At 38.8% G+C, this 72,089-nt stretch overlaps 1 long non-coding RNA gene across 4 annotated transcripts; it reads left to right on the top strand.

The window, feature by feature from the left end:
* The first annotated feature begins 21,473 nt into the window (after nucleotides 1–21,473).
* Nucleotides 21,474–35,133, top strand: LOC107811782 (uncharacterized). Of its 4 annotated transcripts, none has more exons than XR_012706109.1 (3): nucleotides 21,474–21,876; nucleotides 22,950–23,087; nucleotides 25,318–25,991. It is a non-coding gene; the product is annotated as an uncharacterized LOC107811782 (long non-coding RNA). The 4 variants fall into 4 exon arrangements; XR_012706108.1 differs by having other exon boundaries at nucleotides 24,166–25,991; XR_001653993.2 differs by having other exon boundaries at nucleotides 21,477–21,876; nucleotides 25,324–25,991.
* The last annotated feature ends 36,956 nt before the right edge of the window (nucleotides 35,134–72,089 follow it).

Raw genomic sequence — 72,089 nt, 5'->3', positions numbered from 1 at the left:
CTACCTGAATACCCACCGGAAGAACCCTGAATAGATGGTGGGCGGTAAGAACTCTCCGGCATAGCACTGAAATAAGGTCGCACTGGAGCACCTCGATGAGGTGGTGGTGCTGCTATGGGGGCCTGCTGGATTGACCTCTCACGAACTTACCTCTACTCCCAAACGGAGCACCTCTGAACTCTCCAAAATATCTAAACTGATTATCTCTCATAACCTACTCTAGGCTACGCTGACGCACACCCTCAATTCTCCGGGCTATCTCCGTAACCAGCTCATAAGAAGTCCCCATCTCAACCTCTCGGACCATAGTGGCCTGAATACCAATGTGCAAACCCGCAACAAAACTCCGTACTCTCTTTTCATCGATAGGTAGTTTCATAAGTGCATGGCGAGACAACTCAGAGAATCTCGCCTCATAGTCGGTCACTGACATTTGACCCTGCTGGAGCTGCTCAAACTGAAACTGCAACTCTTCCCTCTAAAAGGGTGGAAGATACGTGTGAACTGGTCCCAAGTCAAGGGAATAGAATATGCTAGTCTTCCAAGAAGATAGGACTACCACTATCTACGGGCCCTGCCCTCCAGCTGAAAGGTAGCAGAGTCTACCCCATGGGACTCTAATATCCTCATGTTGTGTAGTCTGTCCATGCACCGATCAACGAAGTCCTGGAGATCCTCATGTCGCTCACCCCCAAAGACAGGAGGATGTAGCATGGTCCATTTGCCCAGTAGCTTTTGTAGCTCGCCAGCCGCAGCTGGTCTGGGCTCAGGTGTAGTTGTTGCCACTGGCTGGGCTCCGCCTACGAGTAGTGCACCATGGGTATGATATACCACAACTGCATGCCTATGAGCCTGCGCGGTAGGGGTCGGTGCTCCCCCTCCCACCTGAGGTGTGGCTGGGTCTATCATAAATAAATCAGCCTAAGTCATGGTATCCATGAACCGCAGCATACTGCCCATGACCTCCTGGAATCCCGGTGCGGACGTGAAATCCACCGGAGCTGGCTCTACTGCCGGCACCTCACCATGCTCCTCAATGATAGGATCCTCTGCTGGATCCACTGGTGGCATAGCCGGAGTAACCCTGGGACGTCCTCGTCCCCTACCACGGGCTGGAGCCCTCCCTCGGCCTCAGCCTCTAACAACAGGGGGAGCATCTCTTCCCTGATCTGGAACCTCTGTATAGTGCGTTCTCACCATCTATTAGAGAATAAAAGAAAGATACTTATTACTACACCAACTGCACGATAGGAGATGAAGAAAAGTAGTTTCCTAACACCCTATAGCCTCTCGAAGATAGGTACAAATGTCTCTGTACCGATCCGCAAGACTCTATTAGGCATGCTCATAACCTGTGAGACTACGTGAACCGAGTGCTATGATACCATGTTATCACAACCCAATTTTACCTATAGGTCGTTATGGCACCCAACATCACCACTAGGCAAGCTAACTAGTGAATTAAACATATATTTCCTCTTTTAATAAATTTTTGAGTAATTAAACTTTCCTTACTTGCAAGATTTAAAAAAATAGAAAGTCTAAATAAATAAAAACCAAAATAATAATTTCAAGACCACAATTCTACTAGTGTATGTACCAAGATCTAGTGTAACAAGTGTATGAGCATCTAGCAGATTATACAAGATTCGAAGTACTGTTTGAACATAATAGACAAGATACAATTAAAAAGAGAGGCATTAGGTGTTGTGGAACGACTCAGGAAAGGCAGCTCACAACTAAGCCTCGGTATAACGGGGATGCGCACTGGTAGGACCACCTGATGCACCTGTCTCAGATCCTGCACAAAAAGTGCAGCAAGTGTAGCATGAGTACGTAAACAATGTGTACCCAGTAAGTATCAAATCTAATCTCGAAGAAGTAGTGACGAGAGGTCGACATTGACACTCACTATGGGTCAATAATATTAAGATATAGATTTTAAAATAAACATGGTTTATGTGGATAACAATAATTTCCTTAACAAGTAGAAATAAATAATTTTTTCATAATTTAATAATTCTCAATAAATCATTTATCTTCACAAGCTGCAATAAAATGTCAAAGCATCGTATAATTGTTATTATTAAGCACGATTTATGCTGAGGTTGTACGGCCCGATCCAGAGTGAAGTGTACACTGTCGAGGGACGTGTGGCACGATCCATAGATGCATTTATCTACTGCGGAGGCGTTCGGCCCGCTCCACAAGAAGAGAAGGATATTTTGTAAGCATTTGACTTAAACAATTATTAATGATTTATATCCAAGTTAATACAAATTTCAGTAACTTCCTTTCAAAATTTCTCTAACAAGTTCTAATATAATTTAGGCATTTTAATTTAACAAGTATAGTGCAAAATTCCAAATAGTTCATGAATTGGGTCCTAAAACTACCCGAACAATAGCATAATAGTAGCTACGCACGGACTCTTGTCACCTCGTACGTACATAGCCCCCACAATTAGAAATAAATATTTATTTACAACACCTATGGGGTAAATTCCCTCTTACAAGGTTAGACAAGAGACTTACCTCATCTCAAAGCTCACTTCCAGATCACAATTTCGTGTTAAAGCCTCAAATTGGTGTCGAAAAGTCCGGAACTAGCCAAATGTTATATAATTTAATCAATACATGCTCAATAATTCGAAATTAAATTATTAGATTAATTAACCAACCCAAATTGGTAAAGATTATAAAATTCACCTCGGGCCCACGAGCCTGGATTCCAGAAATATTCGGAGGAAATCGCCACCCATAACCTTAAGAACTCAAATATAAAATTTGCATACCATTCTATAACCATTTTCGTGGTTAAAATCTAATTTTTATCAAAACCTATATTTTCATTTAAACCCTTGATTTTCACAATTTACATGTCATAATCTATGTATTTTATTCACAATAGGTAGAATTAACTTACCTCAAAGTTTATAGGTGAATACCCCTCTCAAGAAGCTCCAAAATCGCCCAAGAATGGAGAAAATGGGTACACAAATGGTTGAGCCCCGTTTTAAAGACATTCTGCCTAGAGATTTTTTGCTTCTGCAGCTCGTCAACCGCATCTACGGCTACGCATCTGCGTAAAGGACCTCGCATATGCGGTCCTCCCCCTTAGCCGGCTCGTCCTCTACTGCGACCAGTGGCTCGCTTTTGCGAGACCACTCCTGCGGTGCATGCGTCGCACCTCCGACCTCGTCCGCTCTTGCGATGCCCTTCTTCGCACATGCACCTTCGCAGGTTAGGTCAAGTTCTCTGCTTCTGCGGTCACTGGGCAGCCCCCCTCTGGGCCGATTCTGCGGCTTGTGGCTTGCTTCTACGAGCTCACACATACGGCTGGCCAAGTGCATGTGCGATTGCAGCAGAAGCTGGAAGCTTCAACTGCTACTCCCAAGTCCAAACTTGGTCCGAGCCTCGTTCGGTTAACACCCGGGGCCCTATCCGAACATACCAACAAGTTTGAAATCATAAAATGGACTCGCTCGAATCTTCGGAATGCGTAAAACAATGTCAAAACTAAGAATTATACCTCAAACCAAATTGATTTAACTTAGAAACTTCAAATTCTTCAAACTTACTCCGAACGCGCCGAAACATACTTAAACTACTCGGAATGACATCAAATTTTGCGAGCAAGTCTTAAATCATGATACGGAACTACTCCCGGGCTCATAATTCCAAATGGACCTCAATTACTCCAAAACCTACTCCAAACCAAATTTAAAGAACCTTTAAACCTTCAAATAGCTAAAGTTCACTATTAAGCGCTGGAACGCTTCTGGGTTATCCAAAATCCGATTCGAACATATGTCTAAGACCAAAATCATCATCCGAACCTATTGGAACCGTCAAATCATGATTACGGGTCCGTTTCTCAAAATGTTAACCGAAGTGTTCCTATTTCACCCTGAACCCTTCCAAATCCCGAACTAACCACCCCGCAAGTCATAAAACAGTAAAAGAATATACGGGAAGTCTTATTTAGGTGAACGGGGTTTCAGAAGGCAAAACGACCGAAACCCCCCGTCCTTTCTTGTTTTGGGTAGTGGAAGATGGGAATTTACTTACTATGTAATCAACATGCATTTACCAGCGTTAGGTATTTTGACTTGTAGTCCTCCTTATTTTAACTCTAACATAATGAGAAAGAATTTGGTGTAAGGTTATAAATGATAAAAATGGTGAGTGCCCTGATAAGTTTCTTGGTTCTGGAAGGGTCAGAAAATTCCCAAACAACGATGCTCGGTTATTCCTTTCTTTATACCAACTTCTATATTGAGAATATTTGGTAGTGATCTCACAACCTGGGAAACTAAAATAAGATGATTGTTCCCACAGTAATATCATAACATAAAATGTTGCACCAAACAGTCAGTTTGCTACAATTTAATTTGATGTGTTCTTTCATTTTCAGCCACTCGGTGACTTGGGAACACTGGATGTTGATGAGAAATGGGAGGCATTTTATTCCGGTAGAGATGATGTAGCAGTTGCTGGTGGAAGAGTTGACGAAGGTGGAGATGACATAGCAGTTGCTGGTGTTGGTGAAGATGGGGATGAAGCTGATGGTGTTGAAGGGTGAGAAGCAGCTGCGACAAACGCAGTGCTGGTTACCCATCAACCGAAGACAGAAGGGAACCGATACTCAGCCCTAAAATACTGGGCGCAGTGACTGGGACCCAGAAGTGGGAGTTGGCATTTTCCACCATTTCATACTCCCCAGAGCGCCGAGAAATCGTCATCGGTTGGTGTAACTGCTCAACAGATTGAGCGGTCTGTTGAGTTGAGGAAGGTCATCGTCTTCTATGTAGAGAAGCTCCCTCCTCGCTAGCTTCTCCATCATCGTCAATCATCACGGTATCTATGACCGGCTCTAGTGGAGGGCTCGTCACCAAGACTTCTGTAGACGACTCGGGGACATCGTCGTCTTATTCTTTCCCCCGTTCGTCGAGGAACGCCTTTTTTTTGGTTGTCTGTTCTCCGACCGGGGACTCCGATAAGATGCACTTGCACCAGAAGTAGGCCCGGAGATGCCCGTCTGTGAAAAAGCTTTCTGCAATAGCCTCGCCGCATCAGCAGGATCAACCAAAATATCTTCCTCGAGGACAACAACTGAGCCCTGGGGTAGACCTATATTCAACAGGGGAAATGAGTCAGATAACTTTCTCTTAAGAAAAGGTAAGGACATAATGAGTTAAAATTACCATAATATTTGGCCTTCCACCCGTATTTCAAGGACAACTCTTTCCACGAGCGTTTTTCGGGCGTCATAACGTCCAAAATCTTCTGAACCCATTTGTCCAAGCCCTCAACCCTAAGGGGAACCCACCGAGCTGCTTGGGCAGGAAAAGGAAGAAAAGTAAATAATGACAAGGAAAGGATCTTTAACAAGAAAAGAAGCAGATTGTATACTTACGAGTGCGATTCCACAATTCCGAGAAGGAAGGAGCAGAGGCCGGGATGATGTCACTGGTGGCAACTGAAACTAACCGTTCCATCCACCCACGGTCATTATCATCATCAAAGCTGGATAGCAATGCATGGTGGCCCCGTTTGCTGGAGTTGATCATCCCCTACGGAAGATCTTGGGAGAATAAAGGTTCATCACATGAGCTAAAGTTAGCTCCTCCCCCACTTCCTGGAACAGGCGCCGAATTCAAGTAATTGTCCTCCACGCGGAGGGACTCACCTGTGCCAAACACACTTGATAGCAGAGGCAAAACTCCTCAATGACGAAGTCAAGATCTCCACTCAGAGAAAATATACCCAAAGTGAAGGGATATGTATAGAAGTACGTAAAACCCTTCTTAGGTAAGGTTACCAGCTCCGCCATGTCGGGAGCGATAATATTTAAGTCCTGGCAACAACAGTCTTCCTTCACAGCATGAATGCTGGAAGGACGGATGGAATAAGGATACCTACTAACGGCCCATGTAAGAGTACTAACAGAATGAAATTTCTCTTCGAAGTCTTTTATCGTAACAAGACTTATAGGGATGTTGGTGCTCACTGTTGGAGGAGCAGTGTCCTTGACTTTGTTCTTATTCTTTGAGGAACTGGTATTCTTTGAAGAAGAAGCCATTATATGATATGGAAGAAAGAAAAGCTTTTTCGTTTGAAGAGAGTTAACGAAAGGTTGAAGAACAGGATACAAGTTGAATAAAGATAGTTTTAGATAGTTCAGAGAATTATAGAATATGAATAAAGGAGGTTGATATGTATAAGTAAAGGTTAAGGTGGCTAAATTCGTGGCCATGATTACCTTGATAACCGGCAAAAATTATGCTGAATCATGGGATGACGCGTGTTTAGGGCATTAAATGTGGAGAGACGTGTGTCTAATCAACCGTCAGAAGCTTTTATGAGGGAATCATAGTAATTCCCGTCAAAAAGAGTGTCTCTACCAATTTCCCGATGACACAGTTATGTCACCGGAAAGCAGGGAGACTATCTGTATAGGGTAAAATATGCTATACTAAGTGTTCTCTTAAGAGAGTGACACATGGAGCCTAATGCAGGGGGACAGTTAAAATCAAAGGCAACTGTCCCATTTGTCGCACTCATTTGTTCCCTAGGTGCAACTATAACTCATTGTAAAAGACACGACTTTTCTGGCAAACCTATGCTATAATCAATTCAAAGCTTTATACAATTTTATCTTCTTATTCCTTGATTTCATTGATGTTGTGCCCGGAAACCCTGCTCCCGAAATTACTATTTCTGCTATTTTATCTTCACTTCAAGGCTAAGTAATGCGTATTTCTTCAATTATTTTATTATTTCATAATGAATTAATTCACTTGTCTAGAAACTACATATAAATTCAACTGTACCTTTTTTTACGGGTAAACATACACATGTGGCTGGTTCAAAGACCACTGTCTATCAAACACACGCTCGTCCCAATGCATGGACTGGGCGGACAAAATATATTATAAAAGCAGGCTTCGAAAAGCAAGCTAAGCAAAGCTTAAAGTCTCACTTACCTCGAATTCACAATCCAAGCACCCTTTTCAATAAATCAAAACTAAATCTCGGGTCTCTGAATCATCTCAAACTACACAAAAACGGATTCACAGTGGTCAAAAATCCTTTGGTGAATATTTTTATAATTTTTAATACAAGTCAAACTCGCAATTAAAGGTTGACCAATAGGCATGGAAACTGGATATTGTTTGGAAAAAGGATTTTGCGAAACTTTTCCTTTTCTCTTTGTCCTCCAAAGGCTGAAATGAATAGCTACACATGCTTGTTGTGTTATTTTTTCCCTTATATTTGAGTGTCAAAAGGAGGCACATTCATGGATGAGGTTCTAATGCATGATTAGTTTGTGCTGCTTTTAATTACTATTCAAGCTGAGATGTGTCCATACTCTGTCTGCTCCCCCCCCCCCACAACCCCCCCCACCCCCTTTTCTTTTTTTGGGTAGTGGGAGATGGGAATTTACTTACTATGTAAACAACATGCATTTACTAGGGTTAGGTATTTTGACTTGTAGTCCTCCTTGCTTTAACTCTGACATAATGAGAAAGAATTTGGTGTAAGGTTATAAATGATAAAAATGGTGAGTGCCCTGATAAGTTCCTTGGTTTTGAAAGGGTCAGACATTTCCCACGCAGGAATGCATGCTTGATTATTCCTTTATTCATACCGACTTCTATATTGAGAATATTTGGTAGTGATCTCACTACATGAGAAACTAAAATAAGATGATTGTTCCCACAGTAATATCATAATATAAAATGTTGCACCAAACAGTCAGTTTGCTGCAATTTAATTTGATGTGTTCTTTCATTTTCAGCCACTCGGTGACCTGGGAACACTGGATGTTGATGAGAAATGGGAGGCGTTTTATTCTGGTGCTGAAGAGAAGTTGAGAGTTGCTGACCTGATTGGGCGAGCTATAGCGGTATATGCAACTGAAGATAAATCAGATCCAGGCGTTAAAGCAACAGTGATTGCTAGAACTGAACTACAAGATACTTTGCATTTGTGATGGTACAACCATCTAGGAAGCAACCAACAGACTTTGAATTTACGTATGATCTTTGTATACTACATTTGCTCACTCAGTTCTTGGTTCCTAGTCAATAAGTCGCTCATCTTCATTCAAAATGATTGCCAATGATCTAATTTTCCAATTTGACTCATGATTTAGAAGAAATCAATTTCTTCTCTTGTATTTAGCAATGAGAAAATTAGTTGTTAGAGGAGATAGAAGCTTATACCTGAATAACAATGCCATGTTTTTGTACTTACAATTTCTTGTGGTTCGATATAATGCGAAATTGTAGATATTACCCATCCATAACAGGAAGACAATAAACAGATAAAAGGACTTCATTTGTTATTGTGCAAGACTTCTCTTAACTTTTAACTATGCAAGGTACAAAAGATTTCTTAAAGAAAACTAAAGATGAAACATAAATCATGGACCATAAGCCCTCTCAGGAACTTTCTTAAAAGAGGAACCTCATGTATCTCTTTCACTTTTTCCTTTATAGATAGAGTTTCGATTTATGCAAAACAGCTTTTCTCTAGGTCTAATGTACAAAAATTCAATACTAAGCAACAACAGATGTAGCTGCCACGAGCATTTGTATGGGGTAAAATTGGTTAGCGATAGTTGGACAAATGACGAGATGATACATGCAACTAAAAACAGGTAAGATGTGCGTCAGCAAATAGCCGGCACCGGATGCAAGCATGTGATCGGTACTGAGAGAGTCCCCAAGGCATCGAATCCGAGAACAAAGATTATGAAAGTAAAACATTGGTTGGAAAAGACAACATTCAATGAGTAGCCATTATAAGGAATCTCTATATTTATGATCAATCGTTATGCAACCGTCAATGGCGATTTTAATCTCATTCAATAGGAGCTTGATGTAAGGATCTTGTCTCCCTAAATAGAACAATAAATAGGATAATTAGTATCCATTGTAGGGGACTAAACATTACGTACACAAAAGCTAAAATCAGCACTGATTCTATAAAATTGCTATTTTCTTTGTTCTTAATATTGTTCTTGTTTCTGCTACCGGAGAAGCTAAATTCATAGCCAGACTCGTATTTTCTTTAATTTTATTTTATAATATTATTTTTGATCTTATCTATTTCATATTTTTGGGTCAAATTAGTTCACGTATTTATAAATTACGTTACAAATTCAACTGTACCGTTTTACTGGTAAACAGTTTTGCGCCCATCGTGGGGCATAGACAATTGTGTAATTGCTTTGATCCATTCATCTATTACTAACTAATTTTGATTCCTTTCTTACGCAAAAGGAAAAATTAGGTATGGCAACTAATGATGCGAACAATTCCTATGATGTTGGAGCATACAACGAACCTGAGGATGTGTTCCAACATGATGGTTCAACTAGCGAAACCCGCAATGAAGGAGATGAAACAACTCCAATTCGTGAAGGTCTAAATCCTCAACATGTGAGGAGCCCAATTCCTGATGTTGCGGATGGCGAACACGTTGTGGAAACGGTTAAAATCTTAAGAGAGCAACATAGGAAATATATGAATCACCTCTCAAGGCAAGACCAAGTGATGACAGAATTGAAGAAGGCGCTTTTGGTTGCTTCCAGTAATTCTAATGGAGGAGTTCAGATTCCTCCCAGTGTCCCTGCAAATCAAACAGTTCAAAGAATCGGTAACGACACTCCAAGGGAGGAATTCGATTTTAATGAGACAGGAGGTACCGGTAGTGGATCCGAAAATATCAACAATGCTAACGATCCTTTCAAAACCGAGCACATGAGATTCACGAGGGAGATGAATAAAAGAATGGAACAAAATGCTAAAGAATTTCATGCTCGTATGGATCATATACTGGGAGTGTTACCGGTGCTAAAGGGACCGGATTACATGACGTATACGCAGTTGCCGTTCAAACCCAATGTGATCCCAAAATTGATTCTGAAAAGGTTTAAGATGCCGGATATTCCGAAGTATGATGGGACCTGGGATCCACAAGAGCATATCACGACCTACACTACGGGTATGAAGGGAAACTACTTGGCCCAACACGATATCGAATTTGTCTTGTTGAAGAAATTTAGTGAAACCCTGACGAAGGGTGCTTTAACTTGGTATTACCTTTTGCTTGAGCATTCCATTGATTCTCTTGAAATGCTTGTAGATTCTTTTATTAAAATGTTGGAGCAAGAAAGGTCCAAGCAAGAAATGTGGATATATTCAGAATAGCTCAAGGAGAATCCGAACTATTGTGAGAGTTCGTAATCCATCTCCAGAAGGAAAAGATGTTGTTGCCGACAATACCGGACGAGTAGGCAGCGGAGGCGTTTACAAAGGGTCTCAATCCATTAAGTTCTGATGCCTTTAGAAAATTGAAGGAAAGCTTGTTAGAATTTCAGGCAACCACATGGGGAGATGTCCACAATCGCTACGCGTCAAAGATTAGAATAGAAGATCATCAACTGCGTTCATCGATGTCTTCCAAAGGACATAGTCGTGATCGAAATCAGGATAAATTAAAAACAGATTTTGATGCAGACCAGAGGTCTTCTAGGAGTCGCTTCCAACTTTATGAAAGGGCTGAGGGGCATTGAAATAAAGGATTTCAGTCATCAGATAGGTTTGTTATTGATAGAAGAGTGGATCGTAGTCGGAATAATAGAGCTTTATTGGAGAAGGAATCTACGAGTTCACAAGATTCATCATACCCCCGGTTACCCGACTACAATTTTAACATCAACTTAGTAGAGTTGGCGTCGGCTATGAGGAATATTAAGGAGGCTAGGTTTCCAAAACTAATCCGATCAGATCCTAGCCAAAGGGGTCCTAATCTATGGTGTGAGTTTCATCGAACTCATGGTCACAGGACGGGGAATTGCTGACACCTTCTGGAAGAGGTTGCAGCATTGTTGAAGAATGGTCACCTTAGAGAATTTCTAAGTGATAAGGCCAAAAGTAATTATGGGAAAAGTCGAGACGCTGGGGAGCCAGCTAAACCGGCTGAAGGGTCACCTCGCATGACGATTAACATGATTTTTGGTGGCGACAAAATAAATGGGGTGACATTCTCAACAGCAAAGAAGATGAAGATATCAGTAACTTATGGCAAGAGGATCCGAGAAGCTTTAGAAGATGATGACATCTTCTACGGCACAATGATGCCCTGGTAATATCTCTTAATGTCTTAGGTTTTAAAATTAAATGTGTGTTGGTTGATCTAGGTACTTCGGCCAATACCATACAATGGAGAGTTTTGGAGCAAGCATAGTTAACATGAAATATAGTTCCGGCAACAAAACTTATGGCCGGGTTCAACTTAACAAGTGTAACAACCCGGGGAATGATTCTGCTGTCTACACATGTCGAAGGCGTAACGAAGACCACTCTGTTCGAAATGATACATGGTGACATTTGATACAACGTGATCCTTGGAAGGCCTTGGATGCATGAGATGAAGTTTGTACCTTCAACTTATCATCAATTGCTGATAGTGACAATTAAAAAGGGCATTAGCGGCAATAACAATAGTCACTATATCATTTAACGGCCATTGTTGTTTAGCCGCTGAAGTCGGGGTCGGTACAACGGCGTTTATCACAAAAGCTAGTAAAAGGTATGACTTATTGTTTCTAAATATCATTTGCTTTACCAACAATTATTTGCGACAATTATGATGGGTGCTAAATCCAAGCTAAAGCAGCTACTAATGCTCTTTTATTGTCAATTTTTATAGCCGCTAAATTCAAAAAACTTATCGCTAAAAGTCCATACCTTTAGCGGTTATTGTTTTGCGGCGATTAGAATGGCTACAATATCCCTTTATTAGTATGCCCTTTTAGCATCCATTTTAATGGCTAATAAATTCAATTAAATTGCCGCTAAAAGTTATTTTTAGCAGCAATTATAATGGCTACAATATCCCCTACGGAAACATCATAATTTGCGTTTTTATCGTCCATTTTTATAATCGGTATATCCTGTTAAATTGGCACTAAAACTCATAAGCTATAACGGGAATAGTTTAGCCACCATTAATAATAGCTACTACATTCGTTCAAAAAATATTCCAAATAACAAAAAATATTAATATTAATTCATTAAAACATAATGTATCTCATTAAATCTTAACAAATAAAAGGAAGTACTAATCCAAAATATTAATATCACAGTAACTTAAAAAATAAACTTATATTGTTTGAAGTAAATAACTAATTTCATTATATGACTAATCTCAATGAATAATAGTCTTCAAATAATTTTTGCAACTCTTTGTCATATTGAAATCTTCAACCCGCTAAATTATTGATAATCAGACTGTATGACGTAAAATTATAAAATAACTATGTCAATAGATGAAATATATGAGCACTGTAATTGTACGCATAAGCAAGCAAATCTTCTTCCTCTACTAGTCATCACTAAATATAAGAGGAATACAAGACAGAGATTATCACACCAATGTACACAGCAAAAAACATATAAACTTTATGCAAGACTTGGCGGAATTTCACTTCAAAAGAAGCTGCAGTTCTTCTGTTAACCTCAATGTTTGTGCTATCAAAACACTGCCCCAAGCCAAAGTTTTTTTTAACGTAGTATAACAGTTCAATTTTTTGTCTCAAAACCTGCTCAAACTATCCAACAGGATGGGAACTGGCTCTTGTTACTGCATCGAGCAACAATACGAGCCAAGTCACACTAGATAAAAAATTGGCTGGAGGATTCGACAAGTTATTACTTGACAGCTTATATGAAGATGATGTAGCTAGGAGGAAAATACAGCTGCAAAATACTGGCTATAGTGCATACGGGTATGAAATCCTTTCACATAATCCATTCAATCAACATGACCCCTTTGCCATGTCAAACAACATAGCACCTCCAACGAACGTACAAATGGCATTTATGTCTCAACAAAAGCAACAACAACAATAGCTGATGCAACAACAGCAATTCCTACAGTAAAATATGATGATGGTATCTAATAATCAATATCAAGGTCAATATCCTCAACAAATTCCATATATGGGGTCTGCCAACACTGCTTAATGCCACCACAGGGAAACTAGTCACTGCTTTAGAGTTATTTAACAAGACTATACTGTATTCTTTATACAAAAGATAACATCAGGGAGTAAGTAATGGAAAACTATGTATTGCTTGTTATTAGATACCACTGTTCAACCACAATTTAATGCACCCTATGTGTGCAGCAAGAAACTTTAGTCCTGTTCTATTTATACTGAATTACCAGAGTTATATGATTGAGCTGCTGCAATCTTCTGAAGTTAAGAGATGTAAGAAGTTTGAAAGATATGTAATAATATTTAACAAATGAATAGATGAAATCTTTAAAGGAAGAAGAAAACGTTTGGGCGAAGATATACTAAGATCATAAAAGAAGATTTCTTAATGATCTACGGTGAAAAAACTCAAACAGTAGCGCGCTAAAGGATAAAGATGAGTAGTACCGTGAGAAAGTGAAGTATTTTCAGCAACACTAGGTATCCTTGATGTTTGTGGTACTCGTTCATGGCCGTAGTTGGCATCGAGGACCTGATAAATATTAACACATTAGATAACAATACTTTTATATTATTAAAATTTCATTAAGAATGTCTAAAACTAATGAAATTGAGTTACCTATTCACTTGAGGTGCCATTTATATATTGAGGCGTCGATTCATTAGAAGCATATTTGCACATGAATTGTCTCATTTGGAGTAATTCTGATTGCATCTTCTCTTGATTTTGTTTCATCAGATTCATTTCTTCATTGTGCTTATCCTTTAACTCGTTATCTCTTGTTCTAACCTTTGTACAACCTCATTAGACGAATCCTCCGCAACAATATTTTTTAAGGAAGATCTACTACCCCATAGAACAGAAGGAGTTGGACCAAGTCCTAAACTACGAACATACCCACTTTTGTCATTTCTGAATATGTGGGAATACATATCGCCTTCCGAAATGACACTGTGAGGAGGTTGGTCAATAGAGCTCTCACTACTGCTCATCCTTTCATTTATCATTTCCTGACCATAGAATACACAATAAATCCAATTAGGAATTCATTTATTCGCTTTTAAGTTTTTTCCCCTAACTATTTCAAAATTTAGAAATTAAATAAAAAAATCTTACGATTGCCTTGGCAGAATCACCATCCAGTAGTCTACCATCCTTACGTTTTTATGAGTTAATATGAAAATTTGTGGTCGTGTAGGCTCTATCCCATTTACAGCCTAACACAATAAAATTGATGTCAGATATGCGTGAAAAAAAGGATTTTAAAATATTATACCTATTAATTTTTTTAGGTTTACATGCTCATCCATCAAGGTGGCAATACTTTTGGATTTTCCTGTGTGAGACATCATTTGATTGGCCCCATTGTTTCTATTTGCTTGGGTACACGATATCTCATAAATTATAAATAATAATTGAGCATACCTAAAGTTAAAACACTAAAAATAATCAACTAGAGGTGTTTTAAAGATTTGTTGATACCTTAGCTTTATCCGAAAGCCAATAAGAGACAAGACTACTCCATTGATCCCTCGGTATGCGAGCAAAGCATCTTTAGTCTTATGTTTTTGCATATACTCACTTTTTAAATCACACTTGTAATCTTTTAATTTATTTTCTAGTGACTATAAGACATAAGCTTCTCCCAGTTTTGGAATAGAGAACTTATTCTAAAAAAATAAAGCTAACATTTAGAAGAAAACATCATGTATAAAAGATTGAGCTTGCTATAATAATTTCTCACAAAATCCACCAAATTTCTTCTTTTCCTCATTGTCAAAGTTTCTCCAATCATCTGCATGTAGAGGTGTTAGTTTTGGAGATCTCGCAATAATTCCTAGATGCTAGCTTCGGCCTACGATTATTAAAGGGCACATCAACTATCTTCCCTGAAGGAAGTTTTCAAATATCTTTTAGTAAAGTAGGACCATGAACCTTTCTTGGCTCCGAATTGCCTAGATTGTCATCATCTATTTATACAATTATTAAACTTGTAAATTATACTTCTTCTATGGTATTCGAATATTGGTTCATAAACTTTTTAAGAATAGAATTATTAAACTTGTAATTTATACAAGAACCATATATCATATATTTTTAAAAAATTTAAAACTTACTACTCTTATTTGTTGACTCTCCAGATATATACGCCATTTTTACCAGTTTGTTTATAACTCTTTTGTTCATTAAGCATCTGTTTAACTAGTTCTAAAGCTAAACAGAATGTAAGTTAGTTTATATATTAAAAGTATAAAATTATAATTGCGATGAGATCATCAATCTAAAGTTTCAGTTAAAGACTACTTAAACCAAACATAAAAAGAAAGAAAATACATAGTAAACACAAAGAAATACATCAATTACCAAAATTTTCATACATAAAACAGTGAAAATGATGCATAGCCTTCTTGAAAAGCCGCAAACAGTAAAAATAATGTATAACACTTACGCCTCCTAAAATAAGTTGGCCCCAATCCATAACATAACACACCATAGACTAAATCAGTCTAGTACTAGATGCCAAGTTTTGATCCCAAAAGGAAGGCATAACAGAAAACTAAAGTATCAATTATTAAATCAAACCTTTGTTTTGCCCATAAATTATCAAGCTAACGAGCAAAAGAAATTTTTGTCAGTTGACTTCCCAGTATGTAAGTTATAGTATCAAAAAATGCATGTAATCAAAACTCAATAAGAATCAAGAAAAACTGACCAAAGTAGTGAAATAATGAGAGAAGAAAACATGATTAGTCTCCCCAATCAAAGAACGCCCCTACATACATTAACAAATCTAGAGCTACAACATACATAAAGTTGATATTAATAGAGTTTACAACACCTACACTTAAAGAGAGACAAAAGAGAGAACCTTTTGGTCTCTTAGCAACTTCCATTCTCTATCAAGGCTCTATTTTGATTCTAGTTATAATGTAAGTTTTATTTTGATTGGAAAAGAATATTTTGATGGAGCGGAATATATAGTTATTCACTAAATTAAAAAATCTCGGTGTCGGTTTTTGATTATGTTGAAGATAACATTTCTGAATAGCAGCCTTAACAGTAGGAGGATGGGCCTTAACAGTTTTCCTTTGACGAATCTCTGAGTTTACGTCAGACGTCGAATTTTAATTGTATAATTCATCATTGCAAGACCTTTTGGTTTTAGTGTTGTGTTTATAGTTGTTGTTTTTGACATTTTAATCAGTCCATCCCTGCCATTGGTGTTAGTGTTGTGTTTGTAGCTGTTTGCTTCGTTTTAGGTGTTTTCCGGTACTACTGTTAACTCTTTGCTTCTATCTTTCAGTTTTAGGGTTATATTGATTCAATTATCTTCCTACCTACCCATCCCCATAATACTATCTATTTTCCTTCTTGCAGTTTTCACTTTTTAACGGATTTTTACTAAGATGCCTATGGTAACACGTGATGCTGCAAAGCGTCTTTGGAAACTGTCTAAGGATCCCGAGGCGTATTACGATGAGGTGGTTTTTTTTATATTGTTATTGTTCTTCTTATTTAATTAGTACATTGTGCATACCCATTTAGCTTTTTGATGGGTAAAACTTAGAATATTGGAGTGTATGTTGGTCTTTTGTATTGGAAAAAATAATAATCCCGCCCAGGAATAATATCCACGATAAATAATAATACAAGAGAGTAACAACAACACCAAATCTTTTATTGGGGTAAAATACAATACCCGAGCGGAGCAATATAATACTACTATAATATTACAACTTGATAGTGTCAAAAGACTACTACAACTTCAGAAGAAATAATACTCTTTATTTTAAACACCTCACTATAATATTACTAACACTCATTATTTATCTCACAGACAACAATATGTGGATTACTCTCAGTGCTTTGCTTTCTGCTTAGTTTTTCTCATTTTATTTTTTGGTGTGTCATAATTGAGAGAATGAGGCAGCCATTTATAGCAATCATAGCTGCCCAAGAAACCAACCAGATAAGCTGGTTCATTGCAATTTGCAATTGCAAACCACTGGCGCCCACATTTTGTTTTTCTTTCCGTCAATCACTCCTCTTTATTTTTCTTTTATTTACTTTAGTAGGTGAGGTATGAGCCCAACAAATCTCTCCCTTAATTTTGATTTTTCTTCTTCATTCCAAATCTTGTTCTCAATCTCTGAAAATCTTTAAACTTGAGAGGCTTTTTCTTCTTTATATGCTTGATTCGATCATGATACACCGAATTCTTGGCAAGTGCCTGTGCGGATTTGTTGCCAATACAAATCTCTGTAGCTTCAATTTGTGGCAAATTGAGCTCCTTCAATAATCTTCTCAACCAAATAGCATGACATGTACAAGATGTTGCTGCTATATATTCAGCTTCACAAGTCAAGAGAGTAACAATGGATTATTTCTTTGAACTTCAAGAAATAACAGATTCACCCAAGAAAAACACAAAATCAGTTGTGCTTTTTCTATCATCAATATCTCCCGCATAATCACTATCACAAAATTTCATAAGGTTGAAATCACTAGAAGAAGAATAAAATAGTCCAAAGTCAATCGTACCTTTTAGGTAACGAAGAATTCTTCTAGTGACTTTCAAATGGGTGGAGGTAGGAGCTTCCATGAAACGTCTTACTATTACAACTGCAAAGAGTATATCTGGCCTGGTACAATTCAAGTACCTCAAACTTCCCACAAGATTTTTGAAAAATGTGGGATCGACATTTTCTCCTTCATCAAACTTGGACAATTTTGTCCCACTCTCCATCGGTGTGTTCACGGGGTTGCAATCGAGCATATTGAACTTCTTGAAGATCTCCTTCATATAGCTTTCTTGAGAGATGAAAATTCCATCCTCCATCTACTTCACTTCTAGGTCCAAGTAGTATGACATGAGCCCTACGTCTGTCATCTCGAATTCACGGGACATATCTTTCTTAAAAATTTCAAACAAACTTGGGTTATTACCCGTGAAAATAAGATCATCAACATATAGACAAAAAAGCAAGATATCTCCATTAGTATGAACTTTAAAGTAAATAGCATATTCATGGAGACAACGAGTAAATCCATTGTCTTGAAAATACTTGTCGATGCAACTATTCCATGCTCATAGGACTTGCTTTAATCCATATAAAGCTTTCTTTAACTGCAACATTTTATCTCCATGGTTTTTGACCATGAAGCCCAATGGTTGTTCAACATAGACTTCTTCTTCAAGATAACCATTCAAAAAGGCTGACTTGACGTCTAGTTGATGAATCTTCCACTTCATTTGCGCTGCCAAAGAGATCAGCAAACGAATCATCTCCATGCAAGCAACAGGTGCATAAACTTCTACATAGTCAATGCCTTGCCTTTTCTTGTATCCTTTTAGCTACAAGTCGTGCCTTGTATCTCTCCACATCTCTATCAGCATTCTTCTTTGTCTTGTATACCTATTTTACTCCAATTGCACGCTGACCCTTGGGAAGAGTTGTTAACTCCCAAGTGTTGTTCTTCTCTATTGACTCGATCTCCTCCTCCATGGCTTGTCTCCACCTTTTATTTGTAACATCTTCATCAAAAGTTCATTGCTTTACTATCAGCAAAGAGACAATATAAAAAATCAAAATTAGTAACTTCTTCCGTGCCATCATAGAGCTCTTGAATTCTCCTTGTCTTTTGTGGTTGCTCGTTTGAATTTTGTTAAGAAGAAGGAGATGCAACATTGGTTAGAGAAGAAGGTGGAGTTGTACCCTGCACAAGTTCCATGGTCTCTGGTTCTTCTTTATCACCAAAGTATGGAAGAAAATCATATAAAGTTTCTTCCTGAGCTTCCCAATTCCATGCCAATTCTTCATCAAATTCAGCATCACGACTCACCACCATCTTGCCGCTACTTGGGTTGTATAGCTTGAAGCCTTTTGAACTCGTATCATAGCCAACAAACACATGCTTGACTCTTCGATCGTCAAGCTTCGCTCTCCCTTGATGTGGCACATGAGCATAGGCTATGCTCCCAAAAATTTTCAAGTGCTTGACACTTGACTTTCTTCCACTCCATGCTTCTTGGGGGGTTTGATCTCTAACATTCCTCGTTGGAGACTTGTTGTTCAAATAAACTGCACAAGATACAGCTTCTGTCCAAAATTCCTTGGGCATACTTTTAGCTTTTAACATACATCTAGCCATATTAAGAATCATTTGATTCTTTCTCTCTGCACCTCCATTTTGTTGGGGTGAATAAGGCACCGGTAGAGGGCAACGAATTCCATGAGATTGATAAAATTTATTAAATTTTTTTGAAGTGAATTCACCTCCTCTATCAGACCTAAAAGCTTTTATTTCATAGCCACTTTATTTTTCAACAAGTACTTTGAAATTTTTAAAAACAACAAAAGCTTCAGATTTTTGTTCAAGAAATAAACCCAAGTATTTTTACTAAAGTCATCAATGAAGAGTAGAAAATATTTACTTTTACCAAAGGACGTTGGATTGATTGGCCCACATACATCAGTGTGAACAAGCTAGAGCGGTTTGGTTGATCTTGACATGGACTCCTTTGGAAAACTCCTCCTTGCATGTTTTCCAAGAATTCAAGCTTCACACAATTGATTGGGATAGTTGATTGATAGTATCCCATGCACCGTGTTCTTTTCTCCCATTGATTTGAGTGCTTCATAATTCAAGTGCCCAAATCGCATGTGCCAACACCATGATTCATCTTGCACATTAGCCTTCAAACACTTTGCATCAATTGTATAAAGATTAAGAGAAAATAATCTATTCTTTGACATGTGCACTTTAGCAATTAGAATTCCACTTGAATCTCTAAGCAAAAGATGCATATTTTTCATGTGGATGTCATATTCCTTTTCAAGAAGTTGGCCCAAACTCAAAATAATACTTTTTAATTTTGGCACATAATAAACATCTTGAATTAGCTTGTGACTACCATCTTTACAAGATATCAGAATCGTACATATCCCTTCGATTTGAATCTTTGAGGCATCTCCAAAGGACACATTGCCTCTCACCGTGTTATTGATCTCCACAAATTTCTCTTTTCATCCACACATATGATTGCTTGCTCCATTGTCCAAATACCACGAGCTATAATCATCCCTGTCTTCTTACTTGAGTGTCATCAATAACGTTGACTCATATTCTTCTTTCTTGTCGTCATCAAGGTTAGATTTTTCTTCAATATTGCTATGACATTCCAAAGAGTAATGGCCAAATTTATGACAATTATAACACTCAATGTTTTATTTGTCATACCTTTATTCATTATTTTCTTGGTAGTAGTCACGTCCTCCTCCTCCTCTATGTCCACGACCACGACCTCTGAATGTCTGGTGGATTTTAACTTCATTGTTGAAGTTGTTACCATTACTTCTTCCTCTTCCATGACCGCCACGGCATCATCCCCGTCCATTCCCTCGATAGCTCTTTTCACCTCTATAATCCTTGAAGGATGCTTGAGTTTTAAGAAGTTGCTCCAATGGCACTTCTTGTCTCCTTTTGATCTTTTTTTCGTGGTCCTGTAAAGAGCCCTCCAACTGCTATACCATCATAGAGTCTAAATCTTTGGACTCCTCAATAGCACACACCACAAAATCAAATTTAGGTGTTAAAGTGTGAAGGATCTTTTCTACTACACAAACAGCTTCTATGTCCTCCCCGTATCTTCTTAATTGATTTACAATAGCCTTCACTTTTAAACAATAATCGAAATACATTCAGATTCTTTCATTTTTAAGACTTCAAATTCAGCCCTTAGATTGAAGTTTTACCTTCCTCACCTTGTCAACTCCTTGAAGAGAATTTTGTAAAATCCCCCAAGCTTCCTTTGAGGTGGTAGCATCTGGCACCTTCTCAAACATGGTATCATCCAAACATTGATGGATGAGCATGAGGGCTTGTTGATCCTTCTTCCTCGTCTTTGCCAAGAACTCTTTTTCATTTTGAGGCAGAGCTTCCTCATTATCGGGTTTTGCATACTCTCTGTCTACGATTTTCCATACATCCTGAGAGCCAAGAATGTCTTTCATACGTAGACACCATTTCTCAAAATTATCTTTTGTTAGACGGGGGTACTGAAAAGATAGCGGACCATTATTCACCATGGCTTTGATATCACGTTGTTGGGAAAAATAATAATCCCGCCCATGAATAATATCCACGGCAGATAATAATACAAGAGAAAATCTTTTATTGGGGTAAAATACAATACCCTAGCAGAGAAATATAATACTACTATAATATTACAACTTGGTAGTGTCAAAAGATTACTACAACTTCAGAAGAAATAACACTCTTTATTTTAAACACCTCACTATAATATTACTACCACTCACTATTTATCTGACAGACAATAATCTGTGGATTACTCTCACTGCTTTGCTTTCTGCTTAGCTTCTCTCATTTTTTTGGTGTGTTAGAATTGAGAGAATGAGGCAGCTATTTATAGCAATCATAGCTGCCCAAGAAACCAATCAGATAAGCTGGTTCATTGCAATTTGCAATTGCAAACCACTGGCGCCCACAATTTGTTTTTCTTTCCATCAATCACTCCTCTTTCTTTTTCTTTTATTTACTTTAGTAGCTGAGGTATGAGCCCCACATTTTGTGTTCTAAGAAACCAGGTAGATTGACCCTAAGCGTTCAGATCCAGTGTGTTTTAGACCCATTATGTTGTATACACTGAAGGTGTGTTGATTAGCAAGCTGATTGTATTTTGCTTCCAACGATAGTCTGAATGTGGTTTTGAATGGTAACCGATTTGTTGGTTTTAGAGTTGGATGTTCCATCAATAGTTGATGTTCTTAAGTATGGTGATTGCGATTTGATGAAGTTGTTGGTGGTCAAACAACTCCAAAAATTGTTCGATTATGGTATGAACTGCTCCAACTTCATTTCTGTTGATTTTCTTGAACTCGCATATCACTTACGTTAAAAATTTTATTCACATGTATAATCACTGCTCTAGAAGATGCTCTAGACTCTGGTGAACTTGTTCCTCTACTTACTGAAGTTCTATGAAGAGAGAACTCAAGGTAGACAGTGATGTGTTGATCATCTTTTTGTGCCTTGTCTTTAGTGTCTTGTGGTCCCCCCTGCCATCCATACAGTTATATGTATTAGCGAGCTGGGAGATGAGCACCAAAAAGAGGTACGCGTGTATAAGGACCTTTCGTGGTTGAACCAAAACACTTTGATGAACTAACCAATGAAAAAAGGAACAATTTAGCATGTAGTGAGATTATAATTTAGCATGTTCCTGATTCAACGTCAAATTTGATGTGTTTACTACCTAATTTCTAATAGCCTCTCAAGAACCCACCCATTTGGTAAAGCTGTCCACCACAATATTTTTAAAAAGTCTTCATACAATAAGATCGTTCGACTGAAGGTGTAAAAATATGTTCTTTTTCATCTTCACGTCACGGGCAAGTCCACCTCCCAGCTCCAGCGCTATCTAGGCTGCATTCTTTATTTTTTGCCTACATTATTTTTTAGTCTTTTTATACATGGTATTCACTAACTTGGCCTTTTTAGATCTTGGGACAAAATTTCTATGTATGTAAGCTGGTAATAAGAAACTTGTCCTTGATTAAAAGAAGAAAAAAAAGTAAGATGAAAAAAAAAGGAAGAAGAAAAATTTGGTGTTGTCTATATTTAGGTTGAAAAGCATCTTCAACGCTCAAAAATTGTACTTGTAAACTTCAAAATGGGGCCTTACTTTCGTAGATATCTCTAGGAATTGTCCATTTTGAGCCCAGATTGATGAAAAACATATGCCACAATTGAGGAGTAATTTTTCAATGTAGAAATAGGCGGTTTGTGTCCTCGGGTTACTCTTCACATATAGAGCATTTGCTCTCAATGGGTATTCCTCTTATTTGAAAATTAGACTGCGTGGGACTATTTTTTCCTACTAACTAAGTGAAGATCCGAATTTTGTAAGATGATGATCGCAACCCGGAGCATTGCTAAACGTAACGTCCTTGATTGCCTGTTGGGCTTGCTAAAGAGTGGAATAGAGGAGGAGATGGTCTTCGTGTCTATAGCATACATTACTATTGGGAGCACGCAGCGGGCAAAGGTATGTCGTCTGGATTTAAAAGGACAGCTAAATATATTCAGTTCTTGCATACATTTTCTGCATGTCTTCTAAGGTGCATATTTTACAAATGTTGGGTGATCAAATAGGGAGTTATTTGAATTTTATACCCTTAACCTATCCGTTACTTTTTGATTCACACCTAATCCTTTTTTTATTTTACAATTTACTCCTTAATAGATTCATATATTTGCAAAATTGTGAAAGAGTTCAGTTTTCAAGGTGCAAAATATGAACTATTTTTTTGTCAATTATAAAATAAAGGAAGAGAAAGAAAGAAGTTCCCCGAGGAATGAAATTGAAATTTTAACCTTAAACTGCAACTGTGGATTAATGCATTAAAACTAAAATCACGAATCCTTGTGGTTGGTGTTGGAATTTCTGAACTCTGCGATACCAGTGACAAAGTAATGGATCACTTATTCAATCAAATTTTTTTTTAGTCTTTATAAAACCAAATTAACCGTGGAAAGAGCTCTAATTGTTTCCTCTTCGAATAATTAGGTCTTTTTAAAAGTGTTCTAGTTGTTATACCCAAAAGCCGTTTTCAGTAGTAAACATTTGGTTTGGACTGTTAGTCCCTGTTAGAAAAATGAATATAAGCAGTCATTTTGTTTACTTAAAGTTTAAATGTGCTACCCTAAATTAACACAGGGAGAAAAACTGCTATTCCTCCCTAAAAGAAATGAATTGATTAGGCGGTAATTCAAAAAAAATAAAAGGATAAGGGTATGAGTTAAAAGTAGTACATACATTAGGGATGCAAAAATCAAAGAACTATCAATTAGGTGAATATGAGAGTGAAATAGTTGGTCTAGTAGTTATTAGAAATGGAAATAGAAAACGAGTTGTCGAGATGTGCCCCCCCAAACAAAAAAAAATCATTTTTACTTATGGTGATCGACTTTTTAGTTGATGAAACCTTCTCTACATGTCAAGACTTAAGGGATTAACCAGTTTAGATCTCTGACGACAGAAATGTGAGGACCTAATGTGGTATTAGTGATGTCTTAAGGGATTAACCTGTTCTTGACATATTTTCCATCTTTATATGACACAGATGGCGTAAAATGGAAAGGGATAATTTTTTGACAAATTTCTCCATTATTGTATAATGCCTTCTTATAAATGAAAACTAGTCACCTCATGATAAGCATGCTTACTAGCTGCAAGGGTACCATTGGAATTTAAATTTTTTGTTTTGTGCTCTAAGGATTTGTATTGTTGCAGCATTCATGTGTGTGCTCTGGCTTGAATGGACGAAAAACTCAATTTATTTGCATTTAATGCCTTTCGTCTTCCAGCCTTGGGGTCTGTTTTTATGCTACTTTATCTTTGTATTGCTGTAGTTTCTCTTAGTTTTCCTTAGAAGAATTATCCCAAATAGCCGCTCATCCAACCGCTCAAATTAAAAAATATCGGTGAAGGTATCCGCTGAGCCCGTTTTGGTAAATCCCCCTATGGCACGTACTAGAATGCCATAGACATCAAGGCATGCTTGCCCTGTACTGTTATAATTAGTTAATCTGCTACTCGCTTTGCTTCAATTTATGTGAAAATTTGAAACGGAATGGAGTAAGAAAAACATGAAGAATGGTAAAACTTGTGGCTCAAAACATGTCATTTATGTGGTTATCATAGCTCTAGTGTACAAAGGCAGACTCAGGATTTGAGGGCAATGGGGGCACCACTATCTTTAATACAGATATGTCAGCTAATAACGATAAAATTTGGCGCGCTAACTCCTTGAAAATTTCATGAATATGAGTCAGAGATCGAAAGGATGTACAAAAATATAAAAAACTTTGTCAAATAAGATCAAGATTAAAGGTCTATCAAGCAATCCATGCAGAGTCTCAGTCACTGTCGTTGAATCGATAGATGTTTGCTACTTTGCTGAAGTGATCTTTGGAGTTTTTTATTACTATTTTGGAATTTTTTTTGGTGAATTACTTATTTTTATGCATGTCAAGAAAATGATAATGCTTATAAACTTAGATATAAGGATAAAGAAGATGATTGACTTCTTGCTAATGGAATATCTTATCCCCCCTTCTAAGTTCTATGTACTATTACTAAATTATTGTTCATTAACTTAGAAAAGATAAAGAAAAATAAATTGAAAACTAAATACAAGATACTACACTATGTTGAATTCTAATAGGTTATGTGCTCTGTTTTATTTTGATGATCTAACAAACATAATAATAAGAACCAGATGGGGAACCTGTTACACATCCTCAGAACAACAAGTCTCAAGTCGGGCACAAGTTCCAACAATCAGAGTCAAAGAAATAACAGAGGGAACAGATGGACATCAGTTCTCTTGCTGACTATACCAGTCAACTCCCCAAAGCTATAAAGTCACTGCAACTGTTCCTCTGCACACACACAACAGTGCAAATAGTGCAGGAGTCACTTTATGAGTACCGGATAATTGCTTTCATCATCCAAGTGACGTCACTTGTATATTATCAACATGATGCAAGAGAAAACAAGTCACTTGAACACTTAGAAAATTATCAAGCTTCTCTCTTAGTGTGTTCCCATCTGCAAGTGGCTTCCAGCTTTCAAGAACGAAGAACAACAGAACAAGGACCAGTTTCCATCACTGCATTACCATATGTCCTTCGTTGTGTTGTACCTTTGTTAGAGCAATCTACTTGTAATTCCTACTTAGCTTAGCTAGAAGCATTGCGTAGGAAATCTGTTGTAAAACCACAAACCTTATGTTTGTGTCTTGGCTAGAGTTGGGCGAGTTGTGAGCTTTGTAACAGAGTTATTACAAACAGGCTTGTAATAGAGTTATTACAAGTGAGTGGGGGATTAAGAGTTTAATTCCTAGGTTACAAAAGTTTGTATCTGAAGTTTGCTCAGTAGTGATGTTGGAATCCTACAACTGTATGTCGTGGTTTTTAATTGCGTGAGCTGGGAGTTTTCCACGTAAAACTCTGATGTGTCATTTACTTATCTTTATTTGTGTGTATTGTGTGGGAACTGATAGAGAACTAGGTTCTCTATATAGTTTGGTGGACTCTTATGTTTCTATCAATTGGTATCAGAGCAGGTTCTTTCTATCAGGCTAACACCTAGAAAGGATCCTCATGACTGCTCCACCAAACTTTGAAGAAGGTCAATCTACCTATAGATCACCAAAGTTCAATGGACAATACTACGAATAATGGAATACAAGGATGCATGATTTTATTATGGCTGAAGATTTAGAGCTCTGGGATGTTATCTGTGATGGACCCTTCGTCCCTATGAAGAGCATTGATGAACCAGCAGTGACAGCTCCCAAGACAAGGAAGGAGTACAATGATGTTGAACGCAAAGCTATAGAGAAGAACGTTCGAGCAAAAAAGATCCTTGTCTGTAGTATTGGACTAGACGAATACAACAGGATCTCTGCCTGTCAATAAGCCAAGGAGATCTGGGAAGCTCTCCAAACAGCGCACGAAGGAACAACTCAAGTCAAGCAGTCGAAGATTGACATGCTCACCACTGAGTATGAATTCTTCATGATGAAGGATGATGAGTCCATTCAGGATATGCACACTCGATTCACCTCCATCATCAATGAGCTCAACTCTTTGGGAGAAATCATTTCAAGGAACAAACTTGTCAAGAAAATACTTAGTGTACTACCTGGTTCCTGAGAAAGAAAGGTCAATGCTATCACAAAGACAAAGGATCTACAAAAGTTGACCATTGATGAACTCATTGGAAATCTGAAGATGTATGAAATGAAGAAAAAGAAGGACCATGAAAGAAGAGAACCCAAAAGGGAGAAGAACCTAGTCCTCAAGGCTGACAATATTTACTTAAGAGACAAAGATGCTGACATGGCCTATCTAACAAAAAGATTCCATAAAATGTTGCGCAAAAATGGAGGCATTCCAAAAAGGGGTAGCTCCAGCAGATCAAAAGGCTATGACTTGTATCATATATGTGGAAATTCAGGATATTTCATCAAAGGTTGTCCTTTGTACAAGAAAGATCATTACAAGCATAACACAGGCAAAGCAGCCAAGAGGAACCCGGTTCCTGACAGAAGATTCAAGAGAAAAGATATTGATGACAATGTTGTGAAACAAGCTTTTGTTGCATGAGGAGATTCCTCCAGTGAATTAGAGTGAGATGATGAACATGGTGGTACCTCAATGATGGTCATTGAAAGCGAAGCAACAAGTCTATAAATCTTGTTGATTTCAGTTAGTTGGATTTTTGGAATTTTATTTTTTTCTAGCAGCAAACAATTTGTTTCTTTGTTCTATTATTGCATGTTGTACATCCTCCTCAAGTTTTCAAGGACTTTAATTATCTTTAGATTCTCCTTAGGGGTCATTTGGTATGATGGATAAATAAAATTTCGGGATAAAAATATAGTATTGCCTTATCTCTTGTTTGGTTACTAATCCTGGGATAAGTTATCCCAGGACTAAAAATAATACCGGGATAATTTATAACTATCAGATTGTGGAATAATAATCTCAGGATAAGTTCTCCCAGGATAAAATAATAAAATTGATAATCTTAGGATTAATATAACATATCAAACAATCAATAAGAAATAATACAAGAATAACTAGTCTTCAAACCAAACGATTCCTTAGAGTTCCCCTTGCTTTTATGTGTAGATTCTGATGATGTAGGAAATTAGCTTTTGTATGATTCTGGAAATGACTTATTTGTCTTGTTTCAATGCATCTAACTGGTGGTCTTTAGACATCATTATGAATTTAGAAGATAGCATTTCAGATTGCATCTAAATTCCATTTTTTGAAATTTAAATCTCATCTTCAAAATTTCAGTTAAATGTATAACCAAACAATATTTTGAAGATTAGTAGAATCTTTTATTTGATATATATGTTACAATGCCTTCGTATGAAGGAAGATTGGGGGTTACATTAGATAAGTAGAGCGAGCCAAAATCGGAAAGAAGAGTATGAGGGGCAACAACTCACTAATAATAAGAAGAACTCACATTCTAGTCCTGACAGATGACCAACTTGTTAAGGTATCTTTCTCAATGATCATCCTCTCCCATTCTAGATCTTTTCTCTTTTTTTAGGGACAAGTTCATTATCATTCCCTCGATATGGCCAGGTGTGAAGCAACTTCACGATCCAATGAATTCCCTAAAATCGGATGGAAAAAAGGACAATATTTTATGGACAAATGGGTCTTTGTTCTGTTTTCAAAAATGAAATCCTATTCAAACGCTGGATAAAATAATCTCTAATTTTATATCCGAATTATTTTTCTGCCCCTGTAACCAAACAAAATGTAGCTACCATTTCTAGTTTCAGTTCAACTCTCCTTACAGCTTTCTGCAGAGCTCAGCTGAGGAAATCCGAAAACCTGACCATTCCTATGATCACAGCCATTGAATACTCCCGAGCCCGGAAAAAAAGTATGGTATTTTTGGACTCAAGCGACCAAAAGGTTTTTCGGTTTTTTTTGTTATTTATCGGTTTCTTTTCTTAAATATGAGACATACACTACCAAACGCATATTTAGGCGACTACATTTTCAATGTAACACTATCAAATCAATTGCTCTTTGAGAAATCTATCATTTTTGAGATATATTGATGATAATCGAATCAAATAGTGAAGAAGAATTTAAGTACTCAATTAAAAATCGTTTATTTTTAACATGAAATAAATTTTTGTAATTAGTAAAAGAAAACTACCAATCAAACTAGAATTTAAAGGCAAAGAATTAGATTATTATAATAGCAAAGAACTAGACTAAAAATACAAATGACTAATATGTACCATAAAATTTTATAAACTTTATATAAAAATATGATGTTGTAACATCCCAAACATTAGAAAGAGTCCCACATCGGCAAAACACAAGAGTGATGCTGGGTATGTAAGTTAATAAATCTTAGACCCTAGTTACGCATTTTAAATCTGTGAAGGCCTAGGCCCGGAGTAGACAATATCACTAGCGGGCTGGTCTGCTACAAATGGTATCAAAGCCACTCTTGTGTCAGCCATGTTAATGGTGTGTCAGAGTTCAACTGAGTTTAGGCGAATCCTAGTTAGGCGGGGCAAACCTCAATGCTGAGTCTAGGCGAATCCCATGTGGAGGGGAAAACCTCAGTGAGGACGCTGAGTCCATAAGACGGGGTGTATGTAACATCCCAGACTTTAGATAAAGTTCCACATCGGCAAATCATAAGAGGGATACTGGGTATATAAGTTAACAATCCTTAGACCTTAGTGATGCATTTTAAACCCGTGAGGGCCTAGCCCAGAGCGGACAATATCACTAGCGGGTTGGTCTTTTACAAATGGTATCAAAGTCACTCGTGTGTCAGCCTTGCCGATGTTGGGTCAGAGTTCAATTTAATTTAGGAAAATCTCAGTTAGGCGGGGCAATACTCAGTGCTGAGTGTAGGCGAATCCCATGCGGTGGGGCAAACCTCAACGAGGACACTGAGTCTATAAGAGGGGGTGTATGTAACACCCCAGGCTTTAGATAGAGTCCCACATCGCCAAAACACAAGAGGGTTGTGATACCACTCTTGTGTTTTGCCGACGTTGGATTCTGTCTAAAGTCTGGGGTATTAGAGATGCAGACTGCTCCTTTCTAAAATAGGAACCAAATAAATTCCACTTCATATGAAGTACATCTTCACCTTTCTTTGATACTTTGTAGTACTCTAGAACTTTAATGTAAAAGATTTGAGATCTTCCTTCGTTCTCTTTACTGCCTTTTTTTAAACTTTATCTTCTCAGGTACAATATTAAGAGGGTAATATATTATCACAACCGGTGTTTTCATCTACTTGCAAATTTGCTTACAGCTTTCTGTAGAGCTCACTTTTGGAAATATGAAAAATTGACTTGAGCCCTCGCTATAACACAACTAGGGGTGTTCATAGTTCGGTTTGAGTTAGTTTTTTCCTAAAAAGAAACCAAACCAAGTAAGTGGGTTTTTCAAATATTGGAACCAAACCAAACCAATTGAGTATGTTTTTATCGATGTGGTTTATGTCGGTGTTCGGTTATTTATCGGTTTGTTTCTTAAATATCATACATACACTACCAAACACATATTCCGTCGACTACATTTTCAATGTAACACTATCAAATCAATTGCATTTTGAGAAATCTATCATTTTCAAGATATATTGATGATTATCGAATCAAATAGTGATAAAGAATTTAAGTACTCAATTAAAAATCGATTATTTTTAACATGAAATAAATTCTTGTAATTGGTAAAACAAAACTACCAATCAAACTAAAATGTAAAGGCAAAGAATTAGATTATTATAATAGCAATGAACTAGACTAAAAATACAAATGACTAATATGTACCATAAAATTTTATAAATTTTATATAAAAATATACATATATATAGGTCTAATAATAAATTCAAAATAAATAATTTTATAGTCAGTTTGGTTTGGTTTTTTCGGTTATTTTTTGATTAAAACTAAAACCAAACCAAATTTAATTGGTTTTTAAGATTCAAAACCAAAACCCAGCCAAACCTAAAAAGTATCGGTTTTTTTTTTGGTTTGGTTCAGTTTTTGGTTTGGTTTGATTTTTCGGGTTCTTATGAATACCCATAATTGAAAGCATTATTAGAAGTACACTGTTCATGGCCCTGAAAAAGGGAGGGGGGAGAGAAGATAACTGACAATCTCGTAGTTTCACAAAACCAACACAGCTGCAATTGGACTTAATTCTCACATAGTGACTATTTGGATACCAATTTTTTCTTCTCTACTTGTGCAACTTTACCTGGGCGTGCCAACCTCAACTTTATCGGCATACAGGTTGAAATGTCACTTCCTAGAATCGTTGGTGTTACACGTTCAAATGAAGTGTAAAATTTCGAAGTGCAGATTATCCTATCAAGTTTGGATAATCTTTGTAGTGATTTTGTATCTCCATATGTAAAAGGGCTAAAATCTAAATCTAAAATACCGGGGATAGCCATAAAATTGATGAAGTTACTCATCTGCTCTTTTGTATTTAGAGATCTAATGCTTCTCTTTGATGGGCGGGTTAGATTAGCTTCCCCCAATCATAGGTCATGATGTATCATATAACTTACTACGTGACTCAGGATATGGTATCAATTTTAATGGTTCTAAATCTAGACCATATGTTAGATCTCCATAAACTACATGAAATTCGAACTTAACCGATGGATATTTAACCAACTGAATATTTGTCAATCCCTCTAGCATTTTTTTTGTGATATCTAAAAGATATATCATAGTTGATGCGTTCTTTGTCCCATAGTAACACCAAGTTTTCATGTTTAGTGCTAGTTTTCCAGTTGATATGCGTTTCACACTCTTGCAGTATTACCAAGTGACGTTTGTGCATCCCTAGATATGCTTCTATACCCTCTTTTCTAAATATATTTTTCTCATAACAGTGACTGACATTCCACGAAATAATTTCCAATAATCTTCATTGGAAATGTTCGATGAACTTGAAGCGCTCATTCTATTATGCTTCTCTCTTTTTTCAAACTCTAGTTTTTGTTTATGAATTTGTATAGCGTTTGTAAGCAAGAAATGGTTCTTGGTGCATATATATAGAGTTCTTGGTGTATATGCATCCCCTACACCCCTTCTTAGTTATTGGTGAGTTTTCTATTCTAAAGATAAATCATAGATGAAAAACTCAGAATTTCCAGTTGTATTATTTAACTTGTTTTTTTTCTCCATTCCATAATGATGTTGTAATACCCCAGACATTAGACAGAGTCCCACATAGGCAAAATACAAGAGTGATTCTGGGTATATAAGTTAATAAGCCTTAGACCCTAGTGATGCATTTTAAATTCGTTAAGGCCTAGGCCTAGAGCGGACAATATTATAAGCAGGCTGGTTTGCTGCAAATGGTATCAAAGCCACTCTTGTGTTAGCCATGTTAATGGTGGATCAGAGTTCAACTGAGTTTTGGCAAATCCCGGTTAGGTGGGGCACACCTCAGTGCTGAGTCTAAGAAAATCCCATGCGGTGGGGAACCTCAGCGAGGATGCTAAGTCCATAAGAAGGGGTGTATGTAACTACCCAGACTTTAGATAGAGTCCCAAATCGGCAAAACACAAAAGGGATGCTGGGTATATAAGTTAAGAAGCCTTAGACCTTAGTGACACGTTTTAAACCCATGGGGGCCTATACCCAGAGTGGACAATATCACTAGCGGGTGGTTTGTTACAAATGGTATCAGAGCCACTCTTGTGTCAGCATTGCAGATGTTGGGTCAGAGTTCAACTTAATTTAGGCAAATCTCGATTAAGCGGGGCAAACCTCAGTGCTGAGTGTAGGCGAATCCCATGCGGTGGGGAAAACCTCAGCAAGGATATTGAGTCCATAAGAAGGGGTTTATATAACACCCCATACATTAGACAGGGTCCCACATCGCCAAAATACAAGAGGGCTTTGATACTGTAGCGACCCGACCAATCATTTTAAGAGTAATAGCCTTGATCCCCTATTTACTGCTTCCTCCGTATCATTTTCTGCTTATGTGACTTGACGGGAGGTGTTGTTCGTGGTTTCAGAGTGTTTTGGGATACTTAATCCCTAAACCAGAAGCTTAAATCTTAGGATTTTTTACCATAGTTGGAACTATGAGAAGATGACTCTGGAATGGAGTTTCGCAGGTTCCGTTAGCTCCGTTGGGTGAATTTGGACTTAGGAGAGTGTCTGGAACATGAATTAGAGGTCTGTAGCCGATTTAGGCTTGAAATGGCGAAAGTCAAATTTTTGGGAAGTTTGACCGCTAGTGTACTTTTTGATATCGGGCTCGGATTCTGATTGCGGAAGTTGGAGTAGGTATGAAATGTCAATTATGACTTGTGTGCAAAATTTGAGGTCAATCGGACGTGATTTTATAGGCTTTGGCATCGGTTGTGGAAGTTTGAAGTTCCAAGTTCATTAATTTTGATTTGGAGTGTGATTCGTGCTTTTGTTGTTGTTCGATATGATTTAAGGGCTCGACAAATTTTGTATGATGTTTTAGGACTTGTTGGTATGTTTGGTTGAGGTCTCGGGGGCCTCAGGTTGATTTCGAGTGGTTAACAGATCATTTGGAAATGTGTTGGATTGGCTGAAGTTGCTGCACCTAGTGTAATCGCACCTACGCATTTTGGGCCGTAGGTGCGGCACCGCAGAAGTGGGTCGATTATGGGCCTGCCCAGCCGGGATCGCAGAAGCGGTCAGAGTCTCGCAAAAGCAGATGTGCAGGTGTGGCCACCTCATCGCAGAAACAAACCCATCCCTCTTATGTCATTTCCGCACCTACGATGGAATTTCCATAGGTGCGACTAGAGGTCCGCAGGTGCGAGATCGCTGAGCAGAAAAGGGAAAATTTCGAGGGTTTGATCTCATTTTCATTTTGGGTCTTTGAGAGCTCTGATTGAGGCGATAATTCAAGGATTTTTCAGAAAGAACTTTTTCGTAATGATTCTTAACTCATTTAAGGTTATATTCTACTAATCTATAGTTGATTCCATCATTTAATTAAGGAATTTGGTTGAGAAATTTGGGAAAAATGGGAGAAGTTCTTGAACTAAGTTTTTGAGTTTTTATTGGGATTTTGATATCGAATTTGGGAAATTTTGGTACGAGTGAACTCGTGAGTGAATGGGTGTTCATATTTTGTGTTTCTTATCTGATTCTGATACGTGGGCCCAGGTCGACCTTTTTGGAAAATTTTCGAAATTTTTGTTAAAGTCTTGATTTTATTAATTAGATTAGTCTATTATAGTTGTATTTTTGATATGTAATTGTTTTTGGCTAGATTTGTGCCATTTAGAGTCGGATAATCGAGGAAAGGGCATTCTTGCTGAGTGATTGAGCTTGGTTCGAGGTAAGTGGCTTGCCTAACCTTGTGTGGGACAAATCCCCTTAGGATTTGGCACTATTGTGATATGTGAGCGCCGTGTACGTGAGGTGACGGGTGCGTACACGGGCTATTGTGGAAAAACCCGAATTTTTATTGAGTAGTAACCTACTTTCATTCTTAAGTGAGTTATACCAACATGTGTAGTTATCCTATTTAGTCTAATATCGCATGTCTACGTTCTTTAACTGCTTACTCGAACTATGTGCAGCATGCCTAGTTGATTTCCTATTTTTCCTTGTTCTTTATTAGTCTTAACTATAGCATTATCACTATTAATTATTGTATTTATCGATTTTAGCTATGTGTTTACTTTTGAGACTACGAGGCGGTTCCTCGGGAGTTCTCCCTGCATATTTACTTGGCGGTACGTTGGGAGATTGTCTTTGTTATTTACTTTGGGACTACGAGATGGTATCTCGGGAGATCCCGTATTGTTGACCCCCTGTGTGTTGTTCTGCTATTTTTGCTGTGTTTTCCTTTTAATATACTGTTATATTCCCCTGCATTATTTATTATATACCAGTGGGCCTGACCTGACCTCGTCACTACTCGACCGAGGTTAGGTTTGGCACTTACTGGGTACCGTTGTGGTGTACTTATGCTACTTTTCTGCACATGTTTTTGTGTGCAGATCCAGGTACTTCTTATCAGCCCCTCTATTAGCTGAGAGTGCTTACTGTTATACGGAGACTTCAAGGTACATCTGCTGCGTCCGCAGACCTCAGAGTCCCCTTCTATTCTCCCCTATGTCAATTACCTTATGTACTTCTTTTATTAGACTCTGGTGTATAGAGATATTTGTTTCCTCCTGTAGCTTGTGACTTATGATGTTTCAGATTTTGGGAATACTGTGTATTACTAGAGTGTTGGTTATTGTACATACCGAGCGGTCATTTCTACCAGTTATTTAGTTATATGTTGCAGTTAGTTATTAAGTTTTACTTCCATTTTTGTTATTTCTGCATTTGATAGGCTTAGCTAGTTTTAGAGAGTAGGTACCGTCACGACGTTTTACGGAGGGAGTTTTGGGTTGTGATAGATACCACTTTTGTGTTTTGCCGATGTGGGACTCTGTCTAAAGTCTGGGGTGTTACAGATGCAGACTGCTCCTTTCTAAAATAGGAAAGAAATAATTTCCACTTCATATGAAGTGCATCTTCAGCTTTCTTTGATACTTTGTAGTACTCTATAACTTTCATGTAAAAAGTTTGAGATCTTCCTTTGTTTTCTTTACTGTCTTTTTTTAACTTTATCTTCTCAGGTACAATATTAAGTGTCACGATCCAAAATCCGTTAAGGGTCGTGATGGCGTCGGACACCACTGTCAGGCAAGCTAACACTAAATAGTTAATTAAATTCTCATTTTAATATTCTTGAAATCGTAAATTTTCTTCAATCTTACTAGTAAAAGTTGAATTTACAGAAAAATAACAATGTTTTCCAATTTCAGTACTGAACCTCCCATAATCATTCCAGAACCCGGTGTCACAAGTGCATGAGCATTTCCTTGGAATTTAAAATAAAATAGAATAACTGTCCGGAATACAAATTTGGACAGGAAAGAAAGTACAATACTCTGAAGGAGACTCTGTTGGCTATGGGTCGTACATAAGACGCAACTCACCTAAGTCCCTGCAATAACCACGCCTCTGCGCCCACAAGGGCACTAGTCATATATGTACCTGCACAAACATGCAGCAAATGTAGTCTGAGTAGTAAATCAACGCGTACCCAGTAAGTGTCCCACCTAACCTCGAAGAAGTAGTGACGAGAGGTCGACTCTGACACTTACTGTGACCATCAATAATGTAAAGGTACAGTAAATACAGAGTAAATACACAATTTCCCTCTTTACAATTTACTCAAGCTCTCAACTAGCGAGTTCCCTCCATAACCGGAGCATATATATATATATATATATATATATATATATATATATATATATATGTAGTGGATCTCATCAAAGTGGTGGTTGTCATAATTCAAATTAGGGAAAAACCCTCAGATACACTGGCTTCTTGCCAAATGTTACACACGATTCCACGAGGATAATGTATATATAGGAAATGCCGAGGCGAACGGCCCGATCCAACATAAAAGTAAACTGTGTACTGCCGAGGGTCGAACAGCGCGAACCATAAATGCATCTATTAACCTGCTGAGGCAAACGCCCCGCTCCCATGAGAGTGTGGTACATAAATCCTGCCGAGGCGAATGGCCCGATCCCATAAGAGTGGTAGAAGGAAATACCCTGCTCGCGAGTCATACGTGCGATGCGGTCAACTATAAATTTAAGGAATTTTCCCGTTTGTGTATCATACTTGCAACGCGGTCAAATATAAATTTAACATTTAAAATCATATCTCTTTCGTGATTCTTTTAAAAATAAGGGAAATTCAGCTTGTATCTCTTTAAGGAAATTACCCCGCTCGCGAAACATACATGTGACGCGGTTACACATAGATTTCTTAAGTTATTATGGTGTTCCTCAATTCGTTTCAAAAATACAAAGTTCAAATGAAAACCTTTAAGTTCCCAACTTTTCCTCAATTTCAACTAATTTCGAAACGTTTAATAAGCTAACTAAATCTCTCTTCCTTTCAAGGCAAGCACTAAACATAAATTCAACAACAATAGAGACAAGGCAGGATGTAGGCCTAAAACTATCCGGACATAGGCATAATTAGTAGCTACGTACGGACTCTCGTCACCTCGTGCGTACGTAGCCCCCACAAATAGAATCACATAATAATTTAGTTTACCTATGGGGTTAATTCCCTCTTACAAGGTTAGAAAGGAGACTTACCTTCCTCTGAAAGTCCATAACCAGCTCCAAAGCTGCTCCGACAATTCAAACTGGTGCCCGTCGCTCCAAAACTAGTCAAATATGACGCAACTGAATCAAAATATACTCTAATACTCATAATTAATCATTTTATAACAATTTTCAACTTCGTTCAAAAAGTTGATAAAATCACTCTCGGGCCTAGGTGCCCGAATTATGAAACTTTTTGAAGATAATCATCACCCATAACCTTATAAACTCACATATATGATTTATTCCCATTTCCATGTCCAAATTCGTGGTCAAAATCCAAAATACCAAATTCTAGGTTTTTCTTCAAAATCCCAAATTTCTACAAATTTTCATGTCTAAATTCGTGTATAATCCTTGTATGTAACTCACAACTAGTAAAAATAACTTACCTCATGCTTGATGATGAAATCCCCACTTCAAAAGCTATTCCAAGCTGTGTGAAAAATGGGTGAAATGAACTCAAACCCCGATTAAAAACATTCTGCCCAGCCCAGGTCCGCCCTTCTTCGAGTTCGCGAAGGCCAAAGATTCTAGACCCAAATTTTCCTCTTCGCGTTCGCATCATACCTGTCGTGATCGTGTCATACCGGTCTCATTCGCGAAGGACAGCTGCCCAGACCCCTCGCGTTCACGTTACCCTCTACGCGTTTGCGTAGGCCAAATGGCCTTAGGCCCAGCTCATCATTTCTACTATGCGTACGGGATTTTCCTTTCACGTTTGCGTAGTTTCCTCAGTCAACCTCTCCGCATTTACAACCTATAACTCGAGTTCATGAAGAGTAATTCCCCCAGCCCACAAATCCTTATTCGCAAATACGATCTCCTCCCTGCGTTCGCGATGAAGGATACTAGAACCAGCATTAGCAGCAGAATTAACTACTTTTGGAAACCAAATCAAAACACACCAAATATGAGAGCTATATCCCCAATCCCCTATTTAACTACATCTTCCATAATTATTTCTGCTATTGTGACTTGCTGGGAGGTTTCGTTTTGGTTTGTGGAGTGTTTTGGGACACTTAGTCTGTAAAACGAGAGCTTAAGTCTTAGGATTTTGACCGTAGTCGGAACTGTGTGAAGATGACTCCAAATTGGAGTTTTGTTTGTTCCGTTAGCTCCGTTGTGTGATTTTGGACTTAGGAGTGAGTCCGAATTGTGTTTTGGAGGTCTGTAGCTTATTTAGGCTTGAAATGGCGAAAGTCGAATTTTTTGAGATTTGGACCGGTAGTGGAAATTTTTATTTCAGGGTCGGATTCCAATTCCGGAAGTTGGAGTAGGTCCGTAATGTTGAATATGACTTGTATGCAAAATTTGGGGTCAATCGGACGTGGTTTGGTTGGTTTCATCATCGGTTTTCGAATTTTGAAGTTTCAAGTTCTTTAAGATTGAATCGGAGGATGATTTGTGATTTTAGCGTTAGTTGATGTGATTTGAGGGCTCGACTAAGTTCGTATGGTGTTTTAGGAATGGTTGGTATGTTTGGTTGAGGTCCCGGGGGCCTCGGGTGAGTTTCGAGTGCTTAACGGATCAAAAAGTTGGATTTGTGTTGTTGTTGAAGTCTTCAGGAATCAAAAAGCGGGATCACACGTGCGGAGAGGCAAGCACAGAAGTGGAAAAGTGGAGAAGTGCCAGGGGTCGCAGGTGCGAGGTGAATTCCGCATCTGCGATGCTCGCAGATGCTTTAGGTTTATCGTAGGTGTGCAAGGTCTGCAAAAGCAGAAGGAATTTCCGCAGGCGCGCACGCGCAGGTGTGGACCTGTCATCCCAGGTGCGGAGGCAGAGGGGGTAAGTGATTTGCATAGATGCACATATTTTTCTGCACAAGTGCACCCGTAGGTGTGGAAATACCTGGGTAGTGGTTAAAACCGATGAGCTTCGCGATTTTTGTCATTTTGGATTTTGCAAACTCGATTTAGGGCGAGTTTTTAGAGCATTTTCGAGATATTTCTTTAGGTAAGTCCCTTGTGCTTATTTTGATCAATAATCTTGCTTCCCCATTTATCTTTTCACCTATTTAGTGTGTATTTAAGGTGGAATTTGGGAGTTTGAGACTAGGGATTTGGAAAGTTTGAATTGTGGATTTGAAGGACCATTTGGTGTTGGATTTTAGTAAATTTGATATGGTTAGACTCGTGAGTGAATGGGCTTTTGGATTTTGTGACTTTTACTCGATTCCGAGACGTGGGCCCAAGTCGACCTTTTAGGGCGAATTTCGGAATTTTTGTTAAAATACTGATTTAATTAATTAGATGAGTCTATTATGGTTGTATTTATGATATGTAATTGTTTTTGTCTAAATTTGGGCCATTCATAGCCGGATATTTGTGGGAAAGGCATTCTTACCGATTGATTGAGCTTGGTTCGAGGTAAGTGGCTTGTCTAACCTTGTGTGGGGGAACTCCCCATAAGATTTGTACTGTTTTTGATATATGAGCGTCGTGTACATGAGGTGACGAGTAGAGTGGAGAGGTACCTTAGATTATACTTCCAGCAGAGTTATTTCATTTCTTAAAGTTCAACGAATGGTTGAGAAGGGGTGTGACGCGTATCTAGCCTATGTGAGAGATGTTAGAGTTGATACCCCTACAGTTAAGTCAGTTCCAGTAGTGAGGGACTTTCGAGATGTGTTCCCAGCTGATCTTTCGGGCATGCCGCCCGACAGAGATATTGATCTTGGCATTTATTTTCTGCTGGGCACTTAGCCCATCTCTATTCCTCCATATCCTATGGACTCCTCCTGAGTTGAAGGAGCAGTTACAGGAGTTGCTTTATAAGGGCTTCATTTGGCCCAGTGCATCACCTTGGGGTGCTCCTGTCTTATTTGTGAAGAAGAAGGATGGTTCTATGCGGATGTGTATTGATTACCACCAGTTGAACAAAGTCGCAGTGAAGAACAAGTATCCATTGCCTCGTATTGATGACTTATTTGATCAGTTACAGGGTACCAGAGTGTTTTCCAAGATTGACTTACTTTCGGGATATCATCAGTTGAAGATTCAGGAGCTAGATATCCCGAAGACTGCTTTCAGGACTAGATATGGTCACTATGAGTTTCTTGTTATGTCTTTTGGGCTGACCAATGCCCCAGCAACTTTTATGCACTTGATGCACAGTGTGTTCCGACCTTATCTTGACTCATTCGTTATTATGTTTATTGACGACATTCTGGTATACTCCCGGAGTTGGGAGGATCATGAGCAGCACCTGAGGACTATTCTTAAGACCTTAAGAGAAAAGAAGTTATATGCAAAATTTTCAAAGTGTGAGTTTTGGCTAGACTCAGTGGAATTCTTGGGTCATATAGTATCGAGTGAGGGGATCCAGGTGAATCCAAAGAAGATTGAAGCAGTGCAAAGTTGGCCCAGACCATCCTCAGCTACAGAGATTCGGAGTTTTCTTGGTTTGGCAGGGTATTACCATCGATTTGTAGAGGGTTTCTCATCTATTGCAGCACCTATGACCAGGCTGACCCAGAAGGGTGTTCCGTTCAGGTGGACAGAGGAATGTGAGGAGAGCTTTCAGAGGCTCAAGACATCTTTGACTACGACCCCAGTATTGGTATTGCCTACAGGTTCAGGGTTTTATACTGTATATTGTGATGCATCACGGATTGCCTACAGGCACGGTGTTGATGCAGGATGGTAGGGTGATTGCCTACGTGTTTAGACTGTTGAAGGCGCATGAAGAGAACTATCCTGTCCACGACCTTGAGTTAGAAGCTATTGTTCATGCCTTGAAGATTTGTCGACATTATTTGTACGGTGTTCCTTGTTAGATTTACACCGATCACCAGAGTTTGTAGCATCTGTTCAAGTAGAAGGATCTTAATTTGCGTCAGAGGAGGTGGTTGGAGCTACTTAAAATATTATGATATCACTATTTTGAACCACCATGGGAAGGCCAATGTGGTGGCCGATGCTTTGAGTCGCCGGGCAGAGAGTTTGGGGACTTTAGCATATCTACCAGCAGTAGAGAGGCCCATGGCGTTGGATGTTCAGGCCTTAGCTAGCCAGTTTGTGAGATTAGATATTTCTGAGCCGAGTCGAGTATTGGCTTGTGTGGTCTCTCGGTCTTCTCTTTATGACCGTATCAGGGAGCGTCAGTATGATGACCCCCATCTTCTTGTTCTTAAGGACACGGTCCAGCACGGTGATGCTAAGGAGGTCACTATTGGAGATGATGGTGCATTAAGGATGCATGGCAGGTTATGTGTGCCCAATGTAGATGGTTTGCGTGAGTTGATTCTCCAGGAGGCTCACAGTTTGCGGTACTCTATTCATCCAGGTGCCGCAAAGATGTATCAAGACTTGAAACAACATTAGTGGTGGAGGAGAATAAAGAAGAACATAGTAGAGTATGTGGCTCGATGTCTAAATTGCCAACAGGTAAAATCTGAACATCAACGACCAGGTGGATTGCTTCAGAAGTTAGAGAATCCGGAGTGGAAATGGGAGCGGATCACTATGGATTTCGGTGTTGGACTCCCACAGACTCAGTGGAGGTTTGATGCAGTTTGGGTGATTGTGGATAGGCTGACCAAGTCGGCTCATTTCATTCATGTGATGACTACCTATTCTTCCAAGCAGCTAGCTCGAATCTACATCTGTGAGATTGTTAGGCTTCATGGCATATCAGTATCTATTATCTCTGATCAGGGTACGCAGTTTACATCACGGTTCTAGAGAGCTGTACAGCATGAGTTGGGTACTCGGGTTGAGTTGAGCACAACATTTCACCCTCAGACGTACGGGCAGTCCGAGTGCACTATTCAGATATTAGAGGATATGCTCCATGCGTGTGTGATAGATTTTGGGGGTGCTTGGGGCCAGTTCTTGCCACTTGTAGAATTTGATTACAACAACAGTTATCAGTCCAACATTCAGATGGCACCATATGAGGCTCTGTATAGTAGGCGGTGTCGGTCCCCAGTGGGTTGGTTCGAGCCCGGCGAGGCCAGATTATTAGGTACAGACTTGGTTCAGGATGCCTTGGAAAAGGTTAAGGCAATTCAGGATAGACTTTGCACAGCCCAGTCCAGACAGAAGAGTTATGCGGATCGGAAGGTTTGCGATGTGACATTCATGGTTGGAGAGCGAGTCTTGCTCCGGGTATCGCCTACAAAGGACGTTATGAGGTTTGGAAAGAAGGGCAAGCTGAGCCCAAGTTTCATTGGTCCATTTGAGGTGTTGCGGCGAGTTGGGGAGGTTGCTCATGAGCTTGCCTTGCCTCCCAGTCTAGCAGGAGTTCATCCGGTATTCCATATTTCTATGCTCCGGAAGTATCACGGCGATCTGTCCCACGTGTTGGATTTCAGCTCAATCCAATTGGACAAGGATCTATCTTATGTTGAGGAGCCAGGGACTATTTTACACAGGCAGGTCAGAAAGCCAAGGTCAAAGAACATTGCTTCTGTGAAGGTTCAATGGAGGGGACAACCTATCGAGGAGGCGAGTTGGGAGACCGAGCATGTTATGCGCAGCCGTTACCCTCACCTTTTCACCACTTCAGGTATGTCTTTATGCTAGTTCGAGGACAAACGATTGTTTTTAAAGGGGAAGGATGTAATGACCCGGCTGGTCATTTTGAGAGATATAGCCCCGATCCCCTATTTAACTGCTTCTTCCATAAATATTTCTGCTATTGTGACTTGGCGGGAGGTTCCGTTTTGGTTTTTAGAGTGTTTTGGGACACTTAGTCCCTAAAACGGGAGCTTAAGTCTTAGGATTTTGACTGTAGTTGGAACTGTATGAAGACGATTCCAGAATGGAGTTTCGTCGATTCCGTTAACTCCGTTGGGTGATTTTGGACTTAGGAGCGTGTCTGGATTGTGTTTTGGAGGTCCGTAGCTTATTTAGGCTTAAAATGGCGAAAGTCAAATTTTTGGAGATTTGGGCCGGTAGTGGAAATTTTTATATCATGGTCGGAATCCGATTTTGAAAGTTGGAGTAGGCACGTAATGTTGAATATGACTTGTATGCAAACTTTGGGGTCAACCGGATGTGGTTTGGTTTGTTTCGGCATCGGTTGTCGAATTTGAAAGTTTAAGTTCTTAGAGTTTGAATCGGAGGATGATTTGTGATTTTAACGTTAGTTGATGTGATTTGAGGACTCGACTAAGTTCGTATGGTGTTTTAGAATTGTTTGGTAAGTTTGGTTGAGGTCCTGGGGTCCTCGGGTGAGTTTTGAGTGCTTAACAGATCAAAAAGTTGGAGGTGCGAGGTGAATTCCGCATTTGCGATGCCCGCAGATGAGTTAGGTTCATCGCAAGTGCGCAAGGTCCGCATAAGCGGAAGGGATTTCCGTAGGCATGCACGCGCAGGTGTGGCCCTTTCATCACAAGTGCAGAGGCAGAGGAGGTAAGTGATTTGCACAAATGCGCACATTTTTCCGCACAAGCGCACCCGCAGGTGCGGAAATACCTGGGTAGTGGTTAAAACCGATGGGCTTCGCGATTTTTGTCATTTTGGATTTTGCAAACTCGATTTAGGGCGAGTTTTTAGAGCATTTTCGAGAGATTTCTTTAAGTAAGTCCCTTGTGCTTATTTTGATCAATAATCTTGCTTCCCCATTTATCTTTTCACCTAGTTAGTGTGTATTTAAGGTGGAATTTGGGAGTTTGAGACTAGGGATTTGGAAAGTTTGAATTGTGGATTTGAAGGACCATTTGGTGTTGGATTTTAGTAAATTTGATATGGTTAGACTCGTGAGTGAATGAGCTTTCGGATTTTGTGACTTTTCACCCAATTCCGAGACGTGGGCCTGTGTCGACCTTTTAGGGAAAATTTCGGAATATTTGTTAAAATATTGATTTAATTGTTTAGATGAGTCTATTATGGTTGTATTTATGATATGTAATTGGTTTTGGCTAGATTTGGGCCATTCGGAGCCGGATATTCATGGGAAAGGCATTCTTACCGATTGATTGAGCTTGGTTCGAGGTAAGTGGCTTGCCTAACCTTGTGTGGGGGAACTGCCCGTAAGATTTGTACTATTTTTGATATATGAGCACCGTGTACATGAGGTGACGAGTACGTACACGGGCTAATTGTGTAAAAACCCAATTTTCAACTAATTAATAACCTGATTTCTTTCTTATTTGAGTTTCATCAGCATGTGTAGTATCCTGCTAGATTAGCATAGCATGCCTACTTGCCTTAGCCGTTTACTTGAACTACGTACAACATGTTTAGTGAATTTATTTGCCTGTCTTTCCTTAACTGGTACTTATGTTGAACTGTAGAATTTTGTGCCGTAACTATTGAATTCTATTGTTTTCGTTGCATATTTACTTTGGGACTATGGAACGATATTCCGGGAGATCCCCTTGTACTGCATATTTACTTTGAGACTACGGAACGGTATTCCGGGAGATCCCCATGTACTGCATATTTACTTTGGGACTACGGAACGATATTCTGGGAGATCCCCATGTACTGCATATTTATTTTGGGACTACGGAATGGTATTCCGGGAGATCCACCTTTATTGCATGTTTACTTTGGGACTACAGAACAGTATTCCGGGAGATCCCCCTGTACTGTACATTTACGTTTGGGACAACGAGACGATATCTTCGGGAGATCCCCTGTTATGTTTCTGTGTACTGAGCTGTTACCTTCTATGATTTCATTGTTGTTTGATTTCAGCTTTTATTGTATTGCGGTATTACACTCTATCTTGTTTTATTATATATTTACCAGTAAGGCCCTGACCTGACCTCGTCACTATTCGACCGAGGTTAGGATTGGCACTTACTGGGTACCGATTGTGGTGTACTCATGCTACTCTCTGCACATGTTTTTTTTTGTGTGCAAATCCAGTTGCTCCTTATCAGCAGCGCTATTAGTGAGCCGGGACAGCTTGGAGACTTCAAGGTATATCTGTCGCATCCGCAGACCTCAGAGTCCCTTTCTACTCTTCCCCATGTCCATTATATTCTGTATTTTCTTTTGATAGACTCTGATGTATAGAGACACTAGATTTTCCTCGTATAGTTTGTGATTCACAATGTTCCGGGTTTTGGGATTGTTGTGTATTTTTGAATAGTTGGTTAAATTTTTATTTTTATTTCATTATTCCGCAAAATGTTAGGCTTACCTAGTTTTAGAGACTAGGTGCCGTCACGATGTGACACGGAGGGGAAATTGGGTCGTGATACCTCGTCCAATCATACCAACATGTCCCAAAATACGACACAAACTTGCTCAAGGCCTCAAATCGCATCAAACAATATCGAAACCATGAATCTCACCCCAATTCAAACTTAATAAACTTTGAAACTTCAACTTCTATATTCGATGCTGAAACCTATCAAATCATGTCCGATTGACCTCAAATTTTGCACACACGTCACACTTGAAATTATGGACCTACTCCAACTTCTAGAATCAGATTCCGACCCCAATATCAAAAAGTCCACTTCCGGTCAAACTTCTAAAAAACCTTCAGATTTCCAGCTTTAGCCAAATGACTCCAAATGACCTACGGACCTCCGAATCTACTTTCGGACGCTCTCCCAATACCAGAATCACCATACACAGCTATTCCTAGACTTGGAATTCCAAATGGACATTGATAATATTGAAATGCACTTCAACCCAAATTTATGAAATTCTTCCAAAATGCCAACTTCCACAATAGGCGTTGAAGCACTCCCGGGTCATCCAAAACCCGATTCGGACATACGCCCAATCCAAATTCATCATACGATCCTGTTGCAACCTTCAAATCCTGATTCCAAGATCGTTTACTCAAAAATCCAACCTTAGTCAATTCCTTCAACTTAAAGCTTCCCAAATGAGAATTTGCTTTTCAAATCAACTCTGAACTTCCAAAATTTCAATTCCGACCATGCGTACAAGTCATAATACCTGAAGTGAAGTTGTTCATGGCCTCAACTGCTGAAGAACATGCACTAGAGCTCAAAACAACCAGTCGAGTTATTCCATTAAGAGGGTAATATATTACCGCAATCAGTGTTTTTATATACTTGCAAATTTGCTTACAGTTTTCTGCATAGCTCACTTTTGAAATATGAAAACTTGACTTGAGCTCTCGCTATGACACAGTTAGGGGTGTTCATGGTTCTGTTTGGGTCAGTTTTTCCCTAAAAAGAGACCAACCCAAGTAAGTGAGTTTTTCAAATATTGGAACCAAACCAAACCAAACCAATTGAGTTGGTTTTTTATCGACCCGGTTTATGTTGGGTTTTGTCGGTTTTTCTATTTGGTTAGTTATTTATATCATTTTAAAGACATATTGATGATAATTGAATCAAATTGTGATGAAGAATTTAAGTACTCAATTAAAAATCGATTATTTTTATCATGAAATAAATTCTTGTACTTAGTAAAAGAAAACTACCAATAAAACTAGAATGTAAAGGCAAATAATTAGATTATTATAATAGCAAAGAACTAGACTAAAAATACAAATGACTAATATGTACCTTAAAATTTTAGAAACATTATATAAAAATATACATATATATAGGTATAATAATTAATTTAAATAGCTACTTTTATAGTCGGCTTGGTTCGGTTTTTTTGGTTATTTTATGATTAAAACCAAAACCAAACCAAATTTGATCGGTTTTTAAAATTCAAAACCAAAACCTAACCAAACCTAAAAAGTATCAGTTGTTTTGGTCGGTTTGGTTCAATTTTTCAGGGTTGTTATGAACACCCCTAATTGAAAGCATTAGTAGAAGTCCACTGTTCATGGCCCAGAAAAAATAAGGAGGGGGGGGGGTGAAGAGAAGAGAACTGCCAATCTCGTAGTTTCACAAAACCAACACAACTGCAATTAGATTTAATTCTCACATAGTGCCTATTTGGATACCAATATTTGCTTCTCCACTTGTGCAACTTTACCTTGGCGTGCCAAGCATAACTTTATCGGCATATGGTCCGAAATGTCGCTTCCTAGAATCATTGGTGTTACACATTCAAATGAAGTGTAAAATTTCGAAGTGCAGATTATCCTATCATGTTTGGATAATCTTTGTAGTGATTTGGTATCTCCATATGTAAAGGGGTAGAAATCTAAATCTAAAATACGGGGGCTAGCCGTAAAATTGATGAAGTTACTCATCTACTCTTTTGTATTTGGAGATCCGATGCTTCTCTCTGATGGGCGGGTTAGATTAGCATCCCCCGATCATAAGTCATGATGTATCATATAACTTATTACATGACTCAGGATGTGGTGTCAATTTAAATGGTTCTATGTCTAGACCATATGTTAGATCTCCATAAACTCCATGAAATTTGAATTTAACCAATGGATATTTAACCAATGGATATTTAACCAACTAAATATATTGCCGATATATATTTGTCAATTGCTCTGGCATTTTCTTTGTGATATCTAAAAGATATATCACAGTTGATGTGTTCTTTGTCCCATAGTAACACCAAGTTTTCAAGTTTAGTGCTAGTTTTCCATTTGATGTGCGTTTCACACTCTTGTAGTATTACCAAGTGAGTTTTGTGCATCCGTTGATACGCTTCTATAGCCTCTTTTCTAAATTTATTTTTCTCATAACAGTGACTCACATTCCACGAAAATATTTCCAATAATCTTCATTGGAAATGTTCGATGAACTTGAAGCGCTCATTCCGTTATGCTTCTCTCTTTTTTGAAACTCTAGTTTTTTTTTGCATTTGTATAGCATCTATAAGTAAGAAATGGTTCTTGGTGCATATATATAGAGTTCTTGGTGTATATACGTCCCCTATACCCCTTCTTAATTATTGGTGTTTTTCCTATTCTAAAGATAAATCAGAGATGAATAACTCAGAATTTCCAGTTGTATTATTTAACTGGTTTTTTTTCTCCATTCCATAATACCCCAAACTTTTGACAGAGTCCCACAATGGCAAAACACTAGAGTGATGTTGGGTATATAAGTTAACAAGCCTTAGACTCTAGTGACGCATTTTAAATCCATGAAGGCCTAGGCCCAAAGCGGACAATATCACTAGCGGGTGGTCTGTTACAAATGGTATCAGAGCCACTCTTGTGTCAGCCTTGCCGATGTTGGGTTAGAGTTCAACTGAGTATAGGCAAATCTCGGTTAGGCGGGGTAAATCTCAATGCTGAGTGTAGGCGAATCCCATGCGGTGGGGCAAACCTTAGTGAGGACGTTGAGTCCAAGAGGGGGCGTATGTAACACCCCAGATATTAGACAGAGTCCCACATTGTCAAAACACAAGAGGGCTCTAATACTGTAACGACCTGACCGGTCATTTTGAGAGTAATAGCGCCAATCCCCCGTTTACTACTTCCCCCGTATCGTTTTCTTATTATGTGACTTGTCGGGAGGTTTTGTTCTTGGTTTCGGAGTGTTTGGGGACACTTCGTCCCTTAAATAGAAGCTTAAGTCGTAGGATTTTTTACCGTAGTTAGAACTGTAAGAAGACGACTCTGGAATGGCATTTTGTTGGTTCCGTTAGCTCCGTTGGGTGAATTTGGATTTAGGAGCGTATCCGGAATGTGAATTAGAGGTCTGTAGTTGATTTAGGCTTGAAATGGCGAAAGTCGAATTTTTAGGAATTTTGACCGGTAGTGGACTTTTTGATATTTGGGTCGAATTTCGATTCCGAAAGTTGGAGTAAGTCTAAAATGTCAATTATCACTTATGTGCAAAATTTGAGGTCAATCAGACGTGATTTGATAGGTTTTGGCATCGGTTGTGGAAGTTTGTAGTTCCAAGTTCATTAAGTTTGATTTGGAGTGTGATTCATGCTTTTGTTGTTGTTCGATGTGATTTGAGGGCTCGACTATGTTCGTATGATGTTTTAGGACTTGTTGATATGTTTGGTTGAGGTCCTGGGGGCCTCGGGTTGATTTCGGATGGTTAACAGATCATTTGGAAATGTGTTGGATTGGCTGAAGTTGTTGCACCTGGTGTAATTCCACCTGTGCATTTTGGGCCGCAAGTGTGGCACCGCAGAAGCGGCCATCGAGCCGCAGAAGTAATTATAGGCCTGCCCATCCGGGACCGAAGAAGCAGTCTGAGTCTCGCAGAAGAGGATTCACATGAGCGATGAAAAGGACCGCAGAAGCGGTCAGAGTCTCGCAGAAGCTGACTCGCAGGAGCGGTGAAAGGAACGCAGAAGCGGGCGCGTAGGTGCGGCCACCTCATCGCAGAAGTGGACCCATCCCTCTTAAGTCATTTCGAATTTCCATCGCAGGTGCAGCAACCTCATCACAGAAGTGGACCTAGCCCTCTTAAGTTATTTCCGCACCTGCGATGGAATTTCCATAGGTGCGGCGTCGCAGGTGCGACTAGAGGTCCGCAGGTGCAAGATCGCTGAGCAGAAAAGGGGAAATTTAGAGGGTTTGATCTCATTTTCATTTTGGGTCTTTGAGAGCTCGGATTGAGGCTATAATTCAAGGATTTTTCAGAGAGAACTTTGGGGTAATGATTCGTAACTTGTTTATGGTTATATTCAACTAATCTATAAATGATTTCATCATTTAATTAAGGAATTTGGTTGAGCAATTTGGGAAATATGGGAGAAGTTCTTCAACTATGTTTTTGAGTTTTGATTGGGATTTCTATATCGGATTTGGATAATTTTGGTACGAGTGAACTCGTGAGTGAATGGTTGTTCGTATTTTGTGGCTTTTATCCGATTTTGAGACGTGGGCCCGGGTCGACTTTTTAGTACGATTTTCAAAATTTTTGTTAAAGTCTTGATTTCATTAATTAGATTAGTCTATTATAGTTGTATTTATGATATGTAATTGTTTTTGGCTAGATTTGGGCCATTCGGAGTTGGATAATTGAGGAAAAGGGCATTCTTACTGATTGATTGAGCTTGATTCGAGGTAAGGGGCTTGCCTAACCTTGTGTGGGGGAAATCCCCTTAGGATTTGTTATGGTTGTAATATGTGAGCACCGTGTATGCGAGGTGGCGAGTGCGTACACGGGCTATTGTTGAAAAACCCCATTGTTTATTGAGTAGTAACCTGTTTTCATTCTTAGTTGAGTTATACCAACATGTGTAGTTATCTTGTTTAGTCTAATATCACATGTCTACTTGCTTTAACTACTTACTTAAACTCTGTGCAGCATGCCTAGTTGATTTCCTATTTTTCCTTATTCTTTATCACTCTTAACTGTTGTATTTATCGGTTTGAGCTGTGTGTTTACTTTTGAGACTACGAGGTGGTTCCTCGGGAGTTCTACCTGCACATTTACTTTTGACACTACAAGGCGGTAACTCGGGAGTTCTCCCTTCATATTTACTTTTGAGACTACGAGTTGGTACCTCGGGAGTTCTCCCTGCACATTTACTTTTGAGACTACGAGGCGGTACCTCGGGAGATTCTCTTTGCTTATTTACTTTGGGACTACGAGACGGTATCTCGGGAGATCTCCTGTTGTTTACCCCCTGTGTGTTGTACTGCTATTTTTGCTGTGATTTTTCTTTTGTTAAATTCCAATCTCTTAATATACTGTTATATTCCCCTGCTTTATTTATTATATACCAGTGGGCCTGACCTGACCTCGTCACTACTCGATCGAGGTTAGGCTTGGCACTTACTGGGTACTGTTGTGGTGTACTCATGCTACTCTTCTGCACATGTTTTTGTGTGCAGATCCATGTACTTCTTATCATCCCTGTTATTAGCTAAGAGTGCTTGTTGCTATACGGAGACTTCAAGGTACATCTGCCGCGTTTGCAGACCTCAGAGTCCCCTTTTATTCTCCCCTATGTCAATTACCTTTTGTACTTTTTTTATTAGACTCTGGTGTATAGAGATATTAGTTTCCTACTGTAGCTTGTGACTTATGATGTTCTTAGTTTTGGGAATACTGTGTATTACTAGAGTGTTGGTTATTGTATATGCCAAGTGGCATTGCTACCAGTTGTTTAGTTATATGTTGCAGTTAGTTGTTAAGTTTTACTTCCATTTTTGTTATTTTCGCATTTGATAGGCTTACCTAGCCGTATAGACCAGGTGTCATCACGACATTTTACGGAGGAAGTTTTGGGTCATGACAGATACCACTCTTGTGTTTTGCCAATGTCGGACTCTGTCTAAAGTCTGGGGTGTTACAGATGCAGACTGCTCCTTTCTAAAATAGGAACCAAATAAATTCCACTTCATATGAAGTACATATTCAGCTTTCTTTGATACTTTGTTATATTCTAGAACTTTAATGTAAAAGATTTGTGATCTTCCTTTGTTCTCTTTAATGTCTTTTATTTTACTTTATCTTCTCAGGTACAATATTAAGAGGGCAATATATTACCGCAATCTATGTTTTCATCTACTTGCAAATTTGCTTACAGCTTTCTCCAGAGCTCACTTTTGGAAATATGAAAAATTGACTTGAGCCCTCGCTATGACACATCTAGGGGTGTTCATGGTTCGGTTTGGGTCTGTAATGACCCAACCAGTCATTTTAACTTTTAGAACCCCGTTCCTCTAAATAAAACTCCACGTATGTGCTTTAATTTATGATTTGCGGGGATGGTTGGTTCGGAATTTGGAAGTGTTCGGGTTGAAATCGGAACACTTGGTTCCTTAAGTTGGCCTTAAAATGCTAAGTTTGACTTCGGTCAACATTTTGAGAAAACGACCCTGGAATAGAATTTTGATGATTCCAACAGCTCTGTATGGTGATTTTGGACTTAGGAGCATGTTCGGAATTTTATTTGGAAGTCTGTAGTTAAATTTGGCTGGAAACGGCTAAAATAGGAATTTAAGTTTGGCAGTTTGACCGGGGAGTTGACTTTTTTTATACTGGAGTCGGAATCAAGTTCCGAAAATTTTCATAGCTCCGTTATGTCATTTATTACTTGTGTGAAAAATTTGAGGTCAATCGGACTTGATTTGATAGGTTCCGACATCAAATGTAGAAGTTAGAAATTTTAAGTTTCATTAAGCTTGAATTGGAGCATGATTCGTGATTTTAGCATCATTTTATGAGATTTGAGGTTTCAAATAAGTTCGTATGATGTTTTAGGACTTGTTGGTATATTTGGTTGAGGTCCCGAGGGCCTCGGTTGAGTTTCGGATCGTTAACGGATCAAAAGTTGGACTTAAACCAGCTGCTGCAATATTTCTCTTCTGCTGGAAATTCTGGGTTATGATCGAGCCCAAGATCGACGCCATGATTGAAGCCACGATCAAGGCGGGCTCAAGGGTCATGATAGAAGACCCATTCTCAAGGGCCATGGTCGAAGCCACGATCGAGGCCGAGGATCGAGGCCATGATCGAGGGTCATGATCGAAGGCCCATGCTCGAGGGCTATGATCGAAGCCATGATCGAGGGTCATGATCGAAGGCCCATGCTCGAGGGCTATGATCGAAGCCACGATCGAGGGCGAGGATCGAGGCCATGATCGAGGGTCATGATCGAGGGCTGCCTGGGCAGAATTATAAAGGAGGGCATTCATCCCATACTCCATTTTTAAGAAATTGGAGCTTGAGCAGAGGCGACTTTTGATAGATTTTCAAGAAAGACATTTGGGTAAGTGATTCTAACTCGGATTTGTTCAATATATACGAATATATCATTGTTTTCACCATTTAATTAGGGTTTTGAGATTGAAATTTTGAAAAATTATTAGAAATCTCACAGAAATGAATTTTTGAGATTTCGGTATTGATTCGGAGTCGGATTTGGGTAAAACTGGTATGGTTGGACTCGTAATTGAATGGGTTATCAAATTTTGTGAGTTTCACCGGATTCCGAGACGTGGGCCCCACAGGCATTGTTTGAGTTAATTTCAGGTTTTTATTGAAAATGTAGTATTTTCTTATGAAATTAATTCCTATAATTTTTAGTGATTGTATCGAATTATTTTGGCTAGATTCAAGCCATTCAGAGTTGGATAATCGAGGAAAAGTCCTGCTATTGGATTAAATCGGAGCAAGTTGAGGTAAGTCTCTTGTCTAATCTTGTGAGCGGAAAATTACCCCATAGGTAATTAAATTAATAATTGTTGCTAATTGTGGGGGCTACGTACGAGGCGACGAGAGTCCGTGCGTACCTACTATTAATGCTAAAGTCCGGGTAGTATAGGACTCAAAGCATGAATTATTTGTGCAAGTTATATATGAAAATCTCATATGCTTAATTTTCTTTTTAAATTAATTAATTATTAAAAACAATTGTTCATCCTCTCAAATTGATCTTATAATAAATATACTCTCCTTCCGGAGGTACATAAGAAAATGTCATCCTTCCTTGTGGAGCGGGCCGAACGCCTTGGCATGATAGATGCATCTATGGATCGCGCCGCACGTCCCTCGGCAGTGTACATGACACTCTAGATTGGGCCCTACGACCTCGGCAGAAATCATGCCTAATAATAATAATTACATGATACTTTGATAGTTTATTGCAGCTTGTGAAGCTAATTGATAAATTAAAAATCTTTGAAATTTAAAGAATTAATTATCTCTGCTTGTTAAGGAAATTATTGTTATTCCTGTAAATGAGGCTAATTGATAAACTGGAAATTTATTAGAATTGAAGGAATTTAATTAATATATTGAGAATTGTTGCATTTGAAGGAGTTTAATTATTTCTGCTAGTTAAAGACAATCATTGTAAATTCTATAAATCTTGTTGATCTATATATTACTATTTTTATTTTATTTATTGTTATTGACTCTTAGTGAGTGTCAAAGTCGGCCATCGCGTCTCTACCACTTCGAGATAAGGCTTGATACTTACTGGGTACATGTTGTTTACGTACTCATGCTACACTTGCTGCACTTTTTGTGCAAGATCTGAGACAGGTACTAGTGGAGGACCTATCATCGCACATCCACGTTATCCAGAGGCGTAGTGGTGAGCTGTCTTGCTGAGCCGTTCTGTCGCTACCAGTGCCTCTCCTTGTATTTTCATTCTGTCTATTTTTATTTCAGAAAGTATTTTGGAGTTTTGTATAATCTACTAGATGCCCATACACTTGTGACACCAGGTCTTGGCACACACATTGGTAGAATTTAGAATTGTATTATTTTCTTGGATTTAAGTTAATCAGTATCTTTTCTAATTTCTTAATATTGCTAGTAAAATAATAAAATTTCTTAGAAAAGTATTCTAAAAATAATTGATATATGTTTAATTTATTTGTTGGCTTGCCTAGCTGTAGTGTTGGGCGCCATCACAACCTATATATGAAATTGGGTCGTGACAACATGGTATCAGAGCACTAGGTTCACGCAGGTCTCACAAGTTATGAGCAGACCTAATAGTGTCTTGCGGATCGGTACATAGACGCCTATACTTATCTTCGAGAGGCTATAGGGTGTTAGGAAACTACCTTTCTTCATAATCCATCGTGCAATTAATGTAGTACTAAATATCCTTCTCTTATTCTCTCACAGATGGTGAGAACGCGTCTAATGAGGTTCTAGACCAGGAAAGAGCTACTCCCCCAGTTGCTAGAGGCCGAGGCAGAGGTCGAGGGAGGGCTCCAGCCCGTGGTAGAGGGCGAGGACGTCCCAGGACTGTTCCAGTTATGCCGCTAGTAGATCCAGCAGAGAACCCCATTCTTGAGGAACAGGGTGAGGTGCCTGTGGCAGAGCTAGCTCCGGTGGATTTCACATCTGCACCGGGATTCCAGGATGTTATGGGTCGTATGCTGCGGGTTCATGGACAATATAACTCAGCCCAGTTTATTTTTGGCAGACCCAACCACATCCCAAGCGGGCGGGGGAGCACAGACCCCTACCGCGTAGGCTCATAGGCAAGCAACTGCTGTATATCAGACCCAAGGTACACTACCCGTGGGTGGAGCCAAGCTAGTGGCAGTAGCTACACCTGAGCCCAGGCCAGCTGCAGTCGCTAATCCTCAAAAACTATTTAATAGATGGACTAGACTACATCCTCCTGTCTTTGGGGGTGAGCGACATGAGGATCCCCGGGATTTCATTGATCGGTGCAAGGATAGGCTTTACAACATGAGGATATTAGAGTCTCATGGGGTGGACTTTGCTACTTTTCAGCTAGAGGGCAGAGCCCGTAGATGGTGGCAGTCTTATGTTCTTGGCAGACCAGCAGATTCTCCTTCCATGACTTGCGACAAGTTCACCCGTATTTTCCTGGACAGGTATATTCCAACCTCTAATAGGGAAGAGTTGCGGTTTCAGTTTGAGCTACTCCAGCAGGGTCAGATGTCAGTGACCGATTATGAGGAAAGGTTCTCTGAGTTATCTCGCCATGCACTTATGATACTCCTTACTGAGGCGGAGAGAGTACGAAGGTTCGTTGCGGGTTTACATACTAGCATTTAGGGCACTATGGCTCGAGAGGTTGAGATGGGTACTTCTTATGAGTTAGTCGTGGAGATAGCCCGCAGGATTGAGGGTGTACGTTAGCGGAGCCGAGAGCAGGTTATGTGAGATAAGTGGTTCAGGTATTCTGGAGAGTTCAGAGGTGCTCCGTCTGGGGGCAGAGCTCAGTTTGTGAGAGGGCAGTCCAGCAAGCCCCCATATCCAACACCACCGCCTCCTCGAGGTGCTCCAGTGCGACCCTATTTCAGTGATATACCAGAGAGTTCTTATCGCCCACCAGCTATTCAATGTCCTCCTAGTGGGTATTCAGGTCCCCAAGGCCAGACTCCTAGGCAGCAGCCCATCGCACTTAAGAGTTGTTACGAGTGCGGTGATCCCCGTCACATACGGAGATTTTGCCCTAGGCTTTGTCGTAAGCTAGTGCAGCAGGGTCAACAGCCTATGATTATTGAACTAGTTGCTCCACCAGTTGTCCGACCACCAAGAGGTGGAGGACAGGTGGGTAGGGGCCATCCTAGAGGTGGAGGTCAGCCAGTTGGCACTCCAGCTCGGTTCTATGCTTTTTCGGCCAGAACAGATGTAGAGGCCTTAGATGCCCTCATTACAAGTATTATTTCTGTTTGCGGCAAAGATGCCCCAGGATCTACGTATTCATATGTGTCATCTCTATTTGCTCCATTCTTGGGTGTTTCTCGTGAGTCCTTGAGTACTCATGTTTATGTGTCCACTCATGTGGGCGATTCTGTTGTTGTGAACCGGATCTACCGGTCCTGTATTATTACATTCTGTGGTTATGAAACTAGAGCAGATCTCCTATTGCTTGATATGATCGATTATGAAATTATTCTGGGCATGAACTAGTTATCTTCATATCATGCTATTCTAGATTGTCATGACAAGACTGTTACCTTGGCTATTCCAGCATTGCCTAAGCTGGAGTGGAAGGGTTCGCCTGTTAGTTCATTTAATCGAGTTATTTCTTTTATAAAGGTTCAACATATGGTTGAGAAGGGTTGTTTGGATTTTGTAGCCTATGTTCGGGATACTACTATAGAGACTCCGGCTATTGATTCAGTGCCTGTAGTTCGGGAGTTCTCCGATGTATTTCCTTCAGATCTTCTAGGTATGCCACCTGATCGTGATATTGATTTCTGTATTGACTTGGGTCCAGATACCCAGCCTATATCTATCTCACTGTATCGCATGGCTCCGAAAGAATTGAAAGAACAGCTTGAAGAGTTACTAGCCAAAGGGTTCGTCAGACTGAGTGTATCGCTTTAGGGTGCACCGGTATTATTTGTGAAGAAGAAGGATGAAACAATGTGGATGTGTATTGATTATCGCCAATTGAACAAAGTCACTATTAAGAACAAGTACCCGTTACCACATATTGATGATCTATTTGACCAGTTGCAGTATGCTCTCTAAGAACGACTTGAGGTCGGGGTACCAGCAGTTGAAGATTCGGGATTCGGATGTTGAAGACTGCTCTACGGACTAATTATGGTCATTATGAGTTTCTGGTGATGTCCTTCGGTTTAACTAACGCTCCGAAATCGTTTATGGATCTGATGAACATGGTATTCAGGCCATATATTGATTCGTTTGTCATTGTCTTCATTGATGACATTTTGATCTAATCGCGCAGTAAGGAGGAGCATGAGCAGCATATGAGAGTAGTGCTTCAGATGTTGTGGGAACAAAAGCTATATGCTAAGTTCTCTAAATGTGAGTTTTGGCTAGAGTCTGTAGCATTTTTGGGGCATATTGTATCAGGCGAGGGCATTAAGGTTGATCCCAAAATGATTGAGGCAGTTTAGAATTGGCATCGTCCCACTCCGGCGACTGAGATCAGGAGTTTTCGGGGTTTAGCAGGTTATTATCGTCGGTTCGTGGAGGGTTTTTCGTCTATTGCAGCACCTTTGACCATATTAACCCCGAAGGGTGCTCCGTTTCGATGGTCCGATGATTGTGAGGCGAGCTTTCAGAAGCTCAAGAAAACATTGACTACAGCACCAATGTTAGTGTTGCCTTCCGGTTCGGGGATATATACAATGTATTGTGAAGCTTCACGTGTTGGTTTGGGTTGTGTATTGAGGCAATAAGGACGAGGTATTGCATATGCTTCACGTCAGCTGAAGCCCCAAGAAAAGAATTATCAGGTACATGATTTGGAGTTAGCTGCGATTGTTCACGCTCTAAAGATTTGGAGGCATTATCTTTATGGGGTGTCTTGTGATGTTTACACTGATCATCACAGTTTTGCAGCATTTGTTCAAGCAGAGGGACCTAAATCCGAGATAGTGCAGATGGCTTGAGTTACTAAAAGATTATGATATTACTATCATATATCATCCAGGCAAAGAAAATGTGGTTGAAGACGCCTTGAGTAGAAAGGCGGAGAGTTTGGGTAGTTTGGCTTTCATTTCAGCAAAGGAGAGGCCATTAGCTTTGGATATTTAGTCCTTGGCCAACAGACTTGTGCGACTGGATATTTCAGAGCCCAGCCGAGTTCTTGCATGTGTTGTAGCTCGGTCTTCACTAATTGAGCAGATCAAGGCTCGCCAGTATGATGATCCACACTTAATGGTTCTTCGAGAAACGGTACTACGGGGTGGTGCCAAGGAAGTTTCTATTGGTGCAGATGGTGTTCTGCGACTCCAGGATTGTCTATGTGTTCCTAATGTGGATGGACTAAGGAAAAAGATCCTAGAGGAAGCACACAGTTCTCGGTATTCTATTCATCCAGGTGCTACGAAGATGTATCATGACCTAAGGCAGCATTATTGGTGGCGACGAATGAAAAAGGACATAGTTGAGTATTCAAATTAACTGTTAGTGTAGCTTGGAAATATCCAGCCGTTATTGTAGGGAAACTTTCGTATTTATGATACAATTTGCCTTTCAACAGTTTTCCCCTTTTTCTTGGATTTTGGTTTGGTCTCGTTGAGACCGAATCTTTCCCAATAATGTAGGTGGTGGTCATCATATTCTCCAATTGGATCTTCCAAATAGTCTTGGAAGTCGCAACCAAGATCCCAAGGCCAGTGTCCCGTAAATGGGCATTTGAACCACCAAACTCTTCTGCCGTCTTTGTCGAAATGTTTACACCAACCATGTTCTTCTGTGATAGTTTGTATATTCTAGAAGGGTTCCCTTTCAGGGTCAGGGTCTGGGTCAGTGTCTTTGGGTTGGATCATTTGGCAAGAAAAGCTAGTTTTATTGGGTTTTCTGAGATGGGAATGGTCAAAGGTTATGGAAACGGTTTTGTCATTTCTTTTGGTAAACGTTGGCTCACCAGCTTGCAGAGATTCTTCTGGCTCTCTTAGCTTTTCATAATTTTTGATCCAGGAATCAGGAAGAATTTTAACTAGTTCATCTCTGGAAATTTTTCTGGGTATCTGGGTGGACATGGTGTTTCCTTTGGTAGCATCAATATTCAAGAGTAAAGCATTTTCTCCTTCGGGAAGGCAGAGATCCATGGCATGATTTTGGACCCGCCACGCCATTTGGTGATGAATAATGGCTTGGAATGAATCTTTGGCTTGTGGGGCACCTTGGATTTGGACTTGGATTTTGAGTGCTTCGGTTAAGTATAGGTCATAAAGGGACATGTTGAAATTTGGAAAGATAGTTATGAAGACAGTTCCTGCATTCAAGGTAACTTCTGCAGTACCCAAATTTGCATGTTGGTACTCTAGGCATCTTGTATCTAGAAGAGAAAGTCGACCAACAACAGGTTGACCTTTTCTTCCATGATAAGTCAGAGCATTTCGGATAGCACCAAAATGGATATGGGTAAAACCACGATCTCTCCATTGTCTAGGAAAATCATCTGGAATTTGGAGGGTAATAAATTGCTCCTCTCGAGTGGCAAGAATAGGATGCTGATCAAGTTTTGAGGCAGCAACTTATTCTTTGACTCCTTTTGGTTTCTATTGGACTAAGGAACAGATGTCATTGGTGCAAATGATTTTTTGGCAAATGGTGAGTAAGGGTTTATAAGGGGTAGTTCAGTGGAAGATACTTTTTGTTCGTCGGGTAGGATATCTACTTCATAGAGGTAATCATATTTTTTGGACAAGGTTTTATATATAGAAGGAGATATATTCATTTTTGCAAGGGAAGAGGATGATGCAAAATGACTCAGACATATTCAGTAAGCGGTTCCTCCCTCCGAAAGGATGGGTTGGCTCTGATACCACAATATAGAGAACAGAGCAAGTGTCTAAATTGCCAGCAAGTTAAATATGAACACCAGAGGCCAGGCGACTTACTTCGTTAGATGACTATACCAGAGTGGAAATGGGAATGCATCACTATGGACTTTGTGGTTAGGTTGCCGCGGACCTTGCGGAAGTTTGATACAGTTTGGGTCATTGTCGACGGGTTGACCAAGTCGGCACACTTTATTCCTGATGTGACTACATATACTTCATAGAGGTTGGCCCAAATTTATATTCAGGAGATAGTTTGGTTGCACGGTGTGCCAATTTCCATCATATCAGACAGAGGTACTCAGTTTACTTCACATTTCTGGAGAGCAGTACAGAGTAAGTTGGGGACCCGTGTAGAGCTCAGCACAACCTTTCATCTGCAGACCTACGGGCAGTCAGAGAGGACAATTCAGATTTTGGAGGATATTCTCAAGGCATGTATGATTGACTTTGGAGGTCAGTGGGATCTTTTCTTGCCTTTGGCTGAGTTTGATTATAATAACAGTTACCAATCCAGTATCGAGATGGCTCCATTTGAGGCTATATATGGTCGGCGATGTCGTTTGCCCATCAGATGGTTTGAGCCAGGTGAGGCTAAATTATATGGTACTGATTTTGTGAAAGAAGCCTTGGAAAAGGTAAAGTTGATTCAGGAGCGACTTCGTACAGTGCAGCCCAAGCAGAAGAGTTACGCGGATTAGAAAGAGCGTGATTTATCATTTATGGTAGGTGAAACAGTTCTCTTGAAAGTTTCGCCGATGAAGGGAATCATTAGATTTGGGAAAAAAGGGAAATTGAGCCCAAGGTTTATAGGCACATTTGAGGTGTTGAGACGAGTTGGCGAGGTTGCTTATGAGCTTGCATTGCCTCCCAGCCTATCAGGAGTTCATTCGGTTTTCCATGTATCTATGCTCCGGCAGTATCATGCTGACCTATCACATGTGTTAGACTTCAGCACAATTCAGCTAGATAAGAGTTTGGGTTATAAAGAGGAGCCAGTTGCCATTGTTGATAAACAGGTTGACCAGTTGAGGTCCAAGAGGATTTCTGCAGTGAAAGTCCAGTGGAGGGGCCAACCAGTCGAGGAAGAAACATGGGAGGCCGAGCAAAACATGTGGAGAAGATATCCACACTTATTCAGCACTTCAGGTATAATTCTAAACCCGTTCGAGGACGAACATTTGTTTAAGAGGTGGAGAACGTAATGACCCAACCGGTCATTTTAACTTTTAGAACCCCGTTCCCCTAAATAAAACTCCTCGTATGTGCTTTTATTATTTTATGACTTCCGGGGATGGTTGGTTCGGGATTTGGAAGTGTTCGGGTTGAAATTGGAACTCTTGGTTCCTTAAGTATGCCTTAAAATGCTAAGTTTGACTTCGGTCAACATTTTGAGAAAATGACCCCGGAATAGAATTTTGATGATTCCAACAGCTTCATATGGTGATTTTGGACTTAGGAGCGTGTTCGAAATTTTATTTGGAAGTTCGTAGTTAAATTAGGCTTGAAACGGCTAAAATAGGAATTTAAGTTTGGAAGTTTGACGGGGGAGTTGACTTGTTTTATACCGGAGTCGGAATCCAGTTGCAAAACTTTTCATAGCTCTGTTATGGCATTTATGACTTGTGTTCAAAATCTGAGGTCAATCGGACTTGATTTGATAGGTTTCGACATGGAATGTAGAAGTTGGAAATTTTAAGTTTCATTAAGCTTGAATTGGAGCATGATTCGTGGTTTTAGCGCCGTTTTATGTGATTTGAGGTTTCAAATAAGTTCGTATGATGTTTTAGGACTTGTTGGTATATTTGATTGAGCTCCCGAGGGCCTCGGCTGAGTTTCGGATGGTTAACGGATCAAAAGTTGGACTTAAAACAGCTGCTGCAATTTTTCTCTTATGCTGGAATTTCTGGGCTTTGATCGAGCCCAAGATCGAGGCCATGATTGAGAGCCATGACCGAAGCCACGATCGAGGCGGGCTCGAGGGTCATAGTAGAAGACCCATTCTCGAGGGCTATGACCAAAGGAAAATGCTCGAGATGCATGATCGAAGCCACGATCGAGGCCGAGGATCGAGGCCATGATCGAGGGTCATGATCGAGGGTTGCCTCGGCAGAATTATTAAGGAGGGAATTCGTCCCATTCGCCATTTTTAACAAATTGGAGCTTGAGCGGAGGCGACTTTTGATTGATTTTCAAGGAAATACATTGGGGTAAGTGATTCTAACTTGGATTTGGTCAATATACATGAATATATCATTTTTTCACCATTTAATTAGTGTTTTGATATTGAAAATTTGGAAATATTTTAGAAATCTCATATAATTTTTTTTTTGAGATTTCGCTATCAATTCGGAGTCGGATTTGAGTGAAACTGGTATGGTTGGACTCGAAATTGAACGGGTTGTAGGGTTTTGAGACGTGGGCCCGGCCCCACAGACAAATTTTTAATTAATTTTGGATTTTATTGAAAAATGTAGTATTTTCTTATGAAATTGATTCCTATAATTTTTAGTGATTGTATCGAATTATTTTGGCTAGTTTCAAGCCATTCAGAGTTGGATAATGGAGAAAAAGGTCTACTATTGGATTAAATCAGAGCAAGTTGAGGTATGTCTCTTGTCTAATCTTGTGAGTTGAAAATTACCCCATAGGTAATTAAAATAATAATTGTTGCTAAATGTGGGGGCTACGTACGCACGAGGTGATGAGAGTCCGTGTGTAGCAACTATTACTGCTAAAGTCCGGGTAGTTTAGGACTCAAAGCATGAATTACTTGTGTAAATTGTATCCGTTATTTAATTAAATTATTTGGTATATATTGTGAATTGTTAGGGAAAAATATTAAAAGATGAAAATCTCATATGCTTAATTTTCTATTTAAATTAATTAATTATTAAAAGAAATTATTTATCCTTTCGAATTGATCTTATAATAAATATACTCTCCTTCAGGAGGTACATAAGAAAATGTCATCCTTTCTTGTGGAGCGGGCCGAACGCCTCGGCAGGATAGATGCATCTATGGATCTCGTCACACGTCCCTCGGCAGTGTACACGACACTCTTGATCGGGCCGTACGATCTCGGCAGAAATCGTGCCTAATAATAATAATTGCACGATACTTTGATAGTTTATTGCAGATTGTGAAGCTAATTGATAAATTGAAAATCTTTGAAATTTAAAGAATTAATTATCTCTGCTTGTTAAGGAAATTTTTGTTATTCCTGTAAATGAGGCTAATTGATAAACTGGAAATTTATTGGAATTGAAGGAATTTAATTAATATATTGAGAATTGTTGCATTTGAAGGAATTTAATTATTTCTGTTGGTTAAAGACAATCATTGTAAATTCTGTAAATCATGTTGATCTTGATATTGCTATTTTTATTTTATTTATTATTATTGACTCTTAGTGAGTGTGAAAGTCGGCCATCTCGTCTCTACCACTTCGAGATTAGGCTTGATACTTACTGGGTACATGTTGTTTACATACTCATGTTACACTTGCTGCACTTTTTGTGCAGGATCTGAGACAGGCACTAGTGGAGGACCTATCATCGCACATCCATGTTCTCCAGAGGTGTAGTGGTGAGCTACCTTGCAGAGCCGTTCTGCAGCTACCAGTGCCTCTCCTTGTATTTTCATTATGTTTATTTTTATTTCAGACAGTATTTTGGAGTTTTGTATTATCTACTAGATGTTCATACACTTGTGACACCAGATTTTGGCGCACACATTTGTAGAATGTGGAATTGTATTATTTTCTTGGATTTAAGTTAATCGGTATCTTTTCTTATTTCTTAATATTGCTAGTAAAATAATAAAATTTCTCAGAAAATTATTCTAAAAATAATTGATATATGTTTAATTTATTTGTTGGCTTGCCTAGATGTAGTGTTTGGCGCCATCACAACCTATATGTGAAATTGGGTCGTGAGAGGGTCGGTTTTTCCCTAAAAAGAAACCAAACCAAGTAAGTCGGTTTTTAAAATATTGAAAACAAACCAAACCAATTGAGTCGGGTTTTTATCGATTCGGTTTATGTCGGGTTTTGTCGATTTTTTGATTTTTTCGGTTAGTTATCAGTTTGTTTCTTAAATATGAGACATATACTCCCAAACGCATATTCCGGCGACTACATTTTCAACGTAACACTATCAAATCAATTGCTCTTTGAGAAATTTATCATTTTCAAGATATGTTGATGATAATTGAATCAAATAGTGATGAAGAATTTATTTACTCAATTAAAAATTGATTATTTTTAATATGAAATAAATTCTAGTACTTAGTAAAAGAAAACTACCAATCAAATTAGAATGTAAAGGCAAAGAATTAGATTATTATAATCGCAAAGAACTAGACTAAAAATACAAATGACTAATATATACCATAAAGTTTTGGAAACTTTATATAAAAATATACATATATATATATAGGTGTAATAATAAATTTAAATAACTACTTTTATAGTCGGTTTGGTTCGGTTTTTTCGGTTATTTGTTTAAATAAAACCAAAACCAAACCAAATTTGACCGGTTTTTAAATTTCAAAACCAAAACCAAATCAAACCTAAAAAGTATCGACATTTTTGGTTGGTTTGGTTTAGTTTTCGATTTGGTTCGATTTTTCGGGTTCTTATGAACACCCCTAATTGAAAGAATTAGTAGAAGTACATTGTTCATGGCCCAGAAAAAATAAAGGGGGGGGGAGGGGGGAGTTAAAGGGAAGAGAACTGCCAATTCCATAGTTTCACAAAACTAACACAACTGCAATTGGATTTAATTCTCACATAGTGCCTATTTGGATACCAATTTTTTCTTCTCCACTTGTTCAACTTTACCTAGGCGTTCCAACCTCAGCTTTATCGGCATATGGTATGAAATGTCGCTTCCTAGAATCGTTGTTGTTACACGTTCAAATGAAGTGTAAAATTTCGAAGTGTAGATTATCCTATCAAGTTTGGATAATCTATGTAGTGATTTGGTATCTCCATATGTAAAAGGGATGAAATCTAAATCTAAAATACCTGGGCTAGCCGTAAAATTGATGAAGTTACTCATCTGCTCATTTGTATTTGGATATCTGATGCTTCTATCTGATGGGCGGGTTAGATTAGCATCCCCCGATCATAGGTCATGATGTATCATATAACTTTTTACGTGACTCAGGATGTGGTGTCAATTTTAATGGTTCTAAATCTAGACCATATGTTAGATCTCCATGAAATTTGAACTTAACCGATGGATATTTATCCAGTTGAATATTTTGTCGATATATATTTTTCAATCCCTTTGGCGTTTTCTTTGTGATATCTAAAATATATATCACAGTTGGTGCGTACTTTGTCCCATAGTAACACCAAGATTTCATGTTTAGTGCTAGTTTTCCATTTGATGTGCGTTTCGCACTCTTGCAGTATTACCAAGTGATGTTTGTGCATCCGTAGATACGCCTTTATAGCCTCTTTTCTAAATGTATTTTTCTCATAACAGTGACTGACATTCCAGAAAATAATTTCCAATAATCTTCATTGGAAATGTTCGATGAACTTGAAGCGCTCATTCTGTTATGCTTCTATCTTTTTCAAACTCTAGTTCTTTTTTTTGTTTGTTTTGAATTTGTATAGCATCTGTTAGTAAGAAATGGTTCTTGGTGCATATATATGTAGTTCTTGGTGTATATGCATCACGTACACCCCCTTCTTAATTATTGGTGTGTTTCCTATTCTAAAGATAAATCAGAGATGAAAAACTCAAAATTTCCAGTTGTATTATTTAACTTGTTTTTTTTCTTCACTCAATAATGATGATGTAACAGCCCAGACTTTAGACGGAGTCCCACATCGGCAAAACATAAGAGTGATGCTGGGTATATAAGTTAACAAGCCTTAAACACTAGTGATACATTTTAAGTCTGTGAAGGCCTAGGCCTAGAGCCGGCAATATCACTAACGGGCTGGTCTGCTACAAATGGTATTAGAGCCACTTTTGTGTCAGCCATGTTGATGGTGGGTCAGAGTTCAACTGAGTTTAGGCAAATCCCGGTTAGGTGGGGCAAACCATAGTGTTGAGTGTAGGCAAATCCTATGTGATGGCGCAAACCTCAGCGAGGATGCTAAGTCCATAAGAGGGGGTATTTGTAACACCCTAGACTTTAGATAGAGTCCCACATTAGCAAAACACAAGAGTGATGCTGAGTATATACGTTAAAAGCCTTAGACCTTAGTGACACGTTTTAAACCCGTGAGGGCCTAGGCCTAGAGAGAACAATAGCACTAGCGGGTGTTATGTTATAAATGGTATCAGAGCCACTCTTATGTCAGCCATGCCGATGTTGGGTTAGATTTCAACTGAGTTTAGGCAAATCCCGGTTAGGTGGGGCAAACCTCAGTACTGAGTATAGGCAAATCCCATGCGATGGGGCAAACCTCAGCGAGGACGCTGAGTCCATAAGAGGGGGTGTATGTAACACCCCAGACTTTAGATAGAGTTCCACATCGTCAAAACACAAGAGGGATTCTGGGTATATAAGTTAAGAAGCCTTAGACCTTAGTGGCACATTTTATATATGTGAGGGCCTAGGCCCAGAGCGAACAATATCACTAGTATGTGGTATGTTACAAATGGTATCAGAGCCACTCTTATGTCAGCCTTGCCGATGTTGGGTCGGAGTTCAACTGAGTTTAGGCAAATCTCGGTTAGGCGGGGCAAACCTCAGTGCTCAGTGTAGGCGAATCCCATGCGGTGAGGCAAACGTCAGCGAAGATGTTGAGTCCATAAGAGGTGGTGTATGTAACATCCTAGACTTTAAATAGAGTCCCACATCACCAAAACACAAGAGGGATCTAATACACAAGTAGGGGTGTTCATGGTTCGGTTTGGGTCGGTTTTTCCCTAAAAACAAACCAAACCAAGTAAGTGGGTTTTTTAAATATTGGAAGTAAACCAAACCAAACCAATTGAGTCGGTTTCATATCGATTCGGTTTATGTCGGGTTTTGTCGGGTTTTCGGTTTATTCTGTTATTTATCGATCTTTTACTTAAATATGAGACATACACTACCAAACACATATTTCGTAGACTACATTTTCAACGTAACACTATCAAATAAATTGAACTTTGAGAAATCTATCATTTTTAAGATACATTGATGATAATTGTATCAAATAGTGATGAAGAATTGAAGTACTCCATTAAAAATCGATTATTTTTAACATGAAATAAATTCTAGTACTTAATAAAAGAAAACAACCAATCAAACTAGAATGTAAAGGCAAAGAATTAGATTATTATAATCACAAATAACTAGACTAAAAATACAAATGACTAATATATACCATAAAGTTTTGAAAACTTTATATAAAAATATACATATATATATATAGGTGTAATAATAAATTTAAATAACTACTTTTATAGTCGGTTTGGTTCGGCTTTTTCGGTTATTTGTTTGATTAAAACCAAAACCAAACCAAATTTGATCGGTTTTTAAATTTCAAAACCAAAACCAAACCAAACCTAAAAAGTATCGGTTTGTTTGGTCGGTTTGGTTCAGTTTTCGGTTTGATTCGATTTTTCGGGCTCTTACGAACACCCCTAATTGAAAGCATTAGTAGAATTCCACTTTTCATGTCCTAGAAAAAATAAAGGGGGGGGGGGGAAAGAGAATAGAATTGCTAATCTCGTAGTTACACAAAACCAACACAACTGCAACTTTACCTAGGCGTGCCAACCTCAACTTTATCGGCATATGGTAAGAAATGTCGCTTCCTAGAATTGTTGGTGTTACACATTCAAATGAAGTGTAAAATTTCGAAGTGTAGAATATCCTATCAAGTATGGATAATATTTGTGGTGATTTGGTAACTCCATATGTAAAGGGGCTGAAATCTAAATGTAACATACCGGGGCTAGGCGTAAAATTGATGAAGTTACTCATCTGATCTTTTGTATTTGGAGATATGATGCTTCTCTCTGATGGGCGGGTTAGATTAGCATCCCCCAATCATAGGTCATGATGAATGTCGCGCCCCCTTTTCTCGCGAAATCGGGATTTGACATGTGACAACTCTTTTAAGGAGGTATTAAAAAAGGAGAGTCGCCATCTAACGATTTTTAAGGTGTGTTAGGGCACCTATTTGGAAATGACACCAAAGATCGGGTAAGGGCTCAAGTTACCTCAAAGAGAAGGTGTTAGGCACTCCTCGAGGTCCACAACTGTGGGTCACGGCCAAACTTAAATTATATGGATTAGTCTATGTGATCAAGTAAGCAAAGAGAGTACAAAATCTAAGAATATTATTACAAAGAGATCTTGAATAGGGAGGTGCAACTATTTTTTTTTTCATTCTTATAGAAAAGAAAGGAAATGGGGGGGGGGGGGTCCTAAGTTTTTTATCCTAAAGGATCACCCCGTGCAACATAAATAAAACTTCACAACTTTTTTTAGATAGGTGTTGCTCATATTCTTCACCGGGCACAAACTATCATCTCCTGCTACCCGATTACTATGTTAAAGTGGTTAACTAAGAGTGTTCTAATTCAATTCTAAGTCGTACCCTATGCGTGCACTACCCATCCCATACCTATGGTCCAGGAGGTATTGGACCTCTATTTGGGTGGTTCTAGACCTCACTTAGGCTGCTCAGGAATGTCAAAACTAGGCGACATACAAAAACACATTGGACTTCACATATAGGCAGTTAAGGTTCAAGTTTGCCTCCACACTTAAGCAACAAATGCACGCAAGACAAACTTTATGTTAAACAATTTAGAACTAAGAAACTTAAATCCCTATAGACATGATTTCTACGTGACAAGGCATCGGGGCTTGCAAATAGTTTCAAAGACCAAGCATTGCTCATAGACAGGATTATACGATTTGAATGCTGATTAATGAAATTGTAGATTTCCGGTTACTAAGCCTGCTGTGTCTAGGTGACTCGTGCAGTAAGGAATAATGAAAGGACCATTGGGAAGATCCCAGAAGTGCATAATAAACCATATTGAGAGGTGCATCATTGACTCTTATTAAGAAGAAACAGTGTTGTCCTATAGACATGATCTCTAATGTTGAGCACTTGGAGCTAATTTTATCATTACACTCAACCCTATAGATATGTTTTCTAGGTGAACAGTGCGATACAGTAATGAATGGGATGATTAAAATCCTATAGGCATGGTTTCTAGTGAACAATACGAGATAATAGCAAATGAGATGATCAAAATCCAATAGGCATGATTTCTAATGAATATGCTGAAATGAATTGAAAGAAAGTTCATTGACATTTGTTCCTATAGGCGGGTTTTCTAGTAACATGTAGCAGTGAGAATAATTGCAGCATTTGAATTCATGTTTGCCAACAGACAGCGTATGTGTGTGTGTGTGTGTATTTATCCTAATGACTTGGTTTCTACAGTGCACATATAAATTGAACGACACATATAGCAAGTGAATCAATGAGTCCTATAGGCATAGTTTCTACCCCTTTTACACAAACATTAAGAATCTACCCCTTCCCTATTTTACTAACACCCCAATCATTTATACAAAAGTTATTACAGGCCCATTAATTAGTAAGATACAAATGTTATACAAATAATGAAAATAGACCCACAGCCGGCCCAAATGAAATACCCAGCACTGTCTGGGCCTTCAACAATTCTCACATAGCATACCCAGACTTCTGACAAGGAGCTGTATTAATCAACACAACTCCAAAATCCATAGAGGAGCCCAAAGTCAATTCATATAACCATATTACCAAGCATTGCATCATTTAAACCAACCGACTTAGATGTACAACAGATAATAGAAGAAAGGGGTTGATTGGGGGTAGTTTAGGTTTTAGGGAATGACTAACCCAAATCCTAGTGTGTCAGAGTTCACAAGGGCCTCAAATGGACCCCGAGCAGTGATCACACTAGGGAGGTCAGCAGTAAATCCTAGGTAGTCTTGGCTTTCGGTCGGCTAAGAATGAGAAATTTAAGAGAGCATAGGTAACAAGTGAAGGAGAGTGGACCAAGGTTGAGAGATAGGAATTGAGGGATACAATTATAACTTAAAACAGACATGGCCAAGTTGAGAATATAGAACAGATAATCGAACATGTCACAGGATTTAAAATCAAGTTTATTAAAGATTTAGAAGCAGGTTCGACACTTAGCACATAGGCAGTCACATATTGGCAGAGTTAAGGAAAGAATAAGTTCGTAGGATTGACAAACATTATTATGCACAGATGCCCAATACTACACAGGTGAAAACCTAAAGGTCCAAATTATGCTAAGTATATATCCTAGTGTCATAAAATAGCCATGTTAATTTCACATCAGACAGCAGAACTGCATTAGACATGATGGGGCAACACAGATTATGACAATTACTGGTGGATCAAGTGAGCCAAAACATGCTGAGGGACATATTATCAAGGAACTAGTCATGATTGGTAGAGAAGGATCTTAACACGGACTTAAAACATACTATATGGCAAGATTACCATTACATAGATTCAGAACATAATGGGAAAACAAGCTCATGTCAGATAGTAAATGTAAACATTCAGGTTTTGGATACAATAGACTAATTAACTAAAGAAAGTACAAATTATGCAAATGAAGCATATTCAAATAACAGAATTGACATTTTAAGCAGAACTAAACATTAAAGAGATGCTAACAAGTGCAAAGGTCACACACAGCAGTAGTTCAAAACACATTGGCTAAACGGATTTAAGAGAATTTAAATTGCTCAAATTAAGCAAAAGAATGTTTCAGAGTAGCCACATTATGTGAAATTAAATGCTAAAGAGACCTAAAACTTATGTAAAGCTAGCAGAAGTGAGAATGTATGCGAATCACAAACACATAAGAATGAAATTGCAGAAGTCCAGTAACTTACTAGTTAAACGAATAACAGTAAAGAGAAAAAATTCCACAAGAACCCAGAATCTCAATGCATCAAAGTTCCCAGGAGTTTCAAAAGAACTCCGAGCAATGATCGAACCAAGAGAAGGTTGAATAACATAGTCTTAGTGGCCTTGTCTTCCAACCGGCCAAAAATAGAATACAGAACAAGAGAATAACATAACAAATCCTCAATTCTTTAGTGAAAATATGCTGATTTCTGTCTGTCCTAAAAGGGGTATGGGGAGGGGTTTATATAGCAGTAAAAATTACAAGGAAACAAAATAAATCATTCATAGAATAAGGAAAGAAGGCATGCAAAATCAGTTCGAAAGAAATTTAGGAGAGAAATTCGGTAAACCCTAGTTTTTTTTAGGGAAAGTGTAAATCACAGAAATTCAAACGAAATAGGACTCACAAGGTATGGTATTGAGTGCATATAGACGGAATAATGCTAAAAATCAAAGATTTGAACCACTTTGGTTCAATCTGGAGAGATCTTGCTTGCCAAACATAGGCAAGCACCTAAGTAACACCACAAACAGATAACCAGTACCAAAAGGTTCCAAACATGGTAAGAAAATAATGGTCGAATCCCATTATTAGTTGGATTAGGAGAGGGGTTAAGGGTGGAGGCGGCCAAGGTTTCTCAGAGAAGAAGAGAGAGTAGAGAGGATTTAGGGGCGGCGGAAATTGGGAATGGGTCTTTAGGGTTTGGGCTTGGGGATTTAAGGAGAGATGGGGATTTATTATGGGCCAAAGATCAATGGCCAGGATTTAATAAGAAATGGGGCGGGTTAAATGCAACGGGTCGAGATCGGATTTTTAAAGGGGTCGTTTGGTTGGGATCCTAAAGAGTGAAGTGGAGTGGGACAAAGGTTTGGGCCTGATTTTGGTCTGGAAATAGCCTTGTATTGGGCTATTATTTAAATATGCAAAATTATTTTAAACATAATTCATAAAAGAGATTAATAAATAATAAAAACATCACTTATGCAGTAAAAATGATTTAGAATGCTAGGTTGACATTATAAAAATATAAAAAATTCAATTTAGCACAAATAATACAATAAAAAGTAATTATGCATAGAATATAGGCTATTATTACAAAATTATGTAAATAACTTAAACATAATTATATGAAATGAAGTAAAAATATTTGAAACATGTATTATAGGTGCAAAAATAATGACTTTAATTAGTTAAGTCATCATAAAATAATTTGAAACATAATAAAATGATTGTATAGATTTGTAAACTAAATAATGATGTAAAAATGATGTTTTGAAAGTATATATATTTTTGAGAAAATATGAGGGCAAAATTGAGTATCAACAGCTGCCTCTCTTTATCCGGGAATGATAAAAGAGTTGTCCGATATAGAAAATATTGATAATATTTGGCCGAATTAAATGAGGGATGATGTGATTTGGAAAAAGTGGGGTTCGAACCCTAGTTCCTGAGTTGCCTACATATCCCTAGTGTTACGGGAATCAGGCAGTGTGTAGTTTTGGACCCAACGGTGAACAAAACCGATGAAGTTGTTATAGGAGTGGTCGTATGTTTCGGAAAGGGTTTCTTTGGGTAGGATAGTATCAGATGAATTTATACGAAGTCATGAATGCGAATTTGAAACGTTATGGATGTATCACTAAGCAAATATCTTAACAGTCATAGAGTAAAAGGTGGGTAATTGATGATGGTTGGTTACGTTTGAAATAATTGGAGGATGTGAACATTAAACAGAAATCGGAGCGAAGATTGCTCCCGTTAGGAGAACGGTTACTTCTTGGATTACCTAAAAAACTTAAAACACGATGAATGCAATTATATATGGATTATTGCGAGAATTTAAACATGATGCAGA

Source organism: Nicotiana tabacum, chromosome 23, assembly GCF_000715075.1.
Source record: "Nicotiana tabacum cultivar K326 chromosome 23, ASM71507v2, whole genome shotgun sequence".
NCBI classification, from domain to species: domain Eukaryota; kingdom Viridiplantae; phylum Streptophyta; class Magnoliopsida; order Solanales; family Solanaceae; genus Nicotiana; species Nicotiana tabacum.
Note: the sequence above shows the minus strand (reverse complement) of the source record. Positions and strands in the feature narration are given on the sequence as shown.